Here is a 60,948-nt window from a genome sequence, read left to right as displayed (position 1 = left end):
AGGCCGCGGAACGCGGAACCCAGCGCCTCTGGGCCTCCTCCGAGTATCTGACCCGGAGGTGCGCGCTTGTTCTTCCTGTCAAGGCGGCGCCCGCGGGGAGGGGACAAGGAGGCGTTTCCGGCGCGGTTTGGTCAGGTGGCTGGTCTCGGCGCCCTCTGCCGGCAGGCAGTCCACAGTGCACTGCGTGATGATGAAAATCGGCCCTCTGCTCCAAGGGGGTATCAGTGAGGTGGTGTTGACTGCTCAAGGCCAGTAGACTGAGCCTGCGTGAAGTGGACGTCTCAGCATAGTCAACACAGAAGGTTCAGAGAGAAGGACCTGGGGAGCCTCCACAGGTTGCCCTGTGCCCGGACAACCCAGTCTGCATCAGGCTTTGATCTCCACCCAGAGGGTCTGGACGATCCCAGAAGAAAGCTTCTCGCGCGGCACAAAGCATGTCTGTGACATCCCACGGTACTCCCTGCGAGGCCCCGCTTGGCCAGAGTCCTCCCACCTCCATGGCTCCAGCCCTTTGGCCTGCCCATTGAGGAGATGTGCACAGTTTGTTGGTGAATTTGTTGGGCTTCAATGATGTGACCTGTCCATGATCTTGCTGCCACCTGGAAGTGTAGGAGACCCAACCCAGGTTCCCAACCCAGGGTCCACAGCGCTCCAAGGGTCAAAGCAGCCTAAGGAGGGGCTGCTTAACCACAAGGGGTGGTTGAGGGCCCTCCTTTACAACCCTGTGAGCAAGTCTCAACGTAACAATTTGCCTTATGAGAGTTCCCCCTCGACTGGTTTTGCTAATTGTCACATCTCCTAGGGGTTACTAATAATTTGGACCCCATATTGAGTACCTGTAGCAACCAGTTAGCCATTGATTCTCCTTCCAGTTGAACAAAATCCTTAAGAATGGTTTGAATGTCTACTCTAGTAAAAATTTGTAGTTTTGGTCTCAGCATCACCCCAAGCCGGGATTAGTTTGAACTTTTAGGACATGACTGAAAAATGTGAGGGGTCCCTCCACCCCATATTATCTTATTCTGTGCCTCTCTCCGCAGGGTGTCCCCATCAACCTCTAAAGGGTTAAGGTCTGCTGCTATCAACATCAGTATGGCCACATTATTGGATAAGGCTTCTAGGCTGCATGCTGATAAGATGAGCACTTTAGCAGATGATGTGATGTGGCAAACAACGAAGCTCGGGAACATTGTGTGGGTGCCTTTTACACTTTTTCAGTAGGGAGGAAACCTTCAGTAAGGAGGTAACCTTGTGGTCTTAGGTAGTGCCACAAAAATATGCTCAACTCCTTTGCATTTTCACAGGAGATCCTTGGCCATCATGAGAAACGACCAAACACTCTATAATTCAAGAAATCAGAGGTGGAAAGGTAACACAGCAAAGAAAACAGCAGCATAAGGACTGCAGATGCCTGCATCCTTTTAGCCAGCTGGATACCATATTACTCCAGTCAGAAGTGTTACCCCCACTGTATGTTCTCTGGCAAGAGAAATATTCCAGACATCCAGTGCAGTACACTACCCTTGGACAAGGACTGGCAGATGCAACTCAGACAGGATGAACAATGGAGACTCCCATCCTGATACACTGTTGAATTTGTTCTCCAGGTGATTTGGTAGACACAGCCAACAGCTTCGGATACATTATTTGCTCTGGGTCTCATAAGGCACATGGGCCTGTGATCGGCTCTCCTGTATTTTATGTGGGCCTCTAAATCTTTGCGGGACAGTAGCCTATCAATTTATACCAAATTTTCACTGGGCTCTCCAGTTCTGACTTCTTGTTTTTGGGAAGCAATAGGATTCCCTATCCCCGCTCTTGCCCTAATAAACAGAAGAATGAATTAAGCAGTCTCTAGGGAGCTGGTCTGGGCCTCTCTGCATGTCACTGGGCCTTCAATGGATGCAGAATTTGGCGTTGGTTACCTAGGCAATATATGGCAGACACAAAAAGTAACTGTGCAAATGAATGCCAGCAAGCAGTGGAGATTTCCCATGTGTTTCTAGTCACTTGAGACCTAACATTAGTAAGCCAAGAGCTGTCTAAAGGCATTCCCACCTGGCCACAATTGGTAGCATCAAATGACTCTGCTTGCTGCATGAATTGATATGAATGCTATGTAGGCATTCTGTGGGTGTTGAGAGGCAAACATAGATATCCAGGGAGTTGAGAATGCATGAAAGGACATCTTAATAGATCAAATGATATTGAAGAGGAGAGGGGAGAAGTAAGGCATTAGAGTAGCCCAGGGCTTATCTAACCTGGGCTCCTATAAGGATTAGTGAAGGGGGAAGGAACTTACCATGGCCAAAAGGGGATGAATGAGGGTTTCCTGCATATGTAGGGTACTTGCAGCTTTAAACAATGTGTGGAAAGAAGCAGCAGGTGCCATTTGTGGAAGCTGAGGGTTGACTCCTCCTTCTTCCACCTATTGGAAGAACGTCTTTGGAAAAATAGGAGATAGAGACAGTGGTTTTTACCATTAAATAGCATTGTAAAAGATGATCAATATGAATGCATCATCAACAATATATTAGTCTGAATCCAGATGAGCAAAAAAGCAGAACTTTGTTTATTTTCTCCATCATTGAACCTTATTTCTATAATGGATCTCCTTTCCCTTTAACAGCAGAGTCCTGCCTCAAGTTGGTATTGTTCAGGTTCACTCTTCCTCCCCTGCCAAGGTTTCTACAACATCATGACAGGGAAGGAAAAAGGTAGGCCCCTGTGTCCCAGTTGGCATCTGAAAGTGACGAAACCTGCTGGGAGTTGCATTCTCAGCCTCAGCTTCCCTTTTGGTCTTGGATGAGTAGTTCAGCCTCATAGTCACAGGTAAATTAATGAACTAAGCCATGAAGTCTCTGAGGCACAGCCACTCTCTGTTATTTTCAGTTCCTCTGTGGAAGATAGCAAGTTCCTCCGTGACTGTATTAGTTAGGGTTCTCTAGAGAAACAATCAACAGGGAACACTTGCAAATATAAAATTTATAAAAGTGTCTCACATGACTGCAGGAATGAAGAGTCCAAAATCCACAGGGCAGGATGTGAAGCCGACGACTCCGATGGATGGCCTGGATGAATCCACAGGAGAGGCTCACCAGCCAAAGCAGGAATGGGACCTGTCTCCTCTGAGTCCTCCTTAAAAGGCTTCCCATGATTAGATTTAGAATCACTAATTGCAGAAGACACTCCCCTTTGGCTGATTACAAATGGAATCAGCTGTGGATGCAGCTGACGTGATCATGACCTAATCCTATGAAATGTCCTCATTGCAACAGACAGGCCAGCGCTTGCCCAATCAGATAAACAGGTAGCACAACTTGGCCAAGTTGACACGTGTCCCTAACCATGACAGTGACTAAGCTTTAACCATTGCAAAACCTGCTGGATGCTCTTGGTATGGTCACACGAATACCCTCTTCCACTCTGTTACCCCTGCTTGGTGTTTGGGGAAGCATCCATTAAGATGATCCTCTCTTGGGACCATGGATTTTCTTGGGGCCCAGAATTCCCAGGGCATGGCTATGTCGGTGGGAACAAGCTCTTTAAGAATCCCTCAACACCCTCTAATGCACATGCTTCCCTGTTCACTCTGCCATTCTTCAGGTCAAAATAGTCTTCTTTTCTTCAGGGCAAGGTGAAATTGTCCCACATCATCACTGCTTCTGCCTTGGCTTCAGCTTCATGCCTTGGCTCTTGGCACCTTATCTCTGTTCTCACAAACTTTAGACCTAAAACTGTTTTGCAACGATATAAGGTTCTGAATTTTATTTTAACTTGAAGCTGAATATTGATGCTTTTTGTTTTCATGCATTTTGTAACAACTGATCCTTATAAGGCCTTCTTGCTTCTACCTGAGTGAGAAAAGGGTAAGAATAAAAGTAATTCTGGGAAAGAAAAGTAGATCAGCTACATATTATAAAGTCAGTTTTATTTGCTTGAATGCTTTTATTTGAAGGTAAGGAACTCCCAGACACTTTCTTTCAAACAATGTAGAAAAAACATTTGAAATTCATTGAGAAATCATTCCCCAGAATGGAGGGGAGTTGGGTTTGGAAGACAGTGAGGTCTAGGTACAGAGAAGCCTGTGTGTGAAGACAGAGGACTTCAGAGAGGAGGGTCCTGACACCTGCCTTGGAGGCTTATGGGGACAGGTGGGATGAAATGGGGGTGAAATCAAAGGTCTATTGTGTAGCATCCTCTGGATTTTGCATCCACATTGCTTAAGAAGAAAATTTTTCGACTAGGGGGATCCAAGATGGCGGCTTAGTAAGGTACATGCGTCTTAGTTCCTCTGACTCCAAATCAACTAATAGGTGAACAGAAACAGTACAGAACAGCCCCCGGGGCTACAGCAGGGAATGGACACACAGCGTAACCCAGTCTGGGCTGGCTAGTCTGACTGCGAAACTCAGCTGCGGTGAGATCCCCGAGCGGCGCGCAATTTCCCGAGCAGCCGCAGCTGCGGCAGTCCGAGCTAATCCCTCCCTCCTTCCCGGGCTGGCTGAGAGACTTGGCGAGACAAGCTTCCCAGCCAAGGCGGCCGGCGCCACACTTTTGCGGGCGGCTTCGAGTCTCGGCTTCGAGTCCGCGGCTACGAGTCTCAGATCAGAGGGCTATCCAAAGTCTGGGCTGGCAAGTCTGACTGCGAGACTCGGCTGCGGCGAGAACCCCGAGCGGCGCGCGATTTCCCGAGCAGCCGCAGCTGCGGCGGTCCGAGCTAATCCCTCCCTCCTTCCTGGGCCGGCTGAGAGTATCGGAGAAGCAAGTTTTCCAAGCCAAGGCAGGCGGCACCCTTCTTTTGCGGGCGGCTTCGAGTCTCGGCTTTGAGTCTGCGGCTACGAATCTCAGATCAGAGGGCTATCCAAAGTCTGGGCTGGCTAGTCTGACTGCGAGACTCGGCTGCGGTGAGACCCCCGAGTGGCGCGCGATTTCCCGATCAGCGGCAGCTGCGGTGGTCCGAGCTACTCCCTCCCTCCTTTCCGGGCCGGCTGAGAGTATTGGAGAAGCAAGTTTCCCAAGCCGAGGCAGGCGGCACCCCTCTTTTGCGGGTGGATTCGAGTCTTGGCTTTGAGTCTGCGGCTACGAATCTCGGATCAGAGGGCTATCCAAAGTCTGGGCTGGCTAGTCTGACTGTGAGACTCGGCTGCGGTGAGACCCCCGAGCAGCGCACGATTTCCCGATCAGCTGCAGCTGCGGTGGTCCGAGCTACTCCCTCCCTCCTTCCCAGGCCGGCTGAGAGTCTCGGAGAGGCAAGTTTCCCAAGCCGAGACGGCCAGTGCCCCTCTTTTGCGGGCGGCTTCAAGTCTCGGCTTTGAGTCCGCGGATACGAGTCTCGGATCGGAGGGCTATCCAAGCCGCGGTGGCCCCCCCTGCGGGAGTCTTCCTGGTCCGGTGGGAAATCCCCCAGGCCCGCTGCGGCCCGCGACCAGCCACAGGGTCCCCTCAAGCTGCGGCAGCTGACGCCCCCACTACGTGCGGCCCCTGAACCAATGGAGAGAATTGGATTCGAAATCCCCAGGCCGCGGAGATCGGTGACTGGGGGAGACCCATTCCAAACACTTGAGACAAACGTGTGCCACGTGCGCCACGTACTGGGCAAGATAAGAAAAAACAGATCCCAGAGATTTCACAGAAAAATCTTACAACCTTGCTGGGTCTGACACCCAGAGAAATCTGAATAAATGCCCAGATGCCAGCAGCAGAAGATAACTGTCCACGTTCAAAAGATTGAGAATATGGCCCAGTCAAAGGAACAAACCAATAGCTCAAATGAGATACAAGAGCTGAGACAACTAATGCTGAATATACGAACAGAAATGGAAAACCTCTTCAAAAATGAAATCGATAAATTGAGGGAGGACATGAAGAGGACATGGGCTGAACATAAAGAAGAAATAGAAAAACTGAAAAAACAAATCGCAGAACTTATGGAAGTGAAGGATAAAGTAGCAAACATAGAAAAAATAATGGATAGCTACAATGATAGATTTAAAGAGACTGAAGATAGAATTAGTGATTTGGAGGATGGAATATCTGAATTCCAAAAAGAAAAAGAAACTATCGGGAAAAGAATGGAAAAATTTGAACAGGGTATCAGGGAACTCAAGGACAATATGAACCGCATAAATATACGTGTTGTGGGTGTCCCAGAAGGAGAAGAGAAGGGAAAAGGAGGAGAAAAACTAATGGAAGAAATTATCACTGAAAATTTCCCAACTCTTATGAAAGACCTAAAATTACAGATCCAAGAAGTGCAGTACACCCCAAAGAGATTAGACCCAAATAGGCATTCTCCAAGACACTTACTAGTTAGAACATCAGAGGTCAAAGAGAAAGAGAGGATCTTGAAAGCAGCAAGAGAAAAACAATCCATCACATACAAGGGAAACCCAATAAGACTATGTGTAGATTTCTCAGCAGAAACCATGGAAGCTAGAAGACAGTGGGATGATATATTTAAATTACTAAAAGAGAAAAACTGCCAACCAAGACTCCTATATCCAGCAAAATTATCCTTCAAAAATGAGGGAGAAATTAAAACATTCTCAGACAAAAAGTCACTGAGAGAATTTGTGACCAAGAGACCAGCTCTGCAAGAAATACTAAAGGGAGCACTAGAGTCAGATACAAAAAGACAGAAGAGAGAGATATGGAAAAGAGTGTAGAAAGAAGGAAAATCAGATATGATATATATAATACAAAAGGCAAAATGTTAGAGGAAAATATTATCCAAACAGTAATAACACTAAATGTCAATGGACTGAATTCCCCAATCAAAAGACATAGATTGGCAGAATGGATTAAAAAACAGGATCCTTCGATATGCTGTCTACAGGAAACACATCTTAGACCCAAAGATAAACATAGGTTGAAAGTGAAAGGTTGGGAAAAGATATTTCATGCAAATAACAACCAGAAAAGAGCAGGAGTGGCTATACTAATATCCAACAAATTAGACTTCAAATGTAAAACAGTTAAAAGAGACAAAGAAGGACACTATATACTAATAAAAGGAACAATTAAACAAGAAGACATAACAATCATAAATATTTACGCACCGAACCAGAATGCTCCAAAATACGTGAGGAATACACTGCAAACACTGAAAAGGGAAATAGACTCATATACCATAATAGTTGGAGACTTCAACTCACCACTCTCATCAATGGACAGAACATCTAGACAGAGGATCAATAAAGAAATAGAGAATCTGAATATTACTATAAATGAACTAGACTTAATAGACATTTATAGGACATTACATCCCACAACAGCAGGATACACCTTTTTCTCAAGTGCTCATGGACCATTCTCAAAGATAGACCATATGCTGGGTCACAAAGCAAGTCTTAACAAATTTAAAAAGATTGAAATCATACACAACACTTTCTCGGACCATAAAGGAATGATATTGGAAATCAATAATAGGCAGAGTGCCAGAAAATTCACAAATACGTGGAGGCTCAACAACACACTCCTAAACAACGAGTGGGTCAAAGAAGAAATTGCTAGAGAAATTAGCAAATACCTCGAGGCGAATGAAAATGAAAACACAACATATCAAAACTTATGGGACGCAGCAAAGGCAGTGCTAAGAGGGAAATTTATTGCTCTAAATGCCTATATCAGAAAAGAAGAAAAGGCAAAAATTCAGGAATTAACTATCCATTTGGAAGAACTGGAGAAAGAACAGCAAGCTAACCCCAAAGCAAGCAAAAGGAAAGAAATAACAAAGATTAGAGCACAAATAAATGAAATTGAAAAATGAAAACAATAGAGAAAATCAATAAGGCCAGAAGTTGGTTCTATGAGAAAATCCATAAGATTGATCGACCCTTAGCAAGATTGACAAAAAGAAGAAGAGAGAGGATGCAAATAAATAAGATCAGAAATGGAAGAGGAGACATAACTACTGACCTCACAGAAATAAAGGAGGTAATAACAGGATACTATGAACAACTTTACGCTAATAAATACAACAAGTTAGAGGAAATGGACGGGTTCCTGGAAAGACATGAACAACCAACTTTGACTCAAGAAGACATAGATGACCTCAACAAACCATCACAAGTAAAGAAATTGAATCAGTCATTCAAAAGCTTCCCAAAAAGAAAAGTCCAGGACCAGACGGCTTCACATGTGAATTCTATCAAACATTCCAGAAAGAATTAGTACCAACTCTCCTCAAACTCTTCAAAAAAATCGAAGCGGAGGGAAAACTACCTAATTCATTCTATGAAGCCAACATTACCCTCATACCAAAACCAGGCAAAGATATTACAAAAAAAGAGAAAACTACAGACCAATCTCTATAATGAATATAGATGCAAAAATCCTCAATAAAATTCTAGCAAATCGTATCCAACAACACATTAAAAGAATTATTCATCATGACCAAGTAGGATTCATCCCAGGTATGCAAGGATGGTTCAACATAAGAAAATCAATTAATGTAATACACCATATCAACAAATCAAAGCAGAAAAATCACATGATCATCTCAATTGATGCAGAGAAGGCATTTGACAAGATTCAACATCCTTTCCTGTTGAAAACACTTCAAAGGATAGGAATACAAGGGAACTTCCTTAAAATGATAGAGGGAATATATGAAAAACCCACAGCTAATATCATCCTTAATGGGGAAAAATTGAAAACTTTCCCATAAGATCAGGAACAAGACAAGGATGTCCACTATCACCACTATTATTCAACATTGTGTTGGAGGTTCTAGCCAGAGCAATTAGACAAGAAAAAGAAATACAAGGCATCAAAATTGGAAAGGAAGAAGTAAAACTATCACTGTTTGCAGATGATATGATACTATACGTCGAAAACCCGGAAAAATCCACAACAAAACTACTAGAGCTAATAAATGAGTACAGCAAAGTAGCAGGTTACAAGATCAACATTAAAAAATCTGTAGCATTTCTATACACTAGCAATGAACAAGCGAAGGGGGAAATCAAGAAACGAATCCCATTTACAATTGCAACTAAAAGAATAAAATACCTAGGAATAAATTTAACTAAAGAGACAAAAAACCTATATAAAGAAAACTACAAAAAACTGCTAAAAGAAATCACAGAAGACCTAAATAGATGGAAGGGCATACCGTGTTCATGGATTGGAAGACTAAATATAGTTAAGATGTCAATCCTACCTAAATTGATTTACAGATTCAATGCAATACCAATCAAAATCCCAACAACTTATTTTTCAGAAATAGAAAAACCAATAAGCAAATTTATCTGGAAGGGCAGGGTACCCCAAATTGCTAAAAACATCTTGAGGAAAAAAAACGAAGCTGGAGGTCTTGCACTGCCTGACTTTAAGGCATATTATGAAGCCACAGTGGTCAAAACAGCATGGTATTGGCATAAAGATAGATATATCGACCAATGGAATCGAATAGAGTGCTCAGATATAGACCCTCTCATCTATGGACATTTGATCTTTGATAAGGCAGTCAAGCCAACTCACCTGGGACAGAACAGTCTCTTCAATAAATGGTGCCTAGAGAACTGGATATCCATATGCAAAAGAATGAAAGAAGACCCATCTCTCACACCCTATACAAAAGTTAACTCAAAATGGATCAAAGATCTAAACATTAGGTCTAAGACCATAGAACAGTTAGAGGAAAATGTTGGGAGATATCTCATGAATCTTACAATTGGAGGCGGTTTTATGGACCTTACACCTAAAGCAAGAGCACTGAAGAAGGAAATAAATAAATGGGAACTCCTCAAAATTAAACACTTTTGTGCATCAAAGAACTTCATCAAGAAAGTAGAAAGACAGCCTACACAATGGGAATCAATATTTGGAAATGACATATCAGATAAAGGTCTAGTATCCAGAATTTATAATGAGATTGTTCAACTCAAGAACAAAAAGATAGCCAACCCAATTACAAAATGGGAAAAAGACTTGAACAGACATGTCTCAGAAGAGGAAATACAAATGGCCAAAAGACACATGAAGAGATACTCAATGTCCCTGGCCATTAGAGAAATGCAAATCAAAACCACAATGAGATATCATCTCACACCCACCAGAATGGCCATTATCAACAAAACAGAAAATGACAAGTGCTGGAGAGGATGTGGTGAAAGAGGCACACTTATCCTCTGTTGGTGGGAATGTCAAATGGTGCAACCACTGTGGAAGGCAGTTTGGCGGTTCCTCAAAAAGCTGAATATAGAACTACCATACGACCCAGCAATACCATTGCTGGGAATCTACTCAAAGGAATTAAGGGCAAAAACTCAAACAGACATTTGCACAGCAATATTTATAGCAGCGTTATTTACAATTGCAAAGAGATGGAAACAGCCAAAATGTCCATCAATAGACGAGTGGCTAAACAAACTGTGGTATATACATACGATGGAATATTATGCAGCTTTAAGGCAGGATAAACTTATGAAGCATGTAATAACATGGATGGACCTAGAGAACATTATGCTGAGTGAGTCTAGCCAAAAACTAAAAGACAAATACTGTATGGTCCCAATGATGTGAATCGACACTCGAGAATAAACTTGGAATATGTCATTGGTAACAGAGTTCAGCAGGAGTTAGAAACAGGGTAAGATAATGGGTAATTGGAGCTGATGGAATACAGACTGTGCAATAGGACTAGATTCAAAAACTCAAAAATGGACAGCACAATAATACCTAATTGTAAAGTAATCATGTTAAAATACTGAATGAAGCTGCATCCGAGCTATTGGTTTTTGTTTTGTTTTGTTTTGTTTGTTTTGTTCTTATTATTATTACTTTTATTTTTTTCTCTATATTAACATTCTATATCTTTTTCTGTTATATTGCTAGTTCTTCTAAACCGATGCAAATGTACTAAGAAACGATGATCATGCATCTATGTGATGATGTTAAGAATTACTGATTGCATATGTAGAATGGTATGATTTCTAAAAAAAAAAAAAAAATGGTCAGCACAATACTGCCTAATTGTAATGTAATTATGTTGGAACGCTGAATGAAGTTGCATCTGAGCTATAGTTTTGTTTTTTTGATTTTTTTCTCTTATATATTTTTGTACTTTTTATTTTTATTTGTTTTCTCTCTGTGTTATTACTTTATTTCTTTTTCTGTTGTCGTGCTATTTCTTTCTCTAAATCGATGCATATGTACTGAGAAATGATGACCATACACCTATGTGATGATATTAAGAATTACTGATTGCATATGTAGAATGGAATGATTTCTAAATGTTGTGTTAGTTAATTTTTTTTAATTAATAAAAAAATAAAAAAAATAATAAAAAAGAAGAAAATTTTTCTCTAATAGTATACTAGATGTAACCCCCTATCCCTCAGACCAAGAAGGTAGAGAACAAACAAAAAAGCTGCATTTGACAAGAATAAACATTTTGCAAGCTCTTCAAGAAGACTATGGGAACATTGCAGAACTTTGTGGGGTGTTGCGACACGTAATACCAAATCTGTGCAGATGCTCAACTTGATTCTTCTGTATCTTCCTGAGAAGAGCTCTATGAAGGCAAGGATGTCACCATCTCCATTTTTGTGTTTCCAGGTCCCATGCTCCTATCTGTCCTATACCCAGGTGCTTTGGTTTGCTAAAACTGCTGGAATGCAATATACCAGAAATAAAATGACTTTTATAAAGGGAATCTATTAAGTTGTAAGTTTGCAGTTCTAAGTCCATGAAAATGCCCAAATTAAGGCAGCAAGAGGTTACCTGCACTCAGGAAAAGCTGATGATGTTCAAAATGCCTCTGTCAGCTAGGAAGGCATGTGGCTGGCATCTGCTGGCTCCTTACTCCTGGGCTCTATTGCTTTCAATCTCTGTTTCCTGTGGGGGTTCATTTTTTGGCTTCCTTTGGCTTTATCCAGGTTCTAGGCTGTTTAACATCTCATGGGAAGGCACATAGGGATGTCCACTGGGCTCTGAATTTCCAAACATCTGGGGTCTTGTGTTGGCTCTGTTGGCTCTCTTCTCCGAGTATCTGCACCTGAGGTTTCTCCAAAATGTTTCGCCCTTTAAAGGACTCTAGTAAACTAAACAAGACCCACCTTGGATGGGTGGAGTCACATCTCCATCTAATCAGAAGGTCACACCCACAGTTGGGTGGGCCACATCTTCATGGAAGTAGTCCAATCAAAAGCTTCACACCTTAAACAATACATCTGGCTCCACGAGATTGGATCAGGATTAAAACATGGCTTTTCTGGGGTATATAATAGTTTCAAACTGGCACACCAGTGTAGAATAGTTACAAAATTATGCCACCAACATCAACAGATGACTAAATGGTGGTCACACCCTGTCTGAGGTTCTAGCCTTCTTAACAGAGATGAGTTTCTCCACCCAGAGACCTAGGTGAGAAAGTCATTGCTACTCCTTTTGGTCCCATCAGATACACACCCCCAGAGCCAGCATCTGGTATTTCTTATATTCAGTATACATTAAATTGTACCCAAACTTTCTCCCATTGGCTAGAATTAACATGGGAAACCATTCATAAATTGTAACATGTAATCACAATCCTCCAGCTCCTAGGAGTCCTGCTTAATGCCTCCTGACCTAGGTCTTTATGAGGATATTTCTTATCTCACCAAAGACACTTGGAAGGTGACTTTTGCTTGGGGCCATTTTTTTTCACTGGTTTGAGCATTTTTGGGTTTGTGAAGGAAGTAGTGGGTTGTTTCCACATATCTAATTCAGTTCTAAAGTGGATTAATGTTTCTGAAGGCAAGAATAATAACCATGAACTGAAGAATGACAAGGGCTTCAAGGAGATGAGAAATAGCTTGCAATGTTTAGTTCCAGGTTATTAGTGTGTGGTCATTGGATGAAAGTGGGCAGTACATAACACAGATTAGTGGACCCGGATAATAACTGAGGCTCATGGGGACTGTCAGTGGGCTGTGCATCTCCATTGTCCAGGTAGTGTCTTTCTCTTCTCCTCCCTGCCCAACACTCTCCCATCCATCAAGGTTGCAATATGCTCAGTCTGGCTAAATGGATACGAGTGGAAGCTGTTGGCCCAGAATGAGCCAAAACATATCCATTTGCACTTGTTGCTCCTCCTGCCTTCTCTCTGCAAGATGATTGTGAAAAAGGCTCCATGCTCTGAAGAAGAGTAGCAGAACCACATATGGGCCTTACTATAACGTTCCATAAGGGGTTACCCCGCCAGATGAAGACTGCCTTCCTCCAGACTTCTTTCGTGTGGAAGCAAAATTAATTCCTACATGGTTTATGCCATGAATATTTATCTTTCTGTGATTTAAATAGAAACAGAATCCTAATATAATGTAAAGAAGAGACCAGTGTTGAGTCTGGTGTAGAGCCAATTTTCATGAGCAGTACCCAGGGAATCCTTAAAAGACATAGGACCAGTGGAGCACAAGAGGACTGGATTATCAGCTTGAAAACTTTCCAAATTTCATCTTTTTAAGACACCCAAATGTGTGAACTTGTATCTGTGGGAAAGGCTTTTTTTCTCTCTAGACTTTGACATCATTAATGGAATCAGCCATAATCGACTTATGATTTAATTAAAAAGATATAAGACTTTTGATAGGATAATATTTAGATGAGATTTTCTACTTAGAGTTGATGTTATATTGGGTTGAGATGTGGTTGGTATATTGCAATGGGGTGAATGTGTTTTGCTTAATTTCTAAATAGAACACACAGACTGTTATTGTGTTCTATTTAGAAGTTAGGCATTGTTTAAGGGGATGTGTATAGTTGTCACATTGACAAGTGGTGGACTGTGATCGTTAGGTTCTGGTGTCGACTAGGACAGGTGATGGTGCCAAGTTGTCTGGTCAGGCATGCACTGGCCATCACTGCAAGGATATTTCATGGCTGGTTGATAAGTCAGAAGGCTGGTTTATTAAATCATCAGTAAGTTTATTGCATCTGTGACTGATTACATCTATGATCAACTAAGAGAGCATCTCCTGCAAATGAGAAAATCCAATCAGCCTAATGTGATCCAGTCAGTTGAAGACTTTTAAGGGGAAAGAAAAAATTTTCACAGCTTCTTCAACCAGGGAGTTTCTTCTGCAGAGTTCATCTAGACTCTTCATCATCAGAGTTATCAGCTTCACAGCAAACCTTACAGACTTTGGACTCTTGTGTCCCCATTGTTGAATGAGACGCTTTTATAAATATTATACTTACAGATACCTCCTGTTGGTTCTGTTTCTCTAGAGAACCCTCATACAAGAGGCAAAAGGGTAGATTAACATGTTGAATAACATCCCCAGGGAAATATGTCTACTTGGAACGTGTGCATGGATCCTTTCTGTAATAGGTTCTTGCAATATAATTAATTAAGTAATCTCATATCAATCCAATATCTGGTTTCTTTATGAGAGAAAGTATGGGGAAGATTGAGACACAGACACAGAGGAGAAAGGAGAGATGACCGCATGATGATTGAGGCAGAGATTGTAGTGATGCTGCCACAGGCCAAGAATCAGCAGGAGCCACCAATAGGCTGAAAGAGGGCAGGTATAATACTCTCCTAGGCCCTTCAAAGGGAGTGTGACCCTGCCAATATCTCGGTCTTGGAAATCTAGTTTCCACAATAATATGCAATTGTAAGAATGAATTCACAATACAAAACCCTCACTTCAAGAGTCAACAATGGGATCCCCTGCCTCTGCACCACAGACATACTCCCCCATCTCGCCACACTGAACATAATAAACTAACCCAAAGTCCTTTCCAGATGATGGAACAAAACAGCACACCTCATGAGTTAGATAACCCACTTTTTATGAAATGTGGTTTAAAGAATATTAAATGGTTCATAAAGAACCTGGTGCAGCTGCAGCCACAGATTTGTACTGGCTACTGAGGCAACTCAAATTTATACATGCACAATTGGGACATTTTTGTGAACAAACGAAGGAGTTGGGCAATGATGTGCCATTGAACACATATCTAGATAATGGTTATTAGGTTTAGGTGGGTTTTAGGGCAGGGAGCCCCACTCTGAACAAAGCAAGATGGAGATATATTCTACGTGAAGGATCAGCTATTGCTGATGGTGATGGTGATGGTGATGGTGATGGTGACCTGTGCCTGAAATTAGTATTCTAGGGATATAGAGCGCAAGAGGTGCAGGAAACTAGCATCCACAAAGCAGAACAAGGTACTATTTGGAGCACACAATAAAGACTTTGAGGGGAGGGGGCATTTGGGCTGACTTTGAATGTAAACTGATATTGAATGTACAGATGAGAGGGGATCCTGGGCAAATAGACCACTCTGAAAAGTGCATAGATGGAGAAAGTACATGAATGGGGACAGTGCATTGGTGGAGGTGATGTATGAGGCCAAGGAGGTCAGATATTGGTATAGCTGGTCAACTCTTTCAGTTAGAGCTTGGAGTGCAAGGAAGGGGTAATAATATATAAGGAAGACTGAATCAAGAGAGGATTAGGGGGAAATCCCTGAGAAGTCACCCAGAGCCTGGCATGTTTCCCAGAGTGCAAGAAGTATGCTTCTCAGGAACTAATTCTACTTCTGTAGACACGATACTTATTATGAGGTCACATCATGAGATACCATGCATGAAACATCCATGCAGTTTCAACAAACCAACAGAGCCAGCAAAGCCACACCAACTTGGCCAGCAGCCAAAGCTGGGGATGATTTCACTAAAACTCTGATAGCTAGGTCTGACTTCTGTAAGCATGGTCTTCAGAAATGTGCAAGGTTCAGCACAGGATAGTATAATGGCATTTAATTTCTACAAATGGGGAAAAGTTTCCCTAGGGCTGCCTTGACCTCCTTGTTCCTCAGTGTGTAAATGAGTGGGTTTAGGGTGGGGCTCATAGCTGTGTACAGCACTCCGGCCAGTTTGCTTCTCTCAGAACTGTAGCTGACAACTGGGCTGATGTAGGCACAGAATACAGCTGAGTAGTAGACGGAGACTACGATGAGATGGGAGGAGCAGGTGGAGAAGGCCCTCCTCTTCCCCTCGGCTGAGCGGATGCGTAGGATGCTGGCAATGATGTAGCCATAGGACACAAGGGTGAGCAGGAAGTTGATGCCTCCATAGAAGGCATCAGCGAAGATGGTCATGATGCTGTTCACATGTGTGGGACTGCAGGAGAGCAGCAACAGTGGAGGGATCTCACAGAAGAAGTGAGTAATTACATTGGGGCCACAGAAGGACAGCTGTGCCATCAGACCAGTGTGGACTGAGGAGTTCAGGGCACAGATGACCCAGACTGCCACAGCCAGTGCCAGGCAGAGCCGCAGACTCATCAGGGTCCCATAATGCAGTGGCCGGCAGATGGCCACATAACGGTCATAGGCCATGACTGTGAGCAGCAGCAGCTCAGAAGATGCAGACCAGACAAGGAAGAAGAGCTGGGCCATGCAGCCCTGGAAGGAGATGGTATTGTCCTCTGAGGCTAGGCCTGCCAGCACCTTGGGCAGCACAGAGGAGGTGCAGATGATGTCCATGGTGGCCAGGTTGAACAGGAAAAAGTACATGGGGCTGTGGAGGCCAGAGCTGCATTTGATGACAGTGATGATCAGAGTGTTTCCTGCAAGGGCCATGGAGTAGAGGAAGAAGAAGCAGCTGAACAGGGGCAGCCACAGTTGTGGGTGTTCTGAGAACCCCTGAAGCACGAACTCTGTCACCAGTGTCTGGTTGCACTTCCCCACTTGGCCAGGCATGACTTTTGGGCCCCCCTTCATATGATCATCAGTGATGACCCCTCCTGGAAACTCTGTAGAGGTAATATTACACTCGCTTCAGATTCATGTTATCTTGTGTGGCTATTTTCGAACCAACCCTGGTCTTGGAATCATAAGGAATCAGCTGGTTTAATTGGTGAAGGCCCGTTTATTTCCTCAAACACCTCCCAGTCCAATGCTTTTTCTGAAAACCACATCTTCCATTGGCTTTTCCTTTCACTTTCTCCTTGAGAACTTTGCCATCTAGATTTGTGTAATGGAAGCCAGCTCTCTTCACCCTAACCTTCCTCTAAAGGCCACAAAGAACATCCTTTACTGAAGGCTGTTTGTACCCTCTCTCTCTCTGTCCCCTCCATGCATTGGCATCTGCTTACATGGTCAGGTAGACACCACTTCTGCTTCCTCATGCCACAGCAAGGACTCCCTTCAGGGGATCATCTCTGAGCTTCTGTGCAGCACCCAATGCAACCATGGATCTAAGGCCCCAATCTCTGAAGCTGTCCTTAACAGCAATTTTGAGATGGTTCTTCTCGCCTCCCCTTTCAAGTGTAAGATGCCTCACAGCTGGCCTTTGGGCATCTTTCCTCACTTTGTGTTCTCTTGGTCCGTCATCCCACGCTGGGAGCTGATTCTTTCCACACTTAGACATTTTGCAGATCTGTCACTTCAAGTGATCTCCCTCTCAAACTATAGATTTGTGAATTCTAAGCCCTTCTGGGTCTTATTTGCCTTGATAAACTACAGGCCCTTCAAACTCAAACTCACAGCCATTGTCCTCTAAGAAGTTCATCTCGTACTTGCTTCCTCAGTGCAGATATCTCACCCACCTGGACCTTCAACCACCCAAGTCTCAGGTGTAAGCCCCATGGGACCAGGGCCTCACCTCTCTGGTTCATTGCCATATATTTAGTTCCTAGCCATAGCAGGTACTGCAGAGACATTTGTTCACCCGGCAAGTTACAGTGTTTTACATTTTGCTTACCTCTCATCCAAACTACTCCCAAGGCTTACAGGCTAAATTTTCTAAATATATCTCAGCAATGTCCTCATATCTCATTCTCAGATATTTATTTTTATCAGATCTTTTGGTCTCTCCAGGCTATCCAACACATGGGATGTTAATGAATATAGATATATAGTGCTCCATAAAATTGGTTTCAATTTATTTTAAAATATTGTAATGATTGAATGTCAAAATATTGAATGATTTCAGAACACATATTAACAATCAATAACAACTGATAACTAGAAAAATTCCAGCTATGTGGAAATTTAATGAAAAATTTCTAAATAACACATATAACAAAGTATAAATATGAAAAAATTAAGAAATATTTTGAATTGAATGATTAAACAACTGCATCATATCAAACTTTATGGAAAGCAGACAAAGCAGTGATTGGTGAGAATTTTATAGAGTTAGTTTATATTGCAATTAAATATATATTAGAAGAGAGAATAGAAAGGTTTAAAATCACTAATCTAAATTTCTAATTTAAGAAGCAACAAGCCAAGCAAGATAAATACAAAGTAAATAAAAAATCAAGAAATCATAAAGATAGGAGCAGACATTAATAAAATGAAAATAAACATCAGAAAGGATAAATAAATTTAAAAGAAGCTTGTGATATAGAAATATTGACAATTTGATAAGAGTCTGGAAGGACTAATTAAGAACAAAAAGGAGGAAAAACAGTAATTACCACTAATAAGAATGAGAGAATATAATTACAGATTATATAGACCTTAAAATTAATAAGGGAGTATTGTGATAATCTTTAAGAATTATCACATTTGATGATAACACATTTGAAAACATTGATGAAATGCATAAATTCATTGAAAAATGCAATCTATCAAAACCATCCAAAAAGAACTAGGAAAAATCTAAATCATGTATATGGGTGTAAGAAATTGAATTCATTATAAAAATAATCTTCACTTAGGTGGTTATACTTAGGATTTTTAGCGAACATCCAAAGAAGAGATAATATAAAGATTACACAAGCTCAGAAAATAATGGAGAAGAAACCTTTTCCAACTCATTTTATGAGATGTACAAATAAGTAAGACTTGAAAAGATGAGCAAGAAAAGATAATTTAAGCATAGATCTCTAATTAAATATTTATGAAAATTGTTGAGAGAAATTAGAAACAGATAAACCACTTTCATGAATGGGAAGACTGAATATTATTATGATGTCTTTATTATAATGTCAATCTTCTTTTAACTGATCTGTAGATTTAATACAATCTCAATCATTACCCCAGCAGCCATTTTTTCATTTTTTTTCCAACATGGGCAGGCTCCAGGAATCAAACCCACTTAGCAGCCATGTTTAAAAGCAGAAATTAAAAAGCTTTTTCTAAAAATCGATCTAGAAACACAAAAGGATTTACAGCAGAATAAACAGTTTTGAAAAAGATCAAATTTGGAGTAGCTATATTTCCTGATCTCAGGGCTATGTTGACAAAAGCTACAATAATCCCAATTTCATTTTTGCACCAGAATAGACAGGTAAATCAACGAAACAGAATAAATCTCCAAAAATAGCCTCTTACATCTGTAGTCAAGTGTTTTTTGAGGTGATGTACCAAAAAAAATTTAATGAAATTGAGAAATCTTTCTAAAAAAAATTTTTGGAGGTACTGCATATGCAAATGGAAGCCAATAAACTTTAACTGCTGCCTCACATCGTGCTAAATCTCGATAATTTAGTAATAGGCCTGATGAGAAAAGTTAAAACTACAAATTTCTGAAAACAAATGTAAGAGAATACCTTTGCCATCTTGCAGGCAAAAGGACAATAGAAAATTGAAGTCAAATGTGGAAATAAAAATAATGACATAGGTAAATATAGATACCAGTACCATTGTATGTTGTTTTGTAATGCCACTGTTTACTTCCTATCCGATCTAGAGAGCAAATGCATACATTGTAATGATAAATCAAGGATTTTGGACTCATAATGATTAAATATGTAATTTGAAATCAGGACCACATACATAAAGGTGGGGGATATAGGGTTAATGCCTAATGTGTGTATTTCTGTTTGGGGTGAAGGGAAAGTCAAGTAATGGATGGTAGTGAAGGTACCATAATATTGTGAACATGATTAATCCTACTACTTTGGAGGGGTTAGGATGGAAATATTTCTGTTTTATATGTGTCCGTAAAAGTTTGGAAAATGAAAGAGAGAGAAATCAAAAAGAAAAATAAAATTCAATGCAATCTGCAATACTGGAAGAGACCTTAGGTTTGAGGCAAAAAGGCTCAAAAGAAAATTATTGAGTTGTAAGAAACAGCTGGAATATAGACTGAAAAGCTTTATATCAATATTAAATTTCTTGAACTTGATAACTGCACTTAAGGTGATTACGTAAGTGAATATACTTTGTTCATAAGAAATGCACATGTATTTTAGGAGTATGGTGTGTGTAATCTGCATTCAAATGTTCAGAATATAGATAAATAGTATTGTTTTTGCTTATGCCCATAAGTTTAAAATTATTTCAGAATAAAATGAAAAACATAGACCTCTGCAACACAGAGTGAGCCCTAATGCAAACTACGGGCTTCATTTAATAATATTATATCTTATTGTTCATCTCCTGCAACAGATGTTTTACGCTAGCACAAGATGCCATAATAAGTGAAACTCTATGGGGTGGACATGGGAAAGTGGGTAAATAAGAATGCTCTGTACTTTTTGTGCAATTTTTTTTGCAATCTACAACTCTGAAAAATAAAGTCTGTAAATAAAGGGTATACAACACTAAAAACCCAATACGTCAATAATCAGTAGATGCTTGCACGCTGACCCTAGCAAAGTATATCGGTATGCCTCTCTGCCTGCTGGATCCAAAGCTATGTACTATTTATTTATTTATTTTAAAATACCAAAAAACACCAAACAAACGCAAACATTTGTAACTTTTGATCATTCCATTCTACATATATAATCAGTAATTCACAATATCATCACATAGTTGTATATTCATTATCATGATCATGTCTTGGAATATTTGCATCTATTCAGAAAAAGAAATAAAAAGAAAACAGAAAAAAAATTCATACATACCATACCTCCACCCCTCCCCGTCACCAATCACCAGCATTTCAATCTAAATTTATTAATTTATTTTAACATTTGTTCCCCCATTATTCATTTTTTTTTTTTTTTACATAGGCAAGCACTGGGAATCGAACCCGGGTCCTCTGGCATGGCAGGCAAGCACTTTTGACTGCTGAGCCACTGTGACCTGCCCCCATTATTCATCTTTATTCCATATGTTATATTCATCTGTTGATAAGGTAGATAAAAGGAGCACCAGACACAAGGTTTTCACAATCACACAGTCACATTGTGAAAGCTGTATCATTATACAATCATCTTCAAGAAACATGACTACTGGAACACAGCTCTACATTTTCAGGCAGTTCCCTCCAGCCTCTCCATTACATCTTGAATAACAAGGTGATATCTATTTAATGCATAAGAATAACCTCCAGGATAACCTCTCGACTCTGTTTGGAAGGGATCCAAAGCTATGTATTTTTATCTCCTTTTCTCAGATCCAGGAGCTGACAGCCACAGGGTATAAATTTGTACCTTTCTACTACAAACTGTGGCAGAGGGAGTCTGGAATCATTCAAGCTGTGGGGCTCCTTCCATGCACTCAGGATGCTGCTGCACTCCTTGTCCTGCTTGGAAGACAGATGAGCTCTAACGTGTTCCTCTGGAGAAGACAGTAAGTGGTCGAGGCTGCAGCTCCTGTGAGAGGCCATGGGAGAGTCTAGGAATTCGAGAGCGTTTCCATGACTGGCCTGGAGCAGCCCCACAAGGCAGTGAGTGAGGACAAGACCTCAGAGAGGACAGTGGCACAGCTGTAAGAGCTGAGGGTCTGTCGGGACCCAGGCTGCCTTTGGTCCACCACTGTGGCCTCAGTCTCCCCTGGGCCCCCAGAAATTGTGAGCCTTGATACCCACTGGGTACACTGAGGGAAGGGTCACCTGTCTACAGCCCTCATATCATATTTTTGCCCCACTTTATTCTCTCTCTCAATGTCTGACTTTAAGGGTAAATACCAACAATATTAGATGGCCCTTATCTAAGTGCTGAATCCACCATAGACCCAGCCCTGCTGAATGAAATATTTTCCTTTCATTGAAAGCTGAAGACCTTTTTCTACTCGTGAATGTTGATCTGTAGACTTTGGGGTAAGAGACTGATGTCTGCACCCATTTCACAAAGTACTCTCTGGGGAACATAGCTACCAGGAAGACCCCCAAATCTTTTCTAGTCATGGGCATGATTCTTAGATTCTTCATATTTGCATTATTGGCAAGGTGGTCAAGAGAGTAAAGAAGGTATCGAATGCAGGAGAAAAATAAATGTGAATAAACTGAGCAACCACCAAAAGCTTAAACTTACACCTTTTATACAATAGAGCATGAAACCAAATTTTTTAAATGATAATCTTATCTTCGGTCATTTTTCAAAATATAAACTTGGAGTATAATTTACCTACAATGTGTTGCTATTAGAAAATTGTGTAAACCTCCACGATGAGTTCCTAAAACTTTGAACAATTCCATTCTTAAACTGTGAAATAAATGTTTCATAAACTCCATATTTCATCCACACCCCAGAGGAAAGGGTGAAATGCTTTACTCACATTTTCACACCCCGGTGACCTTGGAGGACACTCTGGGAAATTGTCTTCAGTGCAGAGTAGGTGCTGCAGGGAGCACAGATACCTGTCCTTGTGAAGTGAGTCTCTAGCCCTCTTGTCTCTATATCTGGGCTGGGATTTAACTGGCCATAAATTCAACCTCTGTTTTCCCAAGACCAAGGTCAGGTGTTTGTCCTGGGAAGGCAGACTCTCAGGGAAATCTCTCAGGGGCAATTATACGTGGCTCTGTGTTTCCTGACCAATGCTTTCTGTAAATTAGGTGCAGAGGATACAGTTGGGCAATTTGAACTTCAACTTGTAATGGCAAGAGCCTCCGGCTGCCAGTTTCTCTAGTAGTACTTTCCTCAAAATCTGCCTTGAAAGCATCACCATTCCATTTTCAGTTGTTCTTCTGTTAAAAGAATTTTTTATCCTTAAAATCAATTCAGTTAAAGTTATTCTGTCTTAATTTTGCATTCCACTAATTGTGCATCTTATTAAAATTACACACAAGAATGCAGGCATATCTGTAGAGTAGTTCTGTATTCTTTTATGCATCTTAGTAATTTTCCTACATTGAAGCAATGGAAGTGATTGCTTAAATTTCCTTTAAGAGCTCCTTTGACACTTCTTTTTTATTTTGAATTTGAAAACTTTATAGATCAAATTTGCAGAGTGTATCCGTTCTGGATTTTGATGTTTTATGAAGAATACTTATGTTTTGATCAGATATGCACATCACTCACCGGTCCTCATTTTTAGTGTGAAGTTTTAAATCAATTTCATGGAAGTATATTTAATGTTAAAATGCAAGATTGTAATTGTGATGATTCTTCACACTCATGTAACTACCACCTCAGTCAACACAGAGAGCAACTTTATCACTCAGAGTGTTTCCTTGTGCCCTTTTGTCATTAATTTTGCCCCATCCTTTGCTCTCTGCCCCCCAAATCATTGATTTATTTCTAAAATCTTATATTAGTTTTCTCTCCTCTGGAATTTCTATAAATGAAATCATACTGTATATACCCTTTTAGTTCAGCTGTTATAAAACTCAAAGCAATGCTGATGTCATTTTCCATGTTTTTGTGTTAGTAAGGTGTGCATTTTTGTTGCTGAGTGGTATTACATTGCATGTATACAGCATGATGTAAAATATCCACTTACATGTGGTAAATGGTAGAATAAGAAGTTCCTTCTAACAGAACAACTACTAAACAGGCTGAAATTGTCTGAAACAGCTATATTGAAGCTCCAGGGACAGGAAAACACTACTGTACAGCATCCAGGGAAGGGTGGGAGAGAGAGACTGATGCCTGATGGCAAAAGAAAATAAATTGCTCTCTTTGTCTGGTGGCTCTCACCCTAATCCCCCACTCTCATGGCATACCATAGTGGGGTGCAAACCCTGGCTATCTCCCCTGTGACAGAAAGGGACATAAAATCCACTTCAATAAGACTGGATGGGGGTGGGGGACACACACATACCTTAGCATGGCTCTTTTTTTAATTCTGTATGGTGGGGGTCACGTTTCATTATTTTTCCATGTGAGTATCCCATTATTGCAGCACCACGTGTTACATTTTTGTTTGTTTGCTTGTTTATTTTGCTTGTTTGTTTGTTTTTGGGAAGTGCATGGATGGGGAATTGAACCCAGGTCTCCCACATGGCAGGCGAGAATTCTACCACTGAACTACCCTTGCAACCCAAGTCATGGCTTTTGATTAGCAACTTCAGAACTCTGGAGGCCTGGCCCTGAGGTTGGCTATTATTTCAACCCCCTGGGTAAAGGCCACAGTGGAGGGGACTTAAAGACACTGTGTTTCCTCAGGGTTATGGGGGGGTAGTTAGCTGAATGAGTGCATTTGCTAGACAGGCTAAGAAAGCTTGCCTCGTGGAACACTGAAGAAGTTCTTGGCAGCTGTGATGGTTAGGTCAGGGGTCAGTTTGGCCAGGTGATGGTGCCCAGTTGTGGTAGTCAGGCAAGCACTGGTATAACCATTGCTTTGAGGACATTTTGTGACTGGTTGATAAAACAGAAGTCTGATTTATTAAGCCATCAGTCAGTTGATTGTATATGTGGCTGATTACATCTATGATCAACTAAGCATTTGTCTTCACAAGGAGAGAATCTGACAGTTGGATTTAGTCCAGTCAGTTGAAGAAACAGATGGGACAAGCAAACTTCTGCACTTAATAGAACTCGAAACTAATAATAAGCAAAAGTAAAAGAAATGATACAAGCCCAAAAAGATGGAAAACCCTGCAAACTTCATGTTCTTAGCGATACAATCCTGAGAGGAGGGCTAAAGCACAAGAAAATCTTTGCGTTCTTACCATCTGGTTACACAATGACAGAAGAGTCATCTCAGAGTGAACATTTTAAAATAAGGAACAAAAAGTACTATGAAAAAGAAAAAATTATGTGGGGAACAAAAGAGTACAAAACAAAACAAGAAAAGAAACAAGAAATGATTGCCCATGCACAGGAAGAAGATAAAAATCCAGAAAACACCAAAAAAGAAGACCGTAATGTGGATATTCCAAAGACTTTCAAAAAAAATAATCTTAACACAGCTCATGGAGAAGATTGAAAATACAGAAAAAGAGACAAAGATATCAAAGAAACAATGAGCAAGCAGTATTGGAGTCTTATAAAAGAAATAGAAAATTTTTAAACTGACTAATCAAACTACTGAAATTGAAGCTACAAAAATTGAAAGGAAAAATCTCTGGAGGGTCTAAGAGCATTTTGGAGCTGGCAGAAGAAAGAATCAGTGAACTCAAAAACAAGACACTTGAAATGAGTCATGCTGAGGAGCAGAAAGAAAAAAATTATGAAAGGTGATCAATAACCTAACTCCTGTGGGTCAAAGTGAAGAAAAGCAATTTACCTATTATGGTAGTAAGATGGGAGAAGGATTATTCAAAGTAATAATGGCAGAGAACTACCTAAATTTAGCAAAGGACATGCATATATGCATCTAAGAAGCTCGGAGAACAGTAAACAGGATAAACATGTAGAAAATTACATCCCATCAGTATTGATCACATTATCTGTACTAGCTTGAAAGGATTATGTACCCTAGAAAAGCCATGTTTTAATCCTGATCCGTCTGGAGGAATCCATTTCTTTTAATCCCTATTCAGTACTATAGGTTGGTAATTTGAATAGATCATCTCCACAGAGATGTGACTCTCCCGATTGTGGGTATTAGCCTTTGAGCAGAAGGAGATGTGACTTTACCCATTACAGTTGAGTCTTGATTACTTTACTGGAATTCTTTAAAAGAGGATGCATTTTGGAAAAAGCTTCAGAGCCACAACAGAGATCTACAAGAACCATGAAGGCCCATGCAGCTACAGTCCTTTGACAATGAAGAAGGAGAATGTCCCCGGGGGAGCTTCAGGAAACAAGAAGCCTGGAGAGAAAGTTAGCAGACGTTGCCATGTTTGCCATGTGCCTTTCCAGTTGCGAGAGAAACCCTGAACTTCATTGGCCCTTCTTGAGTGAAGGTAACTTCTTGTTTGTGCCTTAATTTGGACATTTTTATCAACTTGCTTTAATTGGGGGCAATTTCATGGCCTTAGAACTGTAAACTTGCAACTTAACAAATTCCCCCTTTTAAAATCCATTCTGTTTCTGGTACATTGCATTCTGGCAGCTTGCAATCTAGAACACCATCTAATGTAAAAGACAGGATAGAGTTTTATGAGCTGCCAGAGAAAAGCATACATTTCAAACAAGGGACACTCGATTAGATTGATTTCTGATTTCTGTTAAAAAAAAAACTTGAGGCAAGAAGACAGTGGGTAGAAATAAGGTGCTGAGAGAAAATAACTGTGAAACCATGAATTTTATAACTGATGAGACTTGCTTTTAAAATGAGGGAGAAATGAAGACCTTCCCAGATAAATGCTGAGGGAGCTCATCATTACTAACGTTCCCTAAAAGCAGTGTTAAAGGGCATTTTTCAGACTGAAAGGAAAGGACACTAACCAGTGGTTCAAATCCACCTTAAGAAAATGATAACTGAGTAAAGGTATCCACTTGGGTAATTGTACATTCCAGAATTATTGTAGTGTAATGTTTATATGTAACTCTACTTCTTACTGAGAAGATGCAAATGCATAAAAAGTGATGATAAATCAATGGCTTTGGATGTACAATGTAAAAAGATACGTGATAAGTAAAAAAAAGGTAGGATACAAGAGACTTATAGGACAATTATACATTTATGCTACTGATGTTAGGTTGGTATCAGAGAAAATATGGTTGCTATATATTTTGAATGGTAAGCTTTAACCCCATGGTCACCTTAAAGAAAAGAGATGCTTTCACCAGAGTGTCATATAATTGGAATCAGGTTTCACAGACTGGCTTCTTTCATTTAGCAATATGCATCGTTTCCTCAATGTCTTTTCATGGTTTGTTAACTAATTTCTTTCATTTCTGAACAATATATCATTGTATGGTTGTCCACAGCTTTTTACCCATTCACCTGCTGAAGGTCTTGATTTCTCCTTGCTTTTGGAAATTATGAAAAGTTGTTATAAACATTTATGGATACGTTTTTATCACCTTTGGGTAAATACCTCAGAGCACAATTGCTAGATCATATCATAAGCACATGTTTAGCTTTCTAATAATCTGCCTGTCCGTCTTCCAAAGTGGTTGTATCATCTTGAGTTCCATCAAAGTCAGCAACAGATTTTTGAAAGAAGGGAGAGGAATGTTACCTGGGGGCAACAGTGTTTTGGAGTAAGAAGAGGTAGTTTTCAGAGGTTTTGTCTCATAAGGCATCATAAGTGCAGTCTTTGATTTCAAAAGCCTGATTTCCCAGCATGATTTTGGAAGTGAGTGACTGTTGATCTACATCTGTTATTCTGAAAATAAAACAATGAATTAAAGGCACTATGAGAACTATAAGGAGGGAAGATTTAAAATGTTGGGAATATGCCACTAAACCAGTCTCCCCAAGATCTAATTGCAGCCAAATATATAGATCCTAAGCCCTAAGACCTAGTTTATGGAGTATCTGAACCTTTTTTCATATCCTGAATATTTTGTTTAATTTTACCAGCTTTATTTGCATAAAAGTAGCATGGCTTACCTAAGAGGGGACATGTTCCTTCTTGATGAACTGTGAAGCTATCAAGTGCCTTAGAGTATTACAGGACAGGCTTCAATAGTCTGATTACCTGGAGTTGTTAGTTCTCTAATACCTTGATAATATTATTAAAGGTGTTTGCAATGTTTCTTTCCTGTTTCAGATGCTTTTCTTTCTTTTTCTTTCAGTTTCTCACAAAATAGCTTATTCCCTTAGAAAAAATACAGAAAACACATGCAGTTTTGCCATCAGTATAAGACCCATTAGTGGGAGGACACTAGAACTGCTTCTAAAAGCTCTGATGCCAAGATTTACATCACCAATCTTCTCTAGTCTTCTTTTATTATTTTCAACTTTTTTATTGTATAGTATAACATATATACAAAGCAAAGAAATAGAAAATCAATAGTTTTCAAAGCACTCTTCAACACGTAGTTACAGGACAGATCCCAGAGTTTGTCCTGGGCTACCATGCCTTCCTCTCAGATCTTTCCTTCTAGCTGCCCCAGAATATAAGAGGCTAGAGGGCTTAAATATATATATTTTTGTCATCACAATTAACTTTTTTCCCTTCTTTTTTGTGAAAAATAACATAAATACAAAAAAGCTGTAAATTTCAAAGCACAGCCCCACAATTAGTTGCAGAACATATTTCAGAGTATGACAAGGGTTGCAATTTCATAATTCTAAGTTTCTACCTCCAGCTGTCCCAGGCTTTTCTTAAGTTGAGGAATTCCATGAAACCAACATATAGTTCTCAGAAACTTCCAGTCTATAGCAGGACTTCCAATTAATGGGATGGATTTTATAATGCCATGTTGGGGGTAAAATTGGTTTTGAATTGATAAATGAAGGTCTTCAGATTTGATATATTTTTGTTTCTGATTGGTCCCTGTTCTCTAAGCCATGGAGTAAGGCTGTTACTGTGGCATTGTTTCCACACAGGAAGAAGTAGCCTGTGCCAGGCAGAGTGAGAGTTAAAGAATTGCCCTTAACCCAGTGGTTTCATTCACGTCTCTCAAATACTGCATAAGAAGGACTTTGTATCTTTAAAGGCAAAGTCTGTAAAATAATGGAGTTTAGGAAAGTGTGAGCAATGGAAATTGCAGTGATGTTTACATAATGGGCTCTTGGAATGGTTATGAATTAGTGATATTGTTAGGGATTTGAATCCAAGTGGGGCCTGAGAATTGGTCTAAAGAGGCCGTATGACTGTCAGAGATATGGGCAAGGATGAGACTGGCATTCCAAGGCCCCTAAAAATATCCAATTGTAGAGAAAACTGTTTTCTTTAGCTCAAAATTCCAATGTCAAGCATATCATCATCAGAGCCCTATTTGATTATCATGTCATTGTTTGGAGGAAATCATTTGCTTTCCTCTTAGTCATACCAAAGATTCTGGTTGCAAAGTTTGGCAGGAATGGGACTTAGATAGCATTCTGTACATAAACATCTTTGCTTATATGGATAATTTTTTTTCACAATCTGTGCAGCTTGCGCTGTGAGGCTCAGTTTTCTTCAAAAATAAGAGAAATTCAATGTGGCATCCATTTCCTATATTTTTCTATTGTGTGTCAATCCTTTTTGTCCCATAATTGGCTTATGTGAAATATGTCTTTATGCTCACCTGGATCTGAATGTCTGTGCTTATGGAGAATAACTGAGGCCCTTGTGTGGAATCAGAATTAGCACAGACCCATAAATTTGACAAATTTCCCAGGTTAGTAGCTATTTGTAGAGCTGGGAAAAAAGATGGTGAAAAAAGAGAGCAGAAAAGAATGGAAAGGAAAGATAAGAAAGAATGCATTTTTTTTTGGCTGTAGCTCTTGGGAGAAGCTATCATGCCAGTTATCATCTACTTTTGGGTAATCTGAAAGGCTCTTTAGGTGACTTGAGGTCACCAATGGCTACAGTTTTTCAGCAATTAGGTGGTGATTATTTAAGTTGAGATAGGTTTATCCAAGGGCCTACACCAGCAAGTTTAGCACATTGTTTTCTGAGTAAGGCCTGATAAAGCCCTTTCCATGAAGGTTCCAATAAGTATTTAAATTGATGTCTTCTCTAACACACAAATTCTCCCTGCTTCAGATTTTAGGGTCATTTGGAACTCAGGCAATGTTCTCCTCCTTCATCCTGTGAAGCATAAGTTTCAGAGTACTTTATTTATGCCTCACAAAATTTAAGTAGGTATTGTTAATTAGAGCTATTAAATAATATGTGAGGAACATCTTTCAGTAGCAATATCATGGCATATGTGCTTATGCTTTTAAAAAGGGATTGAGGGAGTTTGAGCTGCAGTAACGTAAGTATTTTTGGCCAGAGTAATTCTAGAGTGTCACTAAGCTTGACAAATTGTTTGATAATCCCATTGGTCTTTTTTTTTACCAGGCGGGAAACCTGGGAGGTGTATTAGCAATGAAGCCTTTGATATACAGGGAAGACTGCAAACTTCTTGAATTATTTGTCCTTTAAAATAAGTGCCTTGGTTGCAATGAAGTTCGGTGGTGGTACCCAAGTTGGAATGATATTTTCAAGTATATTCTTGGCTACAAAAGAGGAAGAAGTTTGTCTACAAGGGAAGACTTCTACCCAGTAAGAGAACATCAGATCACTACTAGCACGTATTAATCTCTGTGATTAGGGAAAATGGGGATACGGTTCATTTGTCTTAGTAGCATTGGTCCAGAAGACAAAGGAAAATGTTGCATTTGAAAATTTAATGGCTTTCACGTATTGGTGACATGTTTGACAGAAGTACAGACATGTTAGTGATATTATACATAGCCCCTTCCATTATTTTATGGGTGTGAGCTTTAATTTTGCAAACTTCAATAGCCTTGGGAAGCAAATGACCTTCCAATAGGTCAGCTACATGCCTTCTGTCTCATGGCAGTTCCAGAGTATGTAAGTTCCAGAGCACATCAGTATCATTTACTACACCAAAGGCATATCTGGTATCAATGTAAATGTTTTCTCCTAAGCACTTAAATCTTCGCAAGCTCATGTCTGGGCTATTAATTCTGCCTGTTGGGTGGCAGATTTTTTAGAATGGATGCTGCTCCTGAAATCCTCTATTAAAGTACTTACAGTATATCCAGTTGGCATCTGCTCTGGGATTCAGTTTTTTAAGTATTGCCCAGCAGTAAAGAAGATTAGATCTGGGCTGTCTGTTGGGATAACCTTGAGGTTGGGGCTATGGGAAATATGATTTAAATAGGAGTTATGCATTCATAATCAGGTGCTCCCTTATCAGGAAGTGGGAGCAGATTGGCTGGGTTTAAGGAGGAGTTTTTTATGAATACATGTGAGAGATGTGAGTCATGCAGCAGAAAGATGTTGAATGCAAGGCAAATTGTGGAAAGTTTCCAGAGCATGAGGAGCAAAAAGATTAAGTTTTCCTGCACAACTGTATATGCAGTAAACTTCAAAGGTTTGACTGCTGAAACCACTGATTTTAGACAAGGTGGATATGCTCAAGATACAGGATCTAATTGCATACTTAGCATGCAATGGTCTTCTTGACTCTTCCATGCTCTTGGATTAATACTCCTTAAGCATTTCCCTGTATTTCACGGACATGCAGTTGGAAGGGGAGCTCACTGCTAATTAGACACAAGGGTAGGAGTGTCTTGTAGGGTTTCCCTGAGGTTATGAAAGGCATTGTTCTGGTTTTCATCCACCTCAATGGCTCAGATATGAGATGTATTAGGAATGTATTGAAATGTCATATCAGAAAAGAGAAGTTTTGTGTATTAGCTTGCTAAATCTGTCAGAAAGCAATATTCCAGAAATGGAGCAGCTTTTATAAAGGGCATTTTTATCTTATAAGTTTGTAGTTTTAAGGATGTGAAAATGTCCAAATTAAGGCACCAACAAGAGGTTACCTTCACTCAATTTGTTGATGCCATCTGGAACACCTCTGCCAGATTTGAAGGCATGTGGCTGGCATCTGCTGGTCCTTGTTCCTGGTTCCATTGCTTCCAGTTTCTGATTCCAGGGGTTTCCTCTCTAAGCATCTGTGGGCCTCCACTTAGTTCCTCTGGGACACAACTCTGAGTTCTGGCTTGCTTAGCATCTCATAAGAAGGCACATGGTGATGTCTCTGGGCTCTGCCTGAATCTAGGCATCTGCTCTCTCTGTCAGCTTTCCAAGCATCTCCAAACATCTATGTCTCTTTCAGTTTGAAGCAACTGTTCCCAAGCATCTTCAAACATCCATGTCTCTGTCAGATCTGAAGCAACTATTCCCAAGTTTGGGATTTCTTGGGGTTCCAAGCTTGAGGTTTCTCCAAAATATTTCCCATTTTAAAGGACTCTAGTAACTAATCAAGGCTGACATTGAATGGGTGTAGTCATGTCTCATCTAATCAAAAGGTTACACCCACAATTGGGCATGCCACACCTCCAGGGAGATAATCTAGTCAAAATTTTCTTCCCTACAATACTTAAGCAGGATTGAAAGAAATGGCTGTCCCCCAAGACTGGATCATGGCTTTTCTGGGCTACATGGTAGTTTCAAACCAGTGCATTTGGTATCAGTTTTACAATAGCCTTAAAGACCTAAGAATCCTCTCAGCTGCTTTTTTTTTGTCTGGGTTTAGGACATTCTTGTACTGAAGAGACACTCTTGGGATCTAATAGAGTCCCCTGTTTGGATAGGATATGCCTTAGATATGTGAGCCCTTTTGCACAGATTGGGGTTTGTCCCTAAAGTCTTCATGATCCTTTATGATTAGCTATTGGAGTAAAGGTAGAGTCAACCTGACATTGGTTTGTTAGGTGAGCATACAAGTGGGTCATCAATATATTGTGTAAGAGTTGAGACTAAGGAAAGATGATCTCTTATAAGACTTTTTTTAAGGGTTGGGAAAAGTGTCTATGGGATTCTGTGAATCCCTGAAACATAATAATCCTGGTATACTGTAATTCATTTATGTGAATGTAAATAGATATTTGACCTCAGGGTGAACTGGTATGCTAAAGAATGCACTGCAGAGGACAACCATAGTTGTTGAAATGGTTATGCCAGGGTGCTTTAGTTTGCTAAGGCTGAAGGAATGCAATACACCAGAGATGGACCAGCTTTTATAGAGGGGATTTATTTAATTACAAATTGCAGTTCCTCAGAAGAAAGGCAGCTAGCTTTCATCTGGGTTTTTCTGTTACATGGGAAGGCACATGGCCATGTCTGCTGCCCTCTCTCCCAGATTTTGTGTTCAAACAGCTTTCCCTGGGGCATTTCCTCTCTCTATCTCCAAATGTCTGGGTTTATGTTAGCTCTGAGCACTGAGCTGGGGTGTGCTGAGCTCTTTCTCTCTTTCCTGACTCTTCCTTTTAAGCCTCCTACTGATTAAATTAAATATTACTCACTGTGGAAGGTACTCCCTTACCCAACTGCAGATATAATCAGCCATAGACGAAATTCCTGTGCTGATGATTTAAATCCACAGCAACAGAACAACTGGGCACTATCACCTGGCCAAGTTAACACCTGAACCTAACTACTACACAGGGCAAATGTTGAATAGAAGTACAGGAGGGTTTGGGACTTCAGAGAAGCAAGGAATGACAATTTTATTTATGTTCTTTTGGTGGGAAAGCCTTCTTCCTTTCCCATTGGGTTTTCTTAAAGGGAGGATGGGAGCATTGCAGGGGCTAGTGCATGGGATTATTAGGGTCTTCTGTATGAAGTCCTGAATAATGGAAGTAAAACATCTAATGTTTTCTAGTTTGAGGGTATATTGGGAATATTGGGGTTGGGGTCCAAATTGGCCTATTCAGACTAAAATTAGTTCTGCACTTTTAATTGTTCCTACATCCATAGGAGATTGGGAACAAATTCTTTAGGGATGGAAGATAGATGATTAGCATCCATTGATTGTTATAGGGTGAAATCAGTTTCTAGGCTCAGTTTATGCAGCCAACATATAGGTTCTGCTTCATTAAGTTGAGATTGCATTTCCATTTACTTAGAGACTTGTCCTAAGTAGTTCACTGGTACAATATAAAAAAGCAGTAAATAATGCATTTCTGTGAATGGTCCTAGGATAACTGAGATTGGATCTTATTTGGAAGAGGATTGAAGTTGATTAGAGACCCCCACTATATTACTCAGAGGTATGGTCTGCTTATAAGGAGGGATTAATAATGGAGAGAGTAGCACTGGTACCAATTAATAAGGGTGCAAATCTCTTCAATAATTTTGCTTTATTTCCCATTGCTTGTTAAGTTTGATGGCTGGAAGCAAGTCAAAAGTACCCTCAGAGGGGAGTCAAGCCAAAACCACCCTCAGAGGGGAGTCAAGGAGCATTATATAGTGTGGGATGTGGATTTACTGCATTGTCATATTTGCCTTATAACCTAAATCAGTCCTTTTTTCCCAGCACCCTATTTATTTGTAATAAAAACAGACCTCATTAGATCTTGAGCAATGGGATGATTTAGGAGGGGCCAGCAATTTTTGTGACTACAAAGCAAGTAGTTTGGATTGTTTAGTGGCATTTTCCTCTTCTGGAGTGTTATCTAACTGTCTAGTTCAATTTGGAGACTTTCCCAGTCAAGTCTGTGCCTTTACAACCTTTTCACTAAAGTCAGCTTTAGTCCATTGACAAACATAGCATTAACAGAAATTCTGCCTCCAGGTTCATCTAGAGTTTGTCCAGAGCATTCAGCAAATGTTTTGCTAGTGTTTCTTGAAAGTCAAAGACAGGGCTGGTGTTTACCCTGCTTGCATCCTGTGACCTTGTCCAGTCAATCTGCAGGAAAACACCTTAAGAATGACATATAACAATTGATTTTAGCTCAATCTAGAGCAGGGGGAATATTTTAATGGTCATATTTTGGGTCCTTAGTGTTTGCTATACTAATCCAATATGGAGCATCTCTGGACTGGACTAACCCTATGGAATGTATTGGTATTGATTGGGCATGTGGGTTGATGGCCTGAATTAAGATACAAAATCCTTCAGTTAATTTAGACAAAAGGGTAAGGGTAATTTAATCAGACCTCCAAGTGCCACCTGAGTTTATTTCTGCAGGTTTTCTCTTGAAAGACATTTAAAAATGTGATTCCCAGTGGAAAGGAAGCTAGGAGACTGAGAAAAAGGATGATTTGGTGGGCTCAGAGGTGTCAGTTGGCAAAGCGAGATACCTATATGGGTCAGCAGGAGGTCTGAACTCAGGGAAATTTGGGGTATGCAGTTGGAATTTTAGTTCATGATTAGTGGGATTATTTAGAGAGAATTATGTCTGTTTTGGAGATGCAACTTTAGCCTGAATCCATTTTGAGGCCTCTAAATACCAATTGAAATAAGCACCATATGTATTTGTTTATTTTAGAACCACAATTCTCAATTGTAATAATAAAAACAGAAGTTTGTCTAGTGAGAGAATTCTTCAAATTGGCCATTGTTCAGCCAGAGCATTCTGGGTGAAATTTGCCATTGGTCCAAAAACAAACTTGAATGAGCTTCATAGTATATGCCCATGTATTGGGTCAGCATCCCCAAAGGAATTCAGAAGCCTTCTTTGAACCACTGCCACCCATGACCAGAACAATAAACAAAGGTAATTACTTAAAAGAGTAAGAAACTGAAAATAAAGCTTGAAAAGCTGTAACAAGGGAGCAGAATTCAAATCTGACAGAACATACCTTCAGCCTTCAGAGAGGCTGGAGGAGACAGAAAGCTAAAGGGGTCTGCTGATACCAGTGCCAGGGTGTGGCAGAGACCTCGAGGCTGAAGAAGAGGGTCTTCAAATCGCACTTGTGATGCCAAAATCGACAAAAGAACTGCTACTGCAAAGAGAGAGAAGAGAACTTTATTAAAAGTGTAACAGTCTAGAATTCGGGCAACACTGATACAAGCAAGGCAGTCAGGGGGCATTGGGAATGTATAATCCAAAACAGAAAGGAAATGGCAGCTGCCACGTGAGGTCTGGTCTAGCAGCTTATTGAAATGTCAAGGCAGAAGGAAACTTGTTTGAAACTATTTGGTCAGAGTTTAGTTCTCTTTTTCTTGTCCTATTTCCTGTAAGTCTTGTTCTCCATGGTGTACGTTTCTAAAGTCTAATTGCATCAGCATAGGATATGCTCACCTTGTGCATCTACTATGCCATGTGGCATTTTGTAACCCAGAGCCTGAGGGTGGTGTGTTGAAGTGTCGAAGTATTATTGTGGATGTATCTATTTCTCCCTTCGATTCTTTCAATGTTTGCTTCATAGGTTTTGGGTCTTTGTTTCTGGGTGCATATATGATTTAATTTTTATTTCTTTCTGGATTGAGATTTTCATCAACATAGAACAAGCTGCTATATCTGTTCTAATATTTTTGGATTTAAATACTATTTAATCTGGCAATGATATATCACTCAAGTTCACTTAAAAAATTCTTCTAGTAATATATCTTCAACCTAATATTTCCCTTTCTAACCATAATCCAATCTAGAATTCAGTACTGCAAGTTACATTCCCAATGTTGTGCTACCATTATGACCAGCCATTACCAAAACTTTATAATCAACACAAGTAAAAACTCCATACAATTTAAGCATTAATTTAAATTTCTACTTCCATATGAGCCTCTGATAACCTATATTCTAGGTTTTGACTCTATGAGTTTGCTTATTATGCTTATTTCATATGAGCAAGCACATACAATTTTTGTCTTTATGTTTCTGGCTTATTTCACTCAACATGAAGTCTTCAAGTTTCATCCACGTCGTTCATGTCCCAGAGCTTTGTTCTTTTTATTGCTCAATTACATTCTATGGTGTTTATATACCACATTTTATTTATCCATCCAATAATTGCTGGATAGTTGGATTACTTCTATCTTGTGGCAACTATGTATGATACCTAAGGACACTATGAACATCGGTGTGACAATATATGCTCAAGTCCCTGTTTTCTGGAACTTTCTTTTGGGTGTATACCTAGATGTAAGAGTGCTGGGTCATATGATAATTCTCTACTTAATTTTCTGAGGATCTGCTAAACTGCCTTCCATTCCAGCAGTTGCACCATTTTACATATTCCCAATAATGAATAGCGTGTTCCTACTTCTCCACATCCCCTTCAAATACTTATAATTTCCTCGTATTTTCCTTAAAATAGTAGCCATTTCAGTGGGTGTGAAATGGGATGTTATTGTAGTTTTGATTTGCATTTCCATAATAATAAATGTTGTCCATCTTTTCATGTGTCTTTTTGTCATTTTTATCTTCTCTTTGGAGAAATATCTGTGAAATCTTTTGCCCATTTGTTTGCTTTTTCACTTTTGAGTTGGAGGATTTCTTTACATATTTTGGATAGAAACCCTTTTCAGATATGTTGATTTTCAAATATTTTTTCCCACTGCCTAGGGTGTCTTTTGTTAAGAGGCATTGTTGGGGCTTTGCCCAGTGGAAAGTAGCACATGTACATGTGATTATGAATATGGCTTCTAATGAAAGTGAGAGAAGGGGGATGTATTATCTCCTGAACATAAACAAGCCTCATAGCTGTTGTGCATGCCATTGTCTGTGGTGGGCTTGTGCTTGTTGTTGTGGAGATCTGCTTCCCCTGATTGGGCCAGATGATGCCATTTTGATATCGCTTGTAATTTAAGGGGTGCTATTGTCCAGCCTTGCTTCTGCAAATGCTTTATGAGTGTGGCTAGGTCTTCTGGGAGGCCCTCATTAGAGTCACCCCTTAGTCCAATGTCAGCTAGACAGTGTCAACATTAAGCTGTTTTTGAAGGAACATTTGCTGAGGTCCTGGCAGTAATGGAATTATTTTTTAGGTATTGGCACTGAGTAAAATCTATTGGCAAAGTCAATATATCTTTTGGATATATCTTTTATTAGTGAGATGATGTTAAGAACCAGAGCTTTAATTGGCAAGATTTGTGTCCTAAGCATGATATAATTTATGGTTGATTGCCTCTTCATTGGTGTAGGCTTTACAAACTGGAAAAATTGAGTTATTTATAGTAGGTAAAATGACTCCCTCTTTGAGGAGATCTTGGATTGTAGCCAGAGATCCACAATACCTTGTTTCAGGTGATATTGTGGCATTTATCACCTTGTTGACGGGGGCAATTACTCAAGGGTCTCTTCTGGCATGGTCCACCAATGGAGCCAAGGATTCAATCTTATTGCAGGTGACTTGTTAAAGCAGCAATATCTATAGGGGAAAGTGAGGGAAAAGGTGTAACCTCTTGGGTTACCTTTGTAATAAGAATTGTTCAATAATCACAACTCCAGGAGGAGGGGTGTGAGACACTGGGCCCTTGATCTGCAAGATGAGGTCATGGGGGCCCTCCAGGAAAGGGGGTGGCTGTTTGGTCCTGGTAAGGCAGAAATGTGACTCTGATGTGAGTCCATTTCACATCTTACCAATATCTCCACCCTGTCCATAACCTCACTGAGAGTATGAGCCTTGCTGATAAGGATAAGGATGATCAAAGCTGCCTGGTAATTTTCTGTGTAAGAAAAATTTCCATGACTTGGTGTCAAAGGGGCATCCCACAGTGCTGGAGACAAACTCTGGATCTTTTTTTGTCTGAATGGTCAAAGAAATATCTTGCTCGTTGCATCATCTCTGCCTTCAGAAGTAAAAATTGAGCCTCAATCGTTGCTCATGGGCATGTACCTTAGTAGTATTACCCACTATGGACAGGTGTGTCTCTCTTTTTCTTATGTCAGCAGGGGAGGGACCCAGACTCTTTAGTAATTGGAGTCCTTGGCAATGCTTTTGTCACATCTCTTGGGGGGTAACTAAGAATTTGGACTCCTGTTGTATACCTTTAGCAGAAAGTTTGCCACCATTTCTCCCTCCTGCTGAACATAAGTTTTAAGAATGGTTTGAATTTCTAGTCTGATAAAATTTATGTTTTTCATTTCAGTATCCTGCACATTCGAGGCTAATTTGACCTTGTAGGTCATTACTGGAAAATTTCCATCCTTATTCTGATGCCTCTCTCTGCAGGGTATATCAATCAACCTCAGAGCAGTTAGGGTCTGCTGCTATCAACAGCACTGTGGCTAGATTATTGGGTAAGGCTCCAAGGTCACATGCTTGTAAGATGAACACTTTGGCAGATGATATGATGCAGCACTCAACAATGTCCGGGAATGTTGCATGAGGGTCTTACATTTCTTCAGTAAGGCAGAAACCTCATCAGGGATCTCAGGTGGAGCTGAAACAGTATACTCAGGTCCTATGCATTTGTACACGAGGTCCTTGGTCACCACAAGCGAAGAACTGAACCATCTATAACCCAGGGTATTCAGGGGCAGAAGGGCAACACAGCAATGAAAACAGCTCATAAGTATTGCAGACTCCTGTATCCTTTTAGCCAGTGAGCTGTCATGTTACTCATGTCAGAAGTTGCCCTACTGTATTTGCTCTGGCAAAGGAAATAATCCCTAAACTTGGAGACAGTACACTACCCTTGGACAAGTTCCAGCAGATATGGCTCAAACAGGATGAACAGTGGAGGCTCCCATCTCAATACACTGTCGAACTCAGCCCTCCCGGTAAGTTGGCAGAACAGTTAACAGCTGGCCACTGAGTCCTTTTCTCTGGGTCTCCTAAGGCACATAGACCTGGGAATGGCTCTCTTGTATTTTATGTGTGAGTCTTTATCTTTGCAGGAGGGTAGGTAATCAGTTTATACCAAATTTTCACTGGTTTCCCATAGTTCTACCCTTCTTTTGGGAGGAGCAATAGGGTTCTTTGTCCTCACTCTTGCTCTAAGAAAGTAGGTCATTGACTTAAATAACCTCCAAGGAGCCAGTCTGGGCCTTTCTGCTAGTCCCTGGGCCTTCAGTGGATGCACATTTTTGTGTGGGTTACTTAGGCAATGCATGGCAGACACAAAAGGTAGCTTGGCAAAGCAGTGCAAATGAATGCCAGCAAGCAGTGGAGACTTTCCAAATGGTGCTAGTCACTTGAGACCTAGCATAAGCCAAGAATTGTCTAAAGACATTCCTATTGGCCACTATTCATCAGCATCAAATTACTCTGCTTGCTTCATGAGTTGGTATGATTCCTATGTAGAAATTCTTGGGGTGATGAGAGGCAAACATAGACAGCCAGACAGCTGAGAATGCATGAAAGGACAACTTCACAGATCAAATGGTGTTGAAAGAGTGAGGGGAGAAGAAAGGAAAAAGCGGTGCCTTGGCTTTACCTAATCTAGACTCACACAAGGGTTAATGGAAGTGGGAAAGAACTTGGACCCAGGCTCTCACTTTTATTGCAGCTGAGAGGGGATGAGCGGAGTTTTCCTAATGTTGCAGGGGATTTGCAGCTTTAAACAAAATGTGGAAAGAAGCAGCTAGGATCATTTGAGGAATGTGAAGGCAACAGCTCTTATCACCCAGATCTTCTGAAGGTACATGGCTTGCTAGTTGTGGTCATGCCCAGGCCAGGGGTAACTGGGTTGTTCCCTTAAAAGAGGAAATTATGATTAGGGCAGATACAATGACAAAGTACCTAATATAATTTATTTTACTCCATTGCATGGTCCTGTGCAGAAGAGAGGTTGCCCTGGTGAATGTAGTTCATGCACTGGTTGTCCAGGGGGTGGTCCCCATTCCGTGTTGTTGGAAGAGCCCTCACACAGTGGAGAGAGAAGGAGATTTGGCAGAATCTGGAATGGGATGGGTATCCCTTGGCCTACTGAGGTCTCCATATATGAAAGAGAGGAAGGACAGGGATCACTCCTTATTCTACCATTGAAAAATGGGAGAAAGAGACAGTGACTGTATCCATTAAATACCATTGTAAGGGATGATTAATGTTAATGCATCATCAACATATTTTCGACTCTATCCAGATGAGCAAGAAGCAGAACTTTGTTCATTTTCTCTATCACTGAACCTCATTTCTATAGTGGATCCCATTTCCCCTTAATATCAGAGCCCTGTCTCAGGTTGATCTTATTGAGGTCCACTCTCCCTCCCATGCCAGGGTTTTCTGCAGCATCATGATAAGGAGTAGCAAGGGAGGGCCCTGTGTCCCAGCTGGTGTCTGCAAGTGAGGAAACCTGCTGGGAGTCATTTTCTTCCAGAGGGTACCTGCTCAGCATCAACTTCCCCTTTGTTCTTGATGAGTGGTTCAGCCTTATATCCACAGGTAAACTCCCAAACTCAGCTGTTAAGTCTCTAAGAGAAATCTCTGCAACTCTGTTGTTTTTAGTTTCCTCCATGGAAGATAGCAAGTTTTTCCATGACTAAGTCTCAACCATTGGAAAGCCTGATGGTGTCCTTGGCATGGCCACACCCATAACCTCTTACACTCTGCTACCCCTGCTCGGTGTTGGGGGAAGGATCCATGGGGCTGCTCCCTTCTTGGGGCCATGGATTTTCGTGGGGCCCAGGTCTCCCAGGGCAGAACTACATCAGCAGGCATAGGCTTTCCAAGAATGTTTCACACCCTCTCCGAACATGCTCCCTGTTTACTCTGCCCTTCCCCAGGTCTTCTCAGGGATAGGGGGAAAGTATCCCATATCACCACTGCTCCTGCCTTGGCATCAGTCTCATGCTCTGATTCTTGGGGACTTGTCTTTCTTCTAACAAAACTTTCACCCAAATATGTTTTTGATGGTATGTGATTTTGAATTTTATTTTAAACTGAAAGCTGAGTGCTGATGCTTTTATTTTTCGGTGTTTTGTAACAACTGATCACAGGCATCCTTGCTCCTATCTGAATCAGAAAAGTGTAATAATAAAAGTAACTCTGAAAAAAAATCTCAAAAGGCAATTTTATTTGATTGAATACATTTATGCAGATGCAAGGAAACAGGAAACCATTTTTATTTCTAGCAAAGAGGAAAACACATTTGAAACTCATTCATTTAGCAATGTTTTCCCCAGATGAAGAGGAGCTGGATCATGGAATGCAGAGAGGTATAGAGACAAGGAGGCCTGTGTATGAGGACATAAGGGATAGGTAAGGAGGGTCTTGGGAGATCCCTGGGGGTGGGGTAGGGTGGGATGAATGTGGTAAAATAAAGTGCTCTGAGTAGCATCCTTTTGATTTGTATCCTTGTGTGCTTAGAGTAATGATTTTTCTCTAATGATATACTGGATGTACTTCCTGCCCCTTTGAACAAGAAGGCAGAGACTAAACAATACAACAGCTACATATTGCAAAAATTAAATTACGCTAGTTTCTTCAAGAAGACTGAGGCATGTTTTCTCAGTGTGCAGGAAGAGTGCCTCTCAGGAGCTAAGTCTTCTTCTGTAGAGCCAATATGTATTATGTGTCACATCATGAGATACCATAATAGGGCCAGTGCCCCACATCCATGCAATTCCAGCAAACCAAGAGACCCAGCAAAGCCATACCACCTTGGCCAGCAACAGTGAGGAGGAGGATTTTTCTAAAATTGTGATAGCTAGGTCTTACTCTTATAAGCGTAGTCTTCATAAAATGCAAACGGGGCAGCACAAGATAGAAGAATGCATTTAAGGTCTACAGATGGGCAGGAGTTTCCCTAGGGCTGTCTTGAACTCCTTGTTCCTCAGTGTGTAGATGAGTGGGTTTAGGGTGGGGCTCATAGCTGTGTACAGCACTCCAGTCAGTTTGCTTCTCTCAGGGCTGTAGCTGGCAACAGGGCTTATGTAGGCACAGAACACAGCTGAGTAGTAGACAGAGACCACGATGAGGTGAGAGGAGCAGGTGGAGAAGGCCCTCCTCTTCCCCTCGGCTGAGCGGATGCGTAGGATGCTGGCAATGATGTAGCCATAGGACACGAGGGTGAGCAGGAAGTTGATGCCTCCATAGAAAGCATCAGACAAGACAGTCATGATGCTGCTCAAATGGGTGGAACTGCAGGAGAGCAGCAACAGTGGGGGAATCTCACAGAAAAAGTGAGTGATTACATTGGGGCCACAGAAGGACAGCTGTGCTAACAGAGCAGTGTTGATGGAGGAGTTCAGGGCACAGATGACCCAGACTGACATGGCCAGCACCAGACAGAGCTGGAGGCTCATCAGGCTCCCATAATGCAGCGGCTGGCAAATGGCCACGTAACGGTCAAAGGCCATGACTGTGAGCAGCAGTAGCTCAGAAGATCCAGACCAGACAAGGAAGAAGAGCTGGGCCATGCAACCCTCAAAGGAGATGGTGTTTTCCCCCCAGGCCAGGCCTACCAGCACCTTGGGCAGCACAGTGGAAGTGCACATGATGTCCATCATGGCCAGGTTGACCAAGAAAAAGTACATGGGGCTGTGGAGACCAGAGCTGCAGGTGACAACAGTGATGATCAGAGTGTTTCCCACAAGGGCCATGGTATAGAGGACAAAGAAGCAGCCGAGCAGTGGCAGCCGCAGTTGTGGGTGCTCTGAGAAGCCCTGCAGCATGAACGTTGTCACTAGTGTCTGGTTGGTCTTCCCCAGTTGTCCAGGCATGACTCCAGGGCACCCCACTCCATGTGGTCATCAGTGCTGGTCCCTCCCTCTGGAAATTCTGCAGAGGTGACATAAGTACTTCAGGCTCATGTTTCCTTGTGTGGCTATTTTAGGACCTACCTGCTGTCAGAAATGGAGGGAGTCAGCTCCTTTAATTGATGAAGATCCATTTGTTTCCTCAACCATCAATCACCTCAATGATTTTTTGAAAACCATCATCGCCTTTTCTTTTAATTTCCCCTTGAAAATCTTGGCATCTAGATTTGTATTCTGGGGGCACCTGCCCTGACCCTGACCTTCCTCTATGGTGAGGCCAAGAAGAACATTCCTTTTGGAGGGCTCTGTCGTCCTTCTCTCTCTCTCTCTGTCCTGTCCATGCCATCTGCAGTCATAGTCATGGAGATACCACATCCACCTCCTGCTGCCATGGTGAGACCTCCCTTCAGTGGGTCACCTCTGAGTCTCTATTCAGCATCTGACATTACCTGTGCATTTCAGACCCCTTCCTCAGTAGCTGCCCTTTTCATCTGATTTGGGGTGGGGATCTTCTTGCCTCTCCTTCTATGTGCATCATTCTTCACTGCTGTCTTTGGGTTTCTTTGCTCTCCCTCTGTTCTCTTAGTCCCATCCTCCCACTCTGGTAGCTGGTTCTGCCCACACTCTAGCATTTGTATATCTATCACTCCAGTTTATCTCCCTCTCATATTCCAGGCCTGTGAATCCCAAGCACTTCTGTGGTTTTCTACTTTGATGAACCACAGGGCCCTTCAAACCCAAACTCATCAATTTTGCTCCCTAATATATCCCTCTTGTGCTTGTTCTCTCAGTTATCTCCCCAACCTGGGTCCTCAGTTATCCACGTCTCAGGTACAGCTTCTTGGAAGCAAGGCCTCTCCTCTCTGGCTCATTGCCATATCTTTAGCTCCCAGCCATAGCAGCCACTGAAGAGACATTTGTTCATTCGACAAATGATAGTGTTTTACATCTTTCTCACCTCTTATCCAACTAGCCTCCAAGGACTGCAGATAAAATTTTCTAAAGATCTCTCAAAATGTCCCCATAGCTCATTCTTAGCTATTTATTTATATTATAGTTTTTGGCATCTCCAGAATGTCCAGCACATGGACCATTAACCAATCTAGAGACATGTTGCTCCATTAAATGTGTTTCCACGTATTTTAAAATATTGAAATCTTTCGGAATGATTGCTGAAAAAAAATTAGAAATCAACTGCAATATGATAACTAGAAAAATCCCAGCTATGTGGAAATTTAATGATAAATTTCTGTATAACATGCATCAAACAAGAAATACCAAGAAAAATTAGAAAATACTTTGATTTGAATGATTAAAAAACTACATGATATCGAACTTTGTCAGAAGATGACAAAGCAGGGATTGCCAAGAAATGTATATTTAAATTGTCACAATTAAATATATATTACAAGAGAGAGTGGAAATGTTCAAAAGCAGTAATGTAAGATTCTAATTTAAGATGGAACAAGCCAATTCAGTTGAAAACAAAGTTAGTAAAATGCAGGAAATCATAAAGGTAAGAGCAGAAATAAAAATGAACAGTAGAGAGTATGAACACATTTAAAAGAAGCTGGTGATATGGAAAGATGGACAATTTTATAATAACCTGGCAGAATAATTAAGACTAAAAAGGACAGAGAATGGCAATTACTGTTAAGAATGAAAGAGAGAATATAACTACAGGGCATAGAGACCTTAAAGGGATAATAAGGGAAGACTTTGATAATCTTCAAGCCAATAAATTTGAAAACATTGATGAAATACATAAATGCTTTGAAAAACGCAACTTACCAAAACCATTAAAAAAAACAGAGAAAATTTAAATCATATATATGCGTGTAAGAAATTGAATTTGTTCTAAAAATAATCTTCAGTTAGTTGGATACACTTGGGATTTTTAGTTAACATCTAATGAAGAAATAATATTAATATTGCAGCAATTCAGAAAATGATAGAGGAAAAACATTTCCCAACTAATTTTATGAGACCAGCACAAATAATAAAGCTCAAGAAGATATGCCTAGAAAAGATCGTTTAAACACAGACCTCTATTTAAAAATCTGTGAGAAATTGCTGAGGATAATTAATTAGTAGACACACCATTTCATGAATTGGATGATTAAATATTATTATGATGTCAAAAGTTTCAATTGATCTGTAGATTTAACACTATTTCAATCGTAATCCTAGCAGGCATTTTTAAAAACAGAGATTAAAAAGCTGATTCTAAAGAATTAATGGGAAAAGTTTTGGCAGGAGCCGGACGATCCTGCAGAGTCTGTGGGATTGTGGCGGCTGCGAGGGAGGCAGCTGGGACAGGAAGAGACTTCTGGAGAAGATGGCGGCTTAGTAAGACGCTCGGGTCTTAGTTCCTCCTCCAGAACAGCTACTAGGGGAGTAGAAACGATACAGAACAGCTCCAGGAGCCACAACAGAGATCAAGAAGACAGCGTACCCCATTCTGGAACAGCTGACTGGCTGGGAGAACCCGCTCTGGTGAGATCGCCGAGGGGCGCGGGCTTCCCCGGGCCGGGGCGGCAGGCAGCCGGAGTCCCTCCCTCCCTCCTTCCCGGGCTGGCTGGGAGAATTGGACAGGCGGTCCCCTCAAGCCGCGGCGGCTGGTGCCCCCCCAACGCGCGGCCCCCCGGACCAGCTGGGAGAATTGGATCGGAGATCCCCAGGCTGCAGAGAACGGTGACCGGGGTCCCTTCCAAACATGTGGCTTCCTGGTCCAGCTGGGAATGGTGCACTCCCCTGGGCCGCGGTGGCTGGTGCCCTCCTGCCACGCTTGGCATCCCGGGCTGGCTGGGAGATTCGGACGGGCACTCTCCCGGGCTGCAGCGGCCGTTGACACTCCTCGCATTCAGATCCCTGGGCCAGCTGGGAGATTCGGATTGGCACTCCTCCAAGCCGCTTCGGCTGGTGAACCTCCCCCATGGCGAGAGTTTTCCAAAGTTAAAGGACCCACAGCACCTTTTACTGGTGGGACCCGCAGACAAACGAGTGCCACGAGCGCCACCTACTGGGCAGGATAAGAAAAACAGAACCCAGAGATTTCACAGAAAAATCTTTCAACCTGTTGGGTCCAATACCCAGGAAAATCTGATTAAATGCCCAGACACCAGCAGAAGATAATGGATCACGCTCAGAAAATTGAAAATATGGCCCAGTCAAAGCAACAAACCAATAGTTCAAATGAGATACAGGAACTGAGACAACTAATGCCGAATATACGAACAGAAATGGAAAACCTCTTCAAAAACGAAATCGATAAATTGAGGGAGGACATGAAGAAGACATGGGCTGAACAAAAAGAAGAAATAGGAAAACTGAAAAAACAAATAACAGAACTTACGGAAGTGAACGACAAAGTAGAAAAGATGGAAAAAGCAATGGATACCTACAATGATAGATTTGAAGAGACAGAAGAGAGAATCTGAATTCCAAAAAGAAACAGAAACTATAGGGAAAAGAATGGAAAAATTTGAACAGGGTATCAGGGAACTCAAGGACAATATGAACTGCAAAAATATACGTGTTGTGGGTGTCCCAGAAGGAGAAGAGAAGGGAAAAGGAGGAGAAAAACTAATGGAAGAAATTATCACTAAAAATTTCCCAACCCTTATGACCTAAAATTACAGATCCAAGAAGTGCAACGCACCCCAAAGAGAATAGACCCAAATAGGCGTTCTCCAAGACACTTACTAGTTAGAATGTCAGAGGTCAAAGAGAAAGAGAGGATCTTGAAAGCAGCAAGAGAAAAACAATCCATCACATACAAGGGAAACCCAATAAGACTATGTGTAGATTTCTCAGCAGAAACCATGGAAGCTAGAAGACAGTGGGATGATATATTTAAATTACTAAAAGAGAAAAACTGCCAACCAAGACTCCTATATCCAGCAAAATTATCCTTCAAAAATGAGGGAGAAATTAAAACATTCTCAGACAAAAAGTCACTGAGAGAATTTGTGACCAAGAGACCAGCTCTGCAAGAAATACTAAAGGGAGCACTAGAGTCAGATACAAAAAGACAGAAGAGAGAGGTATGGAGAAGAGTGTAGAAAGAAGGAAAATCAGATATGATATATATAATACAAAAGGCAAAATGGCAGAGGAAAATATTATCCAAACAGTAATAACACTAAATGTTAATGGACTGAATTCCCCAATCAAAAGACATAGATTGGCAGAATGGATTAAAAAACAGGATCCTTCTATATGCTGTCTACAGGAAACACATCTTAGACCCAAAGATAAACATAGGTTGAAAGTGAAAAGTTGGGAAAAGATATTTCATGCAAATAACAACCAGAAAAGAGCAGGAGTGGCTACACTATTATCCAACAAATTAGACTTCAAATGTAAAGCAGTTAAAAGAGACAAAGAAGGACACTATATACTAATAAAAGGAACAATTAAACAAGAAGACATAACAATCATAAATATTTATGCACCGAACCAGAATGCCCCAAAATACGTGAGGAATACACTGCAAACACTGAAAAGGGAAATAGACACATATACCATAATAGTTGGAGACTTCAACTCACCACTCTCATCAATGGACAGAACATCTAGACCGAGGATCAACAAAGAAATAGAGAATCTGAATATTACTATAAATGAACTAGACTTAATAGACATTTATAGGACATTACATCCCACAACAGTAGGATACACCTTTTTCTCAAGTGCTCATGGATCATTCTCAAAGATAGACCATATGCTGGGTCACAAAGCAAGTCTTAACAAATTTAAAAAGATTGAAATCATACACAACACTTTCTCGGATCATAAAGGAATGAAGTTGGAAATCAATAATAGGCGGAGGGCCAGAAAATTCACAAATACGTGGAGGCTCAACAACACACTCCTAAACAACGAGTGGGTCAAAGAAGAAATTGCTAGAGAAATTAGCAAATACCTCGAGGTGAATGAAAATGAAAACACAACATATTAAAACTTATGGAATGCAGCAAAGGCAGTGCTAACAGGGAAATTTATTGCCCTAAATGCCTATATCAGAAAACAAGAAAAGGCAAAAATTCAGGAATTAACTGTCCACTTGGAAGAACTGGAGAAAGAACAGCAAACTAATCCCAAAGCAAGCAAAAGGAAAGAAATAACAAAGATTAGAGCAGAAATAAATGAAATTGAAAACATGAAAACAATAGAGAAAATCAATAAGACCAGAAGTTGGTTCTATGAGAAAATCAATAAGATTGATGGGCCCTTATCAAGATTGACAAAAAGAAGAAGAGAGAGGATGCAAATAAATAAGATCAGAAATGGAATAGGAGACATAACTACTGACCTCACAGAAATAAAGGAGGTAATAACAGGATACTATGAACAACTTTAGGCTAATAAATACAACAATTTAGATGAAATGGATGGGTTCCTGCAAAGACATGAACAACCAACTTTGACTCAAGAAGAAATAGATGACCTCAACAAACCAATCACAAGTAAAGAAATTGAATCAGTCATTCAAAAGCTTCCTAAAAAGAAAAGTCCAGGACCAGACAGCTTCACATGTGAATTCTATCAAACATTCCAGGAAGAATTAGTACCAACTCTCCTCAAACTCTTCAAAATAATTAAAGTGGAGGGAAAACTACATAATTCATTCTATGAAGCCAACATCACCCTCATACCAAAACCAGGCAAAGATATTACAAAAAAAGAAAACTACAGACCAATCTCTCTAATGAATATAGATGCAAAAATCCTCAATAAAATTCTAGCAAATCGAATCCAACAACACATTAAAAGAATTATACATCATGACCAAGTAGGATTCATCCCAGGTATGCAAGGATGGTTCAACATAAGAAAATCACTTAATGTAATACACCACATCAACAAATCAAAGCAGAAAAATCACATGATCATCTCAATTGATGCAGAGAAGGCATTTGACAAGATTCAACATCCTTTCCTGTTGAAAACACTTCAAAGGATAGGAATACAATGGAACTTCCTTAAAATGATAGAGGGAATATATGAAAAACCCACAGCTAACATCATCCTCAATGGGGAAAAATTGAAAACATTCCCCCTAAGATCAGGAACAAGACAAGGATGTCCATTTTCACCACTATTATTCAACATTGTGTTGGAGGTTCTAGCCAGAGCAATTAGACAAGAAAAAGAAATACAAAGCATCAAAACTGGAAAGGAAGAAGTAAAACTATCACTGTTTGCAGACGATATGATACTATACGTAGAAAACCCAGAAAAATCCACAACAAAACTACTAGAGCTAATAAATGAGTACAGCAAAGTAGCAGGTTACAAGATCAACATTCAAAAATCTGTAGCATTTCTATACACTAGTAATGAAGAAGCTGAGGGGGAAATCAAGAAACGAATCCGATTTACAATTGCAACTAAAAGAATAAAATACCTAGGAATAAATTTAACTAAAGAGACAAAAAACCTATATAAAGAAAGCTACAAAAAACTGCTAAAAGAAATCACAGAAGACCTAAATAGATGGAAGGGCATACCGTGTTCATGGATTGGAAGACTAAATATAGTTAAGATGTCAATCCTACCTAAATTGATTTACAGATTCAATGCAATACCAATCAAAATCCCAACGACTTATTTTTCAGAAATAGAAAAACCAATAAGCAAATTTATCTGGAAGGGCAGGGTGCCCCAAATTGCTAAAAACATCTTGAGGAAAAAAAACAAAGCTGGAGGTCTCGCGATGCCTGACTTTAAGGCATATTATGAAGCCACAGTGGTCAAAACAGCATGGTATTGGCATAAAGATAGATATATCGACCAATGGAATCGAATAGAGTGCTCAGATATAGACCCTCTCATCTATGGACATTTGATCTTTGATAAGGCAGTCAAGCCAACTCACCTGGGACAGAACAGTCTCTTCAATAAATGGTGCCTAGAGAACTGGATATCCATATGCAAAAGAATGAAAGAAGACCCATATATCACACCCTATACAAAAGTTAACTCAAAATGGATCAAAGATCTAAACATTAGGTCTAAGACCATAAAACAGTTAGAGGAAAATGTAGGGAGATATCTTATGAAACTTACAATTGGAGGCGGTTTTATGGACCTTACACCTAAAGCAAGAGCACTGAAGAAGGAAATAAATAAATGGGAACTCCTCAAAATTAAACACTTTTGTGCATCAAAGAACTTCATCAAGAAAGTAGAAAGACAGCCTACACAATGGGTGACAGTATTTGGAAACGACATATCAGATAAAGGTCTAGTATCCAGAATTTATAAAGAGATTGTTCAACTCAACAACAAAAAGACAGCCAACCCAATTACAAAATGGGAAAAAGACTTGAACAGACACCTACCAGAAGAGGAAATACAAATGGCCAAAAGGCACATGAAGAGATGCTCAATGTTCCTGGCCATTAGAGAAATGCAAATCAAAACCACAATGAGATATCATCTCACACCCACCGGAATGGCCATTATCAACAAAACAGAAAATGACAAGTGCTGGAGAGGATGTGGAGAAAGAGGCACACTAATCCACTGTTGGTGGGAATGTCAAATGGTGCAACCACTGTGGAATGCAGTTTGGCGGTTCCTCAAAAAGCTGAATATAGAACTGCCATACGACCCAGCAATACCATTGCTGGGAATCTACTCAAAGGAATTATGGGCAAAAACTCAAACAGACATTTGCACACCAATGTTTATAGCAGTGTTATTTACAATTGCAAAGAGATGGAAACAGCCAAAATGTTCATCAACAGACGAGTGGCTAAACAAACTGTGGTATATACATACGATGGAATATTATGCAGCTTTAAGGCAGGATAAACTTATGAAGCATGTAATAACATGGATGGACCTAGAGAACATTATGCTGAGTGAGTCTAGCCAAAAACTAAAGGACAAATACTGTATGGTTCTACTGATGTGAATGGACTTTCGAGAATAAACTTGGAATATGTCATTGGTAACAGAGTCCAGCAGGAGTTAGAAACAGGGTAAGATAATGGGTAATTGGAGCTGAAGGGATACAGACTGTGCAACAGGACTAGATATAAAAACTCAAAAATGGACAGCACAATAATACCTAATTGTAAAGTAATCATGTTAAAACACTGAATGAAGCTGCATCTGAACTATAGTTTTTTTTTTTGTCTGTCTGTTTGTTTGTCTTTTTTTTACTATTATTATTATTTTTATTTTTTTCTCTATATTAACATTATATATCTTTTTCTATTGTTTTGCTAGTTCTTTTCCTAAATCGATGCAAATATACTAAGAAATGATGATCATGCATCTATGTGATGATGTTAAGAATTACTGATTGCATATGTAGAATGGAATGATTTCTAAATGTTGTGTTAATTTCTTTTTTTTCTTTAATTAAAAAAAAAAAGCTGATTCTAAAATTGATACAGAAACACAAAGGACCTACATTAGAGAAAACAGTTTGAAGAGAAGAACCCATTTAGAGGTTATACAGCACCTGGCCTCAGAACCACAATGATGAATGCTACAATAATCACAACAATTTCATTTTTGCTTGAGAATAGACAAATCAATGAAACAATAATTGTCCTCAAATAGCCTCCCATCTCTATAGTCAAGGGATTATTGTGACGATGTGCCAAAAAATTCAGTTGCAAAATAAAGTCTTTTAAAAAAATTATGTTGGTGGAACTGAATATGCCAATGAAAAAAAAAAACTTGGACTGCTACCTTCCACCATACGTTGATATTGGCAATTGATTAGCCATAGGCCTGAGGAGAAAAGGTAAAATTAAAAAGTTTCTGAAAGCAAACATAAGATAATATTTTTGCCATCTGGAAGGCAAAATTTCTTAGATGGGGCCCAAAAGCATTAATAATAAAAGTCTCACTGACAGGTCAGTGTTCCCTGCATTCGTTCACTGTGAGAGTTGAGTGCAGGTCACCAGGGTGGGAGACAGGGACCATGGGGAATTAATGCATAATGTGGTGTTTCTGTTTAAGGTAAAGGGAGATTATAGTACAGGGTGGTGGAGGAGGGACCACAATATTATCAGTGTGATGAATCCCACTGCTCTGGAGGGGTTGAGATGGAAAGATTTATGTTATGTATGGCTCTGCAAAGTTTTAGGAAATGAAAGACTGAGAGATTAATCTATAATGATAATGCAATGCAGTGCATGCTACTGGAAGAGATCTATGAATGGAGGCACACAGGCTCAAAAGGACATTATTGGGATATAAGAAAAAAATGGAATATAGATTATTAAACTTTATATCAACATTAAATTTCTTAAAATTGATGACTGTGCTTAAGTTGATTACATGAGTTAATCTACTTGTTAATAAGAAATGTAGATGTATTCAAGAGGTATGATGTCTGCAACCTCCTCTCTACTGTTCACAAAATACGTGTATATATATATATATATATATATATATAGATAGATAGATAGATAGATAGATAGATAAATGGATAGAATGACACAGTAAGTGTGGCAAGATAAAATTGGTAGATTTGGGTATCTGGAGAGGTCGGGGTATGTTGAAATTCTCTGTAAGATGTTGGTATAGTTTTTGCACATGTCTTCAAAGTTTCAAATCATTTCATCATAAAAAGTAAAAAAAAAAACCCATAGGTTGTACAACAGAAAGAGTGAGCCCTAATGCAAACTACTGGTTTTAAGTAAAATATATATCAATATTGGTTCACCAATTGTAACAAATGTTCTACATCAATACCGGATGCCATAATAGGGGAAACTTCGTGGTTGACAGTGGAGGGAGGGTGTATGGGAATGCTCTGTACTTTTGTACAATTTCCTGAGACCTACATCTACTAAAAAAAATAGAGTCTATGACAAAAAGTTATATAACAACACTGAAAAATAGTAAGTCAGTAATCATCAGGGGCCTGCACCCTGGCCTTAGCAAAGACAACTGATATATCTCTCTAGAGGCTGGATCCAAGGCACATATTTTTTTATCTCTTTCCTTCAGATCCATGAGCTGACATGCAGTAGGAATGAATCATGTCCCTCCCCACCCCACACCCTGGCAGAGGGGGCCTGGGACCACCCAAAGCTGTGGGGTTCCTTCCATGCATTCAGGATGCTGCTGCACTCCTTGTCCTGCTTGGAAGTCAGAGTGAGCTCTAACGTGTTCCTCTGGAGAAGAAAGTAAGTGGTCGAGGCTGCAGCTCCTGTGAGAGGCCATGGGAGAGTCCAGGAATTCAACAGAATTTTCATGACTGGCCTGGAGCAGCCCCACAAGGCAGCGAGTGAGGACAGGACCTCAGAGAGGACAGCGGCACAGCTGTAAGAGCTGAAGGTCTGTCGGGACCCAGGCTGCCTTGGGTCCACCACTACGGCCACAGCCTCCCCTGGCTCCCTGGACATTGTGAGCCTTGATGCACGCTGGATACACTGGGGGAAGGGTCACCTGTCTACAGCCCTCGTATCATGTTCTTGCCCCACTTTATTATCTCTCTCAATATCTGACTTTTAAGGGTAAATGTCAACAATATTAGATCATCCTTATCTAAATGCTAATTCTACGATAGACACAGCCCTGCTAGACTTAATAGAACTGAATTAATATTTTGCCTTCATTAAATCTGAAGTCTTTTTTCTACTCTTGAATGTTGATCTGTTGATCACATAGCTGAGTGAGAGGACCTCAGAGTCTTCTCATGTCATGAATGCAGTTCTTAGGTTCTTCAAATTTGTGTTATTGGCAAGGTCATTGAGTGAGTAAACAAGGATAAAGACAGTGGAGATGAATAAATTCAGCAATCATAAAAAAAGTTTGCAATGACACCTTTTATACAACAGAGCATGAAACCAAATATTTTCTACAATAATCTTATCTTCGATCGTTTGTTTTTCATGCAAGTGTGTTAATTTATCTCGATAAAGTGTTAATTTATTTAGAATATGTTGCCATTGCAAAATTTTGTCAACAACCATATTGAGTTACTAGAACTAAGAAAATTCCACTCTTACTGTGAAATAAGTATATTATAAGCTCCATATTTCTGCTTATAATCCAGAGGAAGGGGTGATAATCCTTCACTCACCTTTTCACCTTCCAGTGACCTTGGTGGGCTCTTTGGGAAAGTGGCTTTGGTCCATGGTAGGAGCTGCAGGGACCATGGACACCTCCCCCTGTGAAGTGAGTCTCTAGCCCTCTTGCTTGTATGTCTGAGCTGGGATTTAACTGGGCTTCAAGTCTACCTCTGTTTTTCCAAGACCAGGTTCAGGTGTTTGTCCTGGGGGAGGCAAACTCCAAGGGAAATCTCTTGGGGCAATTAAACATGGCTCTATGGTTCATGACCAAAGCTGTCTGTACATTAGGTGCTGAAGATAGAGTTGGGCAATTTAAGCCTCAACTTCTAAGGGCAAGAGCAGCTCAGCATTGAAGCCAATTTTTCTAGCAGTACTTTCCTCAATATTTGCCTTCAAAGCATCATTATTATATTTTCAGGTGTTCCTGTGTAGAATTCACTAAGCTTTAAACCAATTCAGTTAAGACCATTTTGTTTTAGCTTTGTATTCTACTAATTATACATCTTTTAAGACTTGCAGCAATGCAGGGACATCTGTGGCATATTTTTTTGTCTTAATGTATTTTATTACTTTTCCTACATTTATGAAATGCAAGGAGCAAAGCAACGAGTTGCTTAAATTCCCTTGTGTTCCTTTAGTACTTTTTCTTATTTTTACATTTTATAACATTATAGATCACATTTATAAACTTGATAACTTTCTGGATTTTAATTCAAATTGCATAACTGTTTGCACAATGCATATGCTTTGATCAGTTAAGCATGCTATTCACCCTTTCCCATTTTTATAAGGACTGTAAATCAATCATGTTGTAGCATATTCAGTATTAAAATCCAAGATTATAATTGTGATAATTATTCACACCCATGTAACTACTGCTCAGTGAACACACAGAACAGCTCTCTCACCCCAGAGTGCTTTCGTGTGTCCTTTTGTCATAAATTTTGTGCCTTCCTCTGCCCTCTGACCCCAAATCACTAATCTTTTTCTAAAACATTTTATTAGTTTTACTTCTTCTGGGATTTCCTGTGAATGGAATCATGCAGTATATAGTCTTTTGGTTCAGCTATTATAAAATTTAAAATAACATTGGAGTTTTTAATCCATGTTTTGTTTTTATTGGCAGTTTTCTCATTTCTGTTTCTCAGTATCAGTTCACTGTGTGGGTAAATTAAACAGGCAGGAAGTGTCTGAATCACTACTCTATAACTCCTTGGGGCAAAAGAATCCCACTGTACAGCATTCAGGGAACAGTGGGAGAAAGAGGCTAGAATATTACAGTAAGGAACAGTAAGTTGGTCACTTTGCCTAGTGGCTCCTGCCCTCAACCCCCACTCTCATGGCAGGACACAGTGGGGTCCAGTCCCTGGTTAGCTCCCTAGTGACAGAAAGGGGCCCAAAAATCCTCTTCCCAAAGACCAGGGTGAGCCATGAAGTCAGTGATCGTGGGTTTTAATGAACAACTTTGGATCCCTGGGGACCTGGCCCTGAGGCTGGCCATTGTTGCAACCCCCTTATTAGAGGCCACAGTGGAGGGACTTACAGACACTGCTGCCTCAGGGATATGAGGGGTGGTTAGCTGAAGCGGTGCATTTGTCAGGCCAAGAAAGCCATGGAAGAAGCACTTGGCATGCTTCTGATCACCTTCCAGGGGACTTTGGAGCCAGTCTGTGTCACCTTCTTGGATCCCTGGCCCTGTCTCAGGCAGGAAAATTTCCCTCTGTGTTCCCCTCCTCTAGAACTTATCTTGTAGGCAAAATCAGCTTGAGACATTGACACTAAGTTGGCAGTCAATCTTTGGCAAAGGCTTGCTGGCTTCAAACAGCCAGAAGAGGCATGTCTGTCTTCTAGGAAACAGAGGGGGACACCAAACTCCTGTGCACAGGGGAACTCCACAACAACTAAACAGCAGAAGTAAAAGGAAGACACTGGGCCAGAAAGACAGGGAAAACCCGGCACTCTGCATTTGCCTTGGGGGACGTTCTTGACGGGAGAGCTGAAGCACAAGGAAATCTTTGTCTTATCGCCAGCTGGTAATGCAATCAAGAGAATCAGCTCAGGGAATAATTCCAAGAGCTAACATTTTAAAATATTAAATATACAGAATGTAACAAAACTATTCAAAAGAACCGAAACAAGCAGGAAATTATGTCCCGTGGACAAGAAAAGGATACAAATCCAGAAAACACCAACAATGAGACCATCATGTGGACACCAAAGACTTAAGAAAAATAAACTTAATGCCCATGGGGAAGATGGGAAATACCGAGAAAGAAACAAAGGATATCAGGGAAACAGTATCAGGATCTTAGTAAAGAGATAGAAAATTATGCTTTCCCTTTAAGGCCAGAAACAAGACAAGAATGCTCGCTGTTATCACATCAACATTGTGCTGTACACTTTCCCAGAGAAATTAGGCAACTACAGTTCACTGTGTAGTGCAGTTTCATGGATTAAAAAAAAATGTATTGTTAACATATGCACAGCCCAACATTTCCTTTCTTATCAGATATATTTTGGTGCTGTTCATTACATTCAGTATGACTCTGGTAGGGTGGGCTTGAGAAATGTTCCCTGGTTTAGTCCTTAAAGACTAGGATTTTCTATATCAGAGAAATTGTGGGTTTGCCGAACAATCACCCATAAGACAGATCCCCATTCACCACCCCATCATCACCATTTTGCATTGGAATATTTCTTACAAATGATCAGAGCACATTTTTCTATTCACACTTTAATTAAAGCCAATGGTTTAACGTCATATTCAGACACATAGTTCAGTCCTGTTAGCTGCATTCATGACTCTGTGCTACCATCACCACCATCCATTACCAATCACTGCCATCGTTCCAGAGATGAGCCCTGTGCATTTTAAGCCTTAACTTTCCATTCCCTTATCCTCCCACCATGCCCTGATCACTTATTCTGACTTGGTGGCTTTGTTCATTCTAATAATTTCACGTCAGTGAGAGCATGCAACAGTTGTATTTTTCTCTCTGGTCTGTTTTACTTCAGCATGATGTTGTATGTCTCTGCACTTCATTCCTTTTATAGCTGAATAATGCTCCATCGTGTGTATTTGCCACATTTTAGCATCCATTCGCTGGTTGATGCTCCCACAGTGGGACTTCAGCCTGCTCCACATTGTGCTGGGAAAGGCAAGGTTGAGGAGTTACCAAGGGCAGCAGAAAGGTTGCCCGTATGTTTTTCAGGCATTTTTTTTTTCACTTTGCAGGTTCCTAGTTACGGCAACTATTTACCAATTTTCCTGAGTGTTGTGAAAGATGGTGTTCTAGTTTGTTAGCTGCCAGAATGTAATACACCAGTAGCAGAGTGGCTTTTTTAAAAGGGGAATTTAATAAGTTGCTAGTGTTCAGTTCTAAGCCCATAAAATGTCCCAATTAAAGCCAGGCCATAAAAATGTACAAATTCAGGCATCACCAAGAGGTTACCTGCACTCAGGAAAGGTTGATGAAATTCCGGGTTTCTCTCTCAGCTGGAAAGGCACATGGGAAACATGGCGATGTCTGCTAGCTTCCTCTCCAGACTTCTTGTTTTATGAAGCTCCCCCAGGAATGTTTTCTTTCTTCATCTCCAAAGGTCTCTGGCTGCGTGTGCTGTGGTAACTCTTATGGGTGGCTACGTCATCATTCTGAAGCTTTCTCCAAAATGCTCTTTCTCTTTTAAAGGATTCCAGTAAACTAATCAAGACCCACCTAGAATGAGTGGAGTCAGATCTCTCTCTCATCCAAGGTTAATACTCCCAGTTGGGTGAGTCTCATCTCCACGGAAATAATCTAATCAAAAGATTCAGACCTACACTGTTGAATAGGTATTAAAGAAATGCTTTCTCCCACAAGATTGATTAGGATTAAAAATGACTTTTCTAAGGTACAAAAATCCTTTCAAACTGGTGCATATGGCTATGGCAGTTTTTGCTAGTTATTAAGAGATTCTGTGTGTGGGGAGGTACTATTCCCTGGAGCCTCTTAAATCACCATCTTGTTAAGCCCAGTTCTGTTCTTTTAATTTCTGAGAAGTTTTACATTGTATAGACATGCCACAATTTGTCTATTCATGCACTAATTGGGGCACTCTTGTATTACTTTCTATTTCTCACACCTAAAGCATCTGTGTACATTTTTATACATGTGTTTGTATAGCTGTGCTTTTGTTTCCCTTGGGTCAATACCAACTAGTATAATGGCTGCATCTTGTAGTAGCTGTACCTTTAACTTTATAAGAACCCTCCAACATGATTTCCAAAGTGATTCTACCATTTCATATTCTGACCAGCAATATAGGAGAGTTCCATTCCCTCAATATCCCTGGCAACACTTGGTATGGTTGGTGTTTTCAATTTTATTCATTATAATTGGTATATAATGGTATTTCATTTTGTTTTTAAGTTGCATTCACTAATGATTAATAATGTTGAAATTCATTTAACATGCTTATTTGCTATCTATATATATCTTTGGTGCAGTGTCCTTTGAGTTTATGGTTCTTTTATTGCATTTTGAGAGTTTCGCATGTTTTCTGGATACAAGTCCTTCATAAAAAATAAGCTTTGCAAATATTTTCTAACTCCTGATTATCTTTTCATTTTCTTCTGCAAAGAAGTTTTCAATTTTTACAGAGCCCACCTTATCAATTTGTTCTTCGATGATTTGTTGACTTTATGCCCTAGATAAGAAATCATGATTTACCTCAAGGATGCAAGCATTTTCTACTGTGTTTTTTCTATGGTGCTGTTGTATAGGGTTGACTTTTATGTTCAGGAATATGATCCATTTCAAGTAAAATTTTGTATATGGTGTGAGGTAGAAGTTGAGGTTTATTTTTTTGCATCTGGCTATTCTGTTGTTCCAGCACAATTTGTTGAAATACTAACATGTCTTCATTGTATTGAATTTACAACTTTTTCATTAATCAATTGAACATATATGTGTGGGTCTATTGTTAGGCTTTGTATTTTTTTCCATTGACCTATATATTTACCCTTTTGCCAATACAACCCTTTCTTGATGGCTAGCATTAATATAAGTATTGAAATCAGATAGGTTCACTAGCTTTTCCAAAAGTGTTTAGAGGAATCTAGTCCCTTTGCTTTTCCATATACAGTTTTAAACAAATTTGTCAGTTTCTCTTTTTAAAAAAACTCCTGAGATTTACATTCTGATCACATTCAGTCTTTAGATTAATTTGTGAAAAATGAATTTTTAGCAATTTAAAGTTTTCCAAGCTGTTACTCAGTTCTTTTATTTAGGATTGTTTTCATTTTTCTCAAAATTTTATATCCTAGAGCATACAGATTCTGCACATATTTTGTAGGATTTATACTTAAATATATGCTTAAATTTATACTTAAGATTTATACAGTATCATTTTCAGTGGTAATTTAAGCATTATTTTAAGTGTTTACTTTCTAATAGTTTTGTTGTAAGTATACAAAAATTCAATTGATTTATGTATAAGGACTATGTATGTACATGAGAATTTATTAAGCATATTTATTAATTTTAGCAGCACTTTTCAGATTCCTCAGATTTCTGTACATAGATAATCATGTTTTCCTTAGGATGAAACAGTTTTATTACTTACAGCTCAATATATATGACTTTTGTCCTTTTTTGCACTGGTTAAGACTTCCAATTTGTTGTAGAATAGCAGGGATGGGAGGGACTATATTTACCTAATTTGCCATCTTGGAATTTATCCAATCTTTCAATGTAAAATATAATGTTAGCATTAAGTTTATTCTGAATATCTTATAGGCAAGGAAGTCTAAAATATACTTAACATTTTTGTTCTTCTTGTACGTTGAATGCTGTCAAGTAATTTTTCCACGTTTATTCAGATTATCTTATATTTTTTCTCTTTTCAGTCTCTTGCTATTGTGAATTATATTGATTAATTTTAAGAGAGTGAACCAGCCTTGCATTCCCAGCAGTAAACCCAAATTGACACAATGTTTTATCCTTTCTAGATTGTATATGCTAGTATTTTGTTGAGGGTGTTGGTTTGCAACTTGGTTTCCTTGTAATGTTTTTGTCTGATTTGGGTGTCAGAAAAACATTGGCCTTATCAAGCCATTCAGGAATGTTTTTGCCTCTTCTCTCCTCAGGAAGTGATTTGTAGAATTGCCCCAAAATGCCCTGTGTTCCCCTGTTCAGCTATCCCTTCCCCGTAATTCATGGCAATGACTGAACTTTTTATGCTCTTTGTTGCTTTTACCAGGTGTCCTGCAGTTGGAATCATACCGTAAGAGCTTTTACAAACTGATTTTTTCATTTAGCAATACAATTTTTTCCTCCATGTCTTTTCATGGTTTGTTAACTCATTTCTATTTTGGACAATATTTCATTGCATGGATGTGTCACCATTTTTTAGCATTCACCTTTTGAAGGCCATCTTGATTTCTTCTTGTATTTAGAAAGTATAAAACGCTGTCATGGGGTGCATGGATGATTTCAGTGATAGAATGCCCACCTTCCATGCAGGAGACCCAGGCTTGAATCCTGGACCACGCACCTCCCAAAAACGCTGTTATGAACATTCATATGCAGGTTTTTATGTGGACATAAGCTTTCACCGCTTTTGGGTAAAAACCGTACAGCACAATTGCTAGATCATATCATAAACACACACTTAGTTTTCTAATAACCTGCCAGTCTGTCTTCCAAAGTGGCTGTATCATTTAGAACTCCCACCATCAATGAATGCGGCTTTTGCTCCACACCATCTCTACGTGGAGTTCCTTTAACATTTCCCCATTTTGAGGAAGATATTTCTAGAAAGCCTCACTGATTACGATTGATTGTGTGCTGTCCCATGGTTCCTGGGGGCTACCCCAGGTGTCTACGTAGCTGGAAGGTCCAGTGTCCAGTGTTAATTATGGTATTATGGCCAATTGATGAAATACCGGGAAATGGATTCCATCAAAATC

General features: G+C 40.1%; 2 protein-coding genes and 1 long non-coding RNA gene across 3 annotated transcripts; 1 reads left to right on the top strand and 2 right to left on the bottom strand.

The window, feature by feature from the left end:
• The first annotated feature begins 302 nt into the window (after positions 1-302).
• LOC143683924 (uncharacterized) lies at positions 303-1,870 on the top strand. The gene is made up of 3 exons (XR_013175724.1): positions 303-607; positions 1,041-1,193; positions 1,305-1,870. It is a non-coding gene; the product is annotated as an uncharacterized LOC143683924 (long non-coding RNA).
• Positions 1,871-15,759: 13,889 nt separating this feature from the next.
• Positions 15,760-23,841, bottom strand: LOC143682334 (olfactory receptor 13A1-like). The gene is made up of 2 exons (XM_077159121.1): positions 23,830-23,841; positions 15,760-16,683 (listed from the first exon to the last, which is right to left on the bottom strand). Exons 1-2 carry the CDS (start codon positions 23,839-23,841, stop codon positions 15,760-15,762), a joined length of 936 nt encoding a protein of 311 aa, XP_077015236.1.
• An 18,126-nt stretch (positions 23,842-41,967) lies between these two features.
• Positions 41,968-42,912, bottom strand: LOC143683038 (olfactory receptor 13A1-like). The gene has a single exon (XM_077159361.1). The coding sequence runs from the start codon at positions 42,910-42,912 to the stop codon at positions 41,968-41,970; it is 945 nt and encodes a 314-aa protein (XP_077015476.1).
• Positions 42,913-60,948: the final 18,036 nt, after the last annotated feature.

The sequence above is a fragment of the Tamandua tetradactyla genome, chromosome 5, assembly GCF_023851605.1.
Source record: "Tamandua tetradactyla isolate mTamTet1 chromosome 5, mTamTet1.pri, whole genome shotgun sequence".
Taxonomy (NCBI): Eukaryota; Metazoa; Chordata; class Mammalia; order Pilosa; family Myrmecophagidae; genus Tamandua; species Tamandua tetradactyla.
This window is presented reverse-complemented; position numbering and strand designations above follow the sequence as displayed.

Bases quoted from the DNA above. Each gene is read 5' to 3' on its own strand.
- LOC143683038 (XM_077159361.1), bottom strand. From the start codon at position 42,912: ATGCCTGGACAACTGGGGAAGACCAACCAGACACTAGTGACAACGTTC.